Source organism: Cucumis melo, chromosome 9, assembly GCF_025177605.1.
Source record: "Cucumis melo cultivar AY chromosome 9, USDA_Cmelo_AY_1.0, whole genome shotgun sequence".
NCBI lineage: Eukaryota > Viridiplantae > Streptophyta > Magnoliopsida > Cucurbitales > Cucurbitaceae > Cucumis > Cucumis melo.
In genome coordinates this window covers 17930599-17991546 of record NC_066865.1, presented here as the reverse complement: position 1 = coordinate 17991546, position 60948 = coordinate 17930599, and the positions used below count along the sequence as shown (strand labels likewise).

At 33.4% G+C, this 60948-nt stretch overlaps 3 protein-coding genes and 1 long non-coding RNA gene across 7 annotated transcripts; 2 read left to right on the top strand and 2 right to left on the bottom strand.

The window, feature by feature from the left end:
* Nucleotides 1–3541: 3541 nt before the first annotated feature.
* Nucleotides 3542–28410, top strand: LOC103503449 (DNA-directed RNA polymerase V subunit 1). 2 transcript variants are annotated; one of them, XM_008467638.3, is made up of 20 exons: nt 3555–3701; nt 3796–3827; nt 4793–4877; nt 5067–5176; nt 6100–6226; nt 6429–6544; nt 8384–8437; nt 10192–10359; nt 10640–10798; nt 10928–12823; nt 13177–13352; nt 14327–14393; nt 14490–14608; nt 17550–17704; nt 21385–21659; nt 22219–22392; nt 22516–22656; nt 22752–24541; nt 24973–25087; nt 27631–28410. In XM_008467638.3, the coding sequence occupies exons 4-20, from the start codon at nt 5093–5095 to the stop codon at nt 27907–27909; spliced, it is 5895 nt and encodes a 1964-aa protein (XP_008465860.1). In that variant the 5' UTR covers nt 3555–3701; nt 3796–3827; nt 4793–4877; nt 5067–5092; the 3' UTR covers nt 27910–28410. The 2 variants fall into 2 exon arrangements, with proteins under 2 accessions (XP_050946281.1, XP_008465860.1); XM_051090324.1 differs by lacking the exon at nt 3796–3827 and having other exon boundaries at nt 3542–3701.
* Nucleotides 28411–46385: 17975 nt separating this feature from the next.
* On the top strand, nt 46386–51972 carry LOC103503468 (uncharacterized). 2 transcript variants are annotated; one of them, XM_008467665.3, is made up of 8 exons: nt 46386–46724; nt 47818–48114; nt 48243–48302; nt 48403–48612; nt 49911–50029; nt 50225–50322; nt 51302–51426; nt 51551–51972. In XM_008467665.3, the coding sequence occupies exons 1-8, from the start codon at nt 46485–46487 to the stop codon at nt 51701–51703; spliced, it is 1302 nt and encodes a 433-aa protein (XP_008465887.1). In that variant the 5' UTR covers nt 46386–46484; the 3' UTR covers nt 51704–51972. The 2 variants fall into 2 exon arrangements, with proteins under 2 accessions (XP_008465887.1, XP_008465893.1); XM_008467671.3 differs by having other exon boundaries at nt 46387–46724; nt 47830–48114.
* Nucleotides 47493–49343, bottom strand: LOC127151043 (uncharacterized). The gene is made up of 2 exons (XR_007823739.1): nt 49261–49343; nt 47493–49165 (listed from the first exon to the last, which is right to left on the bottom strand). It is a non-coding gene; the product is annotated as an uncharacterized LOC127151043 (long non-coding RNA).
* Nucleotides 51973–52334: 362 nt separating the features above from the next.
* Nucleotides 52335–57490, bottom strand: LOC103503435 (phosphatidylinositol 4-phosphate 5-kinase 6-like). Of its 2 annotated transcripts, none has more exons than XM_008467625.3 (9): nt 57337–57490; nt 55868–57008; nt 55183–55350; nt 54633–54798; nt 54221–54337; nt 53955–54148; nt 53429–53571; nt 53272–53329; nt 52335–52917 (listed from the first exon to the last, which is right to left on the bottom strand). In XM_008467625.3, the coding sequence occupies exons 2-9, from the start codon at nt 56962–56964 to the stop codon at nt 52629–52631; spliced, it is 2232 nt and encodes a 743-aa protein (XP_008465847.1). In that variant the 5' UTR covers nt 56965–57008; nt 57337–57490; the 3' UTR covers nt 52335–52628. The 2 variants fall into 2 exon arrangements, with proteins under 2 accessions (XP_008465847.1, XP_050946280.1); XM_051090323.1 differs by having other exon boundaries at nt 57157–57484.
* Nucleotides 57491–60948: the final 3458 nt, after the last annotated feature.

Sequence of the window (60948 nt, the reverse complement as noted above, 5' to 3'; positions counted from 1 at the left end):
AATTCGCTAGCATTATCAAGTCAAATGTTTTTTATTGTATAATCAGGAAACTGTGCTCTTAATTTGATTATTTGAGCAAGTAATCCTGCAAATGCAAGGTTTCAACTTGATAATAAACACATATGTGACCATCTACTTGATGCGTCAGTTAAAACCATGAAGTATCTAAATGGTCCACCTGGTATGGGTCCACATATGTCACCATGAATCCGTTCAAAAATGTAGGTGACTCAACTTCCACTTTGGCTGGTGATGGTCTAATAATTAATTTTTCTATAGAGCAAGCAATACATGATAATTTTTTGGATTAAAGAATCTTTTGATTCATTAGTGGATGTCTATGAGAACTTTCAATAATTATTCTTATCATTATTGACCCATGATGACCCAATCGATCATGCCAAACAATAAATATATTTAAATCCATGAACTTCATGTTCATGGTTACATATGTTTCAATTACTCGTATATGAGTATAATATAATCCAGAAGAAAAGGTAGGCAGTGTTTCCAATATAAGCTTTTCATGTGAAACAATAAATATAATATAAAGATATTCTATATTATTTTTATTGTTAGTTTCAACATGATAACCATTTTTATGTATATCTTTGAAACTCAAGAAGTTTCTTTTTGACTTACTAGAGAACAAAACATTACTAATTGTGAATTTTATTTCTCTAGGAAAAATAAGATTTGCTCTATTATAACCTTCAATCAAATTTGTAGAACCTGATATTCTATTGACATTTGCTTCAAGCATTGTCAATGTAGAAAAATATCTTTTACTTTTAAGTATTGTGTGCGTAGTTTCACTATCTGCCAAACATAAGTCTTCATTATTCATTATTCATCTTTGAGTCAGCCAAAATATAAGAAATGTCTATAATTCTTCCTTAAAAAAAAACTAACCTTGAAATGTAAATAATGTAAATAAACCGGTAGTTAAATAGATAAAACATAATACAAATATTAGTTTTAGACATTATCATAATTAAATGAAATATTCGCTACTCCTTCATTAACATTATTTTTCTTTTCAGGAGATTTAAAAAAGACTGCCATATCTAAATGAGTCACGTTGGAAGAGTCAAATACATCATCTTGATAGACAAAATTTACTTCTACATTCTTCCCTTTTTCCTTCAATGAGGCTTGATAGAGGTCGACTAAGTACTTGGATGTACATAAATACGAGTCTAATGACCATTCATACCACAACGGAAGCATTAATTTTCACCACTTTTAATTTTCTTATTTTGTGGAATCTTCCTTCTATGATCATAATTTATGGTTTTATTGAAATCTAAATAATTATTACCACGTAAAGTATAATTACTTCTTTCTCTACCACACTCATGAGGACACGACTACGACCACGATCTCGACCATTAATATTATTTAAAAATACAACATTCGCTTCAGGGAATGGTGTTGCTCCAGTTGGTCGAGATTCATGGTTTTTCATTAATAACTCATTATTTTGTTCAGCCACTAGAATACACGATATGAGTTCAGAATGCTTTATAAAACCCTTTTCTCGATATTGCTGCTGCAGGAGCATATTTGAGACATGAAATGTTGAAAATGTTTTCTCTAACATATTTTCATTAGTAACTTTTTCTCCATGTAACAATAATTTTAAACAAATTTTAAATAATACGGAATTATAATCAATTACTCATTTAAAATCTTACAACCTTAAGTGCATTCAATCATATCGAGCTTTAGGAAGAATCACATTTTTTTTATAATCATACACTTCTTTTAAACTTTGTCATAGTTCATAGGGATCTTTTATCGTAAGATATTCAATCTTTAGTCCCTTGTGAAGATGATGTCGAAGGAAAATCATGGCTTTCGCCTTGTCTTGACTTGAAGTCGTGTTTCCTTTTTTAATCGCTTCTCAAAGATTCATGACATCCAAATGAATTTCAACGTCAAGCACCCATAATAAATAATTATTACAATTGATATCAAAAGCTAGAAATTATAATTTGGTAAGACTTTACATGGTAAAATTATAACAAAGAAAAAAGAAACTAACTTATATTAAAAAATTAATAAACATGTCATACATGCATTATAAGACAACCTAGATAAATATCATAATATGCACATGATACAAAAATCAATGGAACCCATATATAATAATTCAAAACATGCATGTTAATGTATACTAATTAAAATTACAAATATATATTATGGAAAATTAACAACAATACACACAGAAAATGTTAATTTTACAACATACTTATACATAATATGTTAAAATAACATACTTAGGTAAATTGATCAAAGCATTTAGATCATAAAAAAAATTACAAAACTTATATTAATAGAAAGTAAACAACTAAATTATAAACTCAAATCATAAAGAACCCATAAACTATACATAGATCTTAAAATAATTGAAATAAGAACCAAACATAAACAATCACATAAATCATAAAGAAATAAGATGAACTAAACCATAATCTTATTATGAACTAAAAATATTTTTTAACAAACAATAACCATGTAAACATAATATGTAAAATTACAACATGCAATAGGTATAAAAATATTACATTCTTAAACATTTAAACTATGCATGATGTATACATGGATTGTTTCATACAATATTCACAACTACCAACAAAAAAAAAATTAATATTATAACCTACCTTTTGCAAATGATAAAATTGTAAAGTGTCGTACTGATAACGTGTTATAAAAAAAGAACAATGCAATAACACAAAAGAATAATAGAAAAGAGAGAGAGAAGAGAAGACAATTGAACTCAATTTACAAAGTCACCATACTCCTCTATTTATAGAACATATCATGATATATGTTACATTATGGAATTCAGTGAGATGAATGTTACAATATGAAACTAAATGAGAGTTATATGAAAATTGTAACCTACGTAGGTTATGGATATCTACATTTATAATATATCATTATATTTACAATAGATGTCAATTTTTTGTTAACAAAATTCAACATATGTTTTCTCTTCCAAAAACCTAATTTGAAATATTGAATACACTAGGGGTAAAATCGAGACACTTATGAACAAAATTGAGAATGACCTAAAAAGCTAAATGAGATTATCAAATATATTTATTCTCATTTACAATATCCATAAACTAAATGTAAAGCAGAGGAGTCACTGGGAATTGAGATGTTTTAAAATATTTCAAACTTCTTATTTATTTTAATAACCCATTAGTTTACGGGCATATATGTACTCACCTAATAAGTAGGCGACCAATATGAATTGCATCAAATTTATGTAGGTTCTTTTCATTGAGGGCACATATACTTTGATCGAATCTCTAATTTCAAATTCAATCGCATCAAATGAGTTATATTTATATTGACACGAAAAATTTCACATTTAACATTTATTACAGATGGAAAACACAAATATAGAAACTTACCTCAAAACAAAAAAGGGTAAATTTCAAAATGAAATGGGGCTAAAGTCTAAAACTAAAAGTGACAAAAAGTGAAAAAAAAAGAAAGTGTAATTAATTTGATAGTGGGGGCTATGGCGGAACGAATTCTTAAAAGTGAGTGCAAATAAGAAATGTAAGAAGAGTCCCCCATCACTGTGCTGGGGAGAGGAGAAGAGACTGTGAAAAAGAAAAAAGGAGCAGGCGAGCGAAGCTAGGTACTGGGCGTCCTCAAACGCCATTGTATTCTTCGTAAAGGTACACAACTCTCACTAAAAACCATTTCTTTCTGTACCTTTTTTCTGCTACTGCTACAAGGTTTTTCATTTCGCATTTGGGGGTTTACGTGTAGGGTTTTGAACTCCTTCGAGTTCTTCCATTCAGGTACATTTTCCCTTCTTTGTTTCTTTTTCGTTTCTGGGTGTTTGATTTTTGTGGGTGTGAGAGAATTTGGAGCGAAGGAGGGAGAAAAACATGGGGCGATTAAGTTTTCCATTGGAGCTGTCTTGGTTAACTGGACGAGTCAACTCATGTTGTCTGTGATTATTTGAATTGTTTGTCCCGAGGGATTTCAGGGTTCATAATGTTGGACTACTTTTTTGCTTTCTTCCCTTTTGTTTTTCTCATTTTTTTTGCTTGGAATTCGAGCTGGGGTTTTTCTTTTTTCCTATCAAAAAGTAGTCCAAAGAAACAATTCTCACATATTCGAGGGGTTTTGGGTTTATGATTGTTGCTCTTTGTATACTTTCCCTGCGCCTTTGCATGTTTATTTCGTTGGTACTTGGTTGTTGGGAAAGTAGAAGAACATGAATTGGACTATGGCCTTTGGCAAGAGGAAAAGAAAAGGGAGAGGAAGTGATTGAAGAAAGAAATAAAATGGACTTTATCCCTGTCTGCCTCATTCTCAGTTGACTTTGTTTGTCTTTTGTATGTAACAATTATAATGCTCAAAGTGTAAGGTTCTTATTCTGCTCATGATTGCTACATTCTTTCAAATGCATGCATGTGTGCAACCACCCTTGAAATGAGAGGCAAACTCTATCGTAGGTTTCTGCTACATTTACAGACAGTTTCATTTTATTTTTTTGAAATGTCTTCTATTATAAACTCAGCTATAAGCATCTTAAAACTTCTTTTATTGGGCTCTTGCTAGTCATTATGTTTCAATTCCTCCTGCACTTTCTACAGATGCTAAAAGTCATGTATCACGAAACTACCATGCACCGTGCTCATATAATTGACCTGAAAGCTCCGGGGCTAAACTTCTCACTGACACTGACCATTTTCACTTGTTTTAATAATTTCCATTTACATATGGCATTTTCTTTTTGACATGGTTTTTTTTCCAGAAAAAAAAAAGAAGAGAAGAAAAGGGAAAAAGAAGGAGGAGGAGGAGGAGACCATCTCAGCTTGTGGCTATACTGAAAACAATATGTAGTAACTTTCATTTCTTGTATTGAAAACTTACATTGCTTTTCCTTTAATCTGGCTGCCTTTTTCATTTCTCTTTAATACAAGTGAACGTTCTTGCAATTTTTATTCTTTTAATTTCCATTAGGCTGAAACCATTCAGATCTAACATTGTATTTCTTTTTCTTTTTTTTTGTTTGTTTTACTTTGCAGCATTATAAAAAAGTTACTGTTAAAGGATGGAGGAGGCACCCTCTTGCTCATCTATTTTAGATGCGGAAATAGTGGGAATAAGATTTTCATTGGCCAATGGCCAAGAAATTGTAAGTAGAAGCTGTTAAACTTCATTGACCTTCAAATTGATGCTTAGTATTAATAACATCACTGATATTATCTAATGTTATCTTCCCAATTATTTCCTTATAAAGAAAGGGAAGAACACTTTTTGTGCAAGCCTTCACTGCTTTTATTGCTATCAAGGGTGCATGGCCTTCCCAATCATAAGTTAAAAGAGATGATTTGCGTGTCTCTGTCACCAATATTAGTGTTTCACAGGAATTTTGGATATGATTAGTCATCATTTTAAGAAATCTTCTATTAGATGGAGTAATGGTCCATGAGAGCTTTCAACAGCTTCATTTGAGGACAATGACTTCCTAGTGAGAGGCATATGCGGTCAAGCCCTATAGGATGTGAACCTTGGTGATTTTGCTACGTTCTGACTGTCTGAATGGTGGATGAACTATTTTGGTGGCTGGAAGGCTGTGTCCTCCCCTTTCTTTGTAATATTTCACATATCAATGAAATATGTTTACTGTAAAGGAAAGGAGGTTTTTAAGAGATTAGGAGAGGTCATGGGGGAGATTTGGTCTATACCTATGCTCAATATCTCCCTCCTTTGTATTCTTTCATTTTTTCTCAATAAAAGTTGTTGATTTTATCAATAAAATACCTCCGCCTCCCTTTGGTATGCAGTTATTATAGTTCTTTATTCCTTATTCTTAATTGATGGAGTACTTTCTTATAGTTATTTTGTTTGCTTTGTTTGTTGTGGGCTGCTCTCTCTCTCTCGTCCCTTTTGAGTTAGTAGATGATTAATTTTTTTTCTGTATCTGGGTCACGTGTCATTGCATAGATATTTTAAGAATTCCTCAAAGAAAATTCCTTATGCAGTGGTTCCAACATCCCCCCCACCCCCCCATCAGTATCTGCTGTCCGTTTATTTATTTATTTTTATTTTTGGTAGTGTATTGCAGCTATCAGTGATTGCCCTATTACCCATGCGAGTCAGCTGTCAAATCCATTTCTTGGTCTTCCAATTGAATTTGGAAAATGTGAATCATGTGGTACTTCTGAACCTGGGAAGTGTGAAGGTATTGATTTTTTCTTAATTTTTAATATTTTACATAATGTTCATTATCACAAGGAGAATACAAAAGAGGAAGAACAGAAAAGGGGGAGATGAGATATCCCTACACACCGAGAAGTTACAAAAAAGAAACCCACGGGTGAAAATATGAGTTAGGCTATTCATGAAGACGACTTGACAGGTTGTCTTTATCTTCCACCTTTCAGGCCATTTTGGATATATTGAATTACCAATTCCCATTTATCATCCCAATCACATTACTGAATTGAGGAAGATGCTAAGCTTGCTGTGTTTGAAGTGCTTAAAAATGAAAAAAACCAAGGTATGTAAAACTTTCTTTTCATGGATTTGTACATCCGTTTTATTGAAGATATATGCCTGGATGTCCAAGTTTTGGCCAAAAGGTGAGCAGACCAGTTAATGTATCTATGTGGTGTGTGTATACAGTTTAGATCACAAATCCTATTTAATTGGCATGGTAAAAAACATAAGCAGTCTGAACCCTATATGCCTACAATAAAGAATAAAAGTCATTAAAAAAAACTGAACTTAAAAGCAACAAATATTCTAATCAGACTATCAGACCTCTTGGTATGTAGTTAAAGAGTATAACGTATGTTGTTCTGTGTAACTATTGTTGTTCTGTGTAACTATTGTTGTTCTATGTAACAATTGTTGTTCTATGTAACTATTGCTGTTCTATGTAACTATTGCTGTTCTATGTAACTATTGCTGTTCTATGTAACTATTGCTGTTCTATGTAACTATTGTTGTTCTTCCATGTAGAGATCCATTTATTATGCAGCTTAATAAGGGCAAACCACCTCCAAACCCATGGGATACCCTATTTAAATCCAAGGTTTTTCTTGAAATTACAAATATTTGGTAGGGCGCACCATTTCTTTCTCTATTTTTCTAAATTATGATGGGCCCCTTCTCTTCTCTCTCCATTTTGCTTAAGTGCATTGTTACATGTTAGCAACTACAAAGTTTGTGGTTCAAATGACTCAACCCCTATGATACTAAAAAAAGGCCCCATGAATTTTGTCTGACCTGAATTTGTGTGTTCTTTGCCATACTGTAGTGAATCCATTATGCACTTATTGGTCTATTGTGACTTCGGACAATCATTTTGGGAGAAATTTTTGTCTTGGTTCAACTATCAAGTGGTCTTCTCAAATGACCCCTTCATTCTATTGAATTTGCTTCTCATGGGCCATCCATTCAAGAATGAGAAAGCGATTTTGTGGACCTTCATCATCAAAGCCTTCTTTTGGCTCATAGGAATCATCGTATATTTGAAGATAGAAAGACAACATTCACTCAATTTTCTTATCACATGTTTTATACTTTGCTTTCTTGGTGTAAATTCACTCCCTTCTTTTGTGATTATGACTTTAAATCTCTTATGTCACAGTGGAATAGCGTTATGTAATCTCTCACGACATTTATTGCCCCTTGTTTATTTCATATTATCAATGAAATTATGATTGAATGTTTCTAAAAAAAAGGATGATGTAAAACAATCAACATAGACAAGCTTCTAATTCCAATTTGAATATGGTAGGGACAGTTGTTTCACACAGGATCAAACTAAATATGGATATGTAATTCAGAAATAAATTCAGATAAAAAATAGTGATTAAGAAAACATCATTAAAAAAAATCAGATGAACCAAACTCAGCCGAACTCATCCATGTACTTAACAAAGGCATTAGTAATTTAGCCAACCAAACCTTGCACTCCAAACACAGACAATAGCATTCGATTTTAGAAAAAAAACCCCATGGAATCAACTTTTTAGGTTTTTGATTTCGAATTAGTGCACCGAACAACCCTGTAGTGTTTGGAGGTTTTGTGATAACCTAAATTTTATCCTTGTTGCCTTATACCCTTCTGTTTGACTTCACTATACTTCATTAACTTTGTTCTTTTATTTTCTGTTCAACTATGTTGGTATGTTCAAGAGTGATCATATATTTTTACTGCCATTGAACCACTATTTGATGAGTTCTCTTCTTAGTTGTTTGTTCCTGAATAACTTTTGCAGTCTCTTTCCAGAAATAACAATTTTGTCATGCTATCGTTTTATTATTATTATTTTCATTGTTGACTTTTATGCCTGGATTTTTATTGGACGTTTGTTTTTTTCCCCTTCAGTTTCCTTCAAAGAATATTGGTTTTGCAGAAAGATTGTTGTCCTCATGTTGTGAGGTAATGCCCCATTCTCAATTTTATTTCTCTTCTTTTTCTGAACAAGATTCAAAACCATTCATTATTATAATGAAAAGAAACAGAAAATGCCATTCTCAGGGTATCTTTTGACGTCTTTGCTTGTTTTGGTTCTATTATATGTGTGTCACTCTATTATGGGTACTAGCAAGTTTGTTTCTTTGTACCACTGCCCCTTCCTTTTCTGGTTCTATTGTAATGACTAGTATTTTAGAGCGTGCATTTGTCCTGATATATTGTTGTGGTCTTAACCATGTCCTTGAGTTTTTGAAATTTCAAAGGAATATATATCAGTTCTTGAGGCATGGGAGGAAAGTTTGTTTGCAGCAAATGTTTTTAGTAAGAAACCAAACATTTATTTGAGAAAAACGAAGGAATGATCTCGAGCATTTAAAATACAAGTCTACAAAAAAGAGATGTCAATTCTCTTTGCTCCTTTTTGGAGGTTGTAGCTTTTGAGCATTAGTCTCTTTTCATTCGTTACATGGAGATCAATCAGTTTTTTTTTCCTCTTTAAAATTTGTCAAACAAAGAGGAGAATGACTATGTTGTGGGAAGTTAACCAAAAACTTGAATGATGACATTGATGAGAAGGATGGGAACTATTGTTATCTGGTAAAAGTATAGTAATTGAAGGCTTTCATTGAGTTGAAGAGAGGTAAACTGGATAAGGGTGTTTGAGTACTTAAGAGTGCCGATATGTGGAAAATATTTTGCAACTTGTTTATTTTGGAATTTCCTATGTAATATGTGCCCAGTGTTATGCACTCTGGATCAAGTTTTTGATCTTTACCTCTAGGTATTCGTAGATTATCTTCCTCTCATCTTCAATATATAGGATTCACTTTCGCAAATCCTTCCGGATGCTGAGACCAACCAAATCTGCTGTTTTATTTACAGGAGCTGTCACCGATAGTGAGATACATGACTAATAGATATATTCTTTGTGTTTGACCTCTGTGAACTGTTTTCGTGACTTCTGGATCAATATCTATGCCGTAGATTGCTTACTGTTTGTATCTCGATTGTGATTTATTCTAATTGTAGCCTTTTGCATCCTTGAGTTGTGGGGTTGTCATCTGGGACTTTTGTACCTTGCTTGTAACTTTTCACTTCATCAATGAAAGTGTTTTTTCTGGAAACATATTTTCTTTTCACTATTGTTGCTAATTGTGATTACAGTTCGATGGAAATTTATGTCAATCAGGAGTTCTCTGTTATTTATTTTATATATAATTCTCTTGGCTTGTTGGGGACACCTCATTTCTATTTTTGTACATCCGCTCTTTTTGTTTGTTGCATGATGTTCCTGTGCAAACTCATTATTTGAATCAAATGATTTGTTTTCCTCCCCTACCCACCCACCCCCGAAAAAAGTGTGGACGTTTACCACTAGGAATTTAATGAAATTTAATCATATCATTGTTATGGTTTGCAGAATCTTTATATCTCTCTCTCTCTCTTTTCTTTTAAATTTTTTATGGAGTTTGTATCCTTTGAACAAGTCTCTCTTTTCATCTTTTCAGTGAAAAGTTCTATCTCTCATTTAAGAAAAAGAAGAAAAAAGAAAAAGTGAAATGTCCTTTAGGTCTAGAATTGCTCAGACTTAACTATGTACTTTTCTAGCCTACGTTATAATTTGACATGTTTCTCATTTGATTTTAACTAGCTGTTTAAATTTTAGTTTGAGTTCTCTTCATTTCACCTACTGATCATTTTCATTTTCTTTTTGGAAGGATGCTTCACAAGTTACTATTCGAGAGGCAAAAAAAGCAGATGGTGCTAGTTACTTACAATTAAAAGTACCATCTAGGACTTCACTACAAGAAAGATTTTGGGATTTTTTAGAAAGATATGGTTTCCGTTATGGTGATAATTTCACTCGGACTCTGCTCCCTTGCGAGGTTCAATACTCACTGCCCTCCAATTCAGTTGTAGATGTTGATAACTGAGCTTGCCTTTCAATTATATATGGCTGTCGATAACTGGGCTCGGTCCTTTTTGTTCATTTTTTTAGATGTATTTCATTTCATTTCTTTGTACTTCGAGCTTTAGTCTTACTCATTATATCAATGAAGAGGCTTGTTTCCATTTCAAAAACAAAAAAAAAAAGATAAACTCTCCCCCCACCCTCTTGCTTGATGGATAAATAATTGTATTTGGTTCTTTGGGATAAATTATTAGGTGAAGGAAATGCTGAAAAAAATTCCCAATGAGACCAGAAAAAAGCTTGCTGGTAGAGGTTATTATCCCCAGGATGGATATATCTTGCAGTATTTACCAGTCCCTCCCAACTGTTTGTCTGTACCAGAAATTTCTGATGGTGTTACTGTCATGTCTTCGGTAAGAGCTCGGTCTGGGGGCAGAGGCCTCCAGCAGGATTTCCTTTTAATTATTCAACATACTATTATTGATAAATGATGGTTTTCTTACTAGATCTTACTAATAATTTACTTTTGTGTTGTTACCTAGGATCCAGCTGTCTCAATGCTGAAGAAAATTCTTAAGCAAGTGGAAATCATCAAAGGTTCTAGGTCTGGCGCTCCAAATTTTGAATCCCATGAAGTAGAAGCTAATGACTTGCAATTGGCCGTCGATCAATATCTCCAAGTTAGGGGAACTGTTAAGGCATCTCGTGGCATAGATGCACGATTTGGTGTTAATAAAGAGTTAAATGATCCTTCCACAAAAGCATGGCTTGAGAAAATGAGAACTTTGTTTATTCGAAAGGGCTCTGGTTTCTCTTCTCGCAGTGTGATTACTGGAGATGCTTACAAACTAGTTAATGAAATTGGCGTGCCTTTTGAAGTTGCACAAAGAATCACATTCGAGGAGAGAGTTAGTGTGCATAACATAAGATATTTACAGGAACTGGTGGATAAGAAGTTATGTTTGACCTATAGAGATGGCTCTTCTGCCTATTCACTTCGTGAAGGTTCAATGGGCCATACTTATCTGAAACCTGGTCAAATAGTTCACCGGCGGATCATGGATGGAGACATTGTTTTCATTAACCGGCCTCCAACTACTCATAAACATTCTTTGCAAGCTCTGAGGGTGTATCTGCACGATGATCACGTAGTCAAGATCAACCCTCTAATATGTGGATCCTTGAGTGCGGATTTTGATGGTGACTGTATTCATTTATTTTATCCTCAGTCCATTGCAGCAAAAGCTGAGGTGTTGGGACTTTTCTCTGTGGAAAAACAGCTGCTCAGCTCTCACAGTGGGAATTTGAATTTGCAGTTGGCTAATGATTCATTGTTGTCTCTCAAGATGATGTTCAGGAAATATTTCTTGGGCAAAGCTGCTGCACAGCAACTGGCCATGTTTGTTTCTTCATATCTGCCACCTCCTGCCTTATTGGGAGTTCGTTCTGGAAGTCTTCATTGGACTGCTTTGCAGATACTGCAAACTGTATTGCCTGCATGTTTTGACTGTCATGGGGATAGTTACTTGATAAAGAATAGCAATTTTCTTAAATTTGACTTTGACAAAGATGCTATGCCATCATTAATTAATGAAATTTTGACGTCAATTTTTTTTCAGAAGGGTCCTGAAGAGGTTCTGAAATTTTTTGATTCTTTACAGCCGTTATTGATGGAACATATATTTTCAGAAGGTTTCAGCGTCGGCTTGGATGATTATTCCATGCCCATGGCATTTTTACAAGCTCTTCAAAAAAACATTCAAGTTTTATCACCTTTGCTGTATCAGTTAAGGTCAACATTCAATGAGCTGGTGGAATTGCAGTTGGAGAATCACCTTCGATCGGTCAAAGTTCCATTTACAAACTTTATCTTAAAATTATCTTCATTAGGGAAGCTATTTGACTCCAAAAGTGAGTCAGCTATTAACAAGGTGGTTCAACAAATTGGGTTTCTTGGATTGCAGCTTTCTGACAAGGGAAGGTTTTATTCCAAGTCATTGATTGAGGATGTGGCCTCTTTGTTTCACAATAGATATTCTTCTGATAAAATTGACTATCCTTCTGCTGAATTCGGATTGGTCAAAGGCTGTTTTTTCCACGGGTTGGATCCGTATGAGGAAATGGTCCATTCAATTTCCACAAGAGAGGTAATGGTTCGTTCATCGAGAGGGCTTACTGAACCTGGAACTCTTTTCAAAAACTTAATGGCCATCCTTCGTGATGTTGTCATCTGTTATGATGGTACTGTGAGGAACGTTTGTAGCAATTCCATCATTCAACTTGAATATGGCATGAAGGCTGGAATGATGCAGCCTTATAGTTTATTTCCTCCTGGTGAACCGGTTGGTGTTCTAGCAGCTACTGCCATGTCGACTCCTGCTTATAAGGCAGTTCTTGATTCTACTCCTAGCAGCAATTCATCATGGGATATGATGAAGGTGATTGTCATTTTCTATACCATCGACCATTAGTTTTTTCTTTTTGGTCCATTTAAATGAAAAGTTTGTGTTATTTTTCTTAGTTTAGAAAAGGATCCAATAATGAGTAATAATTATACAAGAGAGAAAAACCAAGGAGACTGATCATAAAAGGAAAGGATAACAAAAATAATTAAGAGAAATTACTAATATTTTTAATTGAAATGCAAGTATCATATACTATAGTTTGTTATCTTCCACTGCCCCAAATTTTCATGCTATTTGTACGGTCTCATGATTCAAGTACTCACTGTAGCACTTTCGATCCATTTACATACTCTATGGTTGGTGAGTTTTACCATTTCTTGTGGCAGGAAATTCTTCTTTGCAAGGTCAGTTTTAAGAATGAGCCTATTGATCGTCGGGTGATATTATATCTGAATAATTGTGCTTGTGGTAGAAAATATTGCAATGAAAATGCAGCGTATGTGGTTAAGAGTCATCTCAAGAAAGTCACCCTTAAAGATGTGGCAGTGGATTTCATGATCGAGTATGTTCCTCTCTTACACCTTGTTATTGCCCGTTTTTCTTTTATCTATGATTGCATGGTTTATTTGTTATAGTCAGATAAATTGCGTTTTATTTCAACGTACTTGTTCAACATACCTCAAGGATTAAATTTATCCGTCAATATATTGACATCGAAAGCAAGACACCTTTTTTTTTTTTTTTTTTTTTTTTTATATTCGTTTTGGTAGTTTTGGTAATTTAGTTTGGTTTCATTGTACTTAGAGCATCAGTCTCTTTTCATTTTATAAATGTAAAGCTTCATTTCTTTTCTTCTTCTTCTTTTTGAAAAAAAACAATGCTATCTGTCATATTATATTTGATTTGGTTTGTGCTTTTTCCGCTTGTGCCTGTGGTGGTTCTATGTTTTTTAAGTTTCTAGGTGGAGGATAATATATCTTTTCTTAGAAAAAGGAAAGGCTCTTCATAAGGATAATATATATATATATATATTGACTTTTTTCCTGTACTTGACCACTTCAATAACGATCAAGGATTCCACATTGGAAGCCAAGGAACATCACACTCCTTATAAGTTGGATGAACTACTCTAGTCGTTGCCAATTGGTTTTGAGATGGAACCCTGTCTTATCTAATAATAAAATTGTCTTGTTCCGACAAAAAATGGTATTGGATGAATTTTGCTGGTACACTTATTATGTTCTTATCTAGTCATCACTTTGTCTCTTGCCCACAAATAAAAATTATGAGAGAGAAGGTAGATCAAGTTTATCATTATTCATTTGGATTGGAGCCTGAGCGCTTTATGTTACTCAGCGTGAGGGCTGCTTTGTTTTTGGGCCTATTTCTTTTTTCTCCATTGTATTCTTTGATCTTTCTCAAGAAAGCTTGGTTTCATATATATATATATATATGCATCTTTTTAAAGAAGATGACAGTTCAATAAGTTTTAATGCCTCATGTAAACATTTCTGCCTGCGTGCTCCTTTTTCACAGATATAACAGACAACCGACTCCTTCAGGGCTTGGTCCAGGGCTTGTTGGTCACGTGCATCTTAACAGGGTTCGGGTTTATATTTTCCTTACTATTGTTTTCTGATTATCGAGTTCTGTTTTTACTTTGTACATGTTGCTTGGTTAATAGAGCTTTCTTTAATAGATGCTCTTGAAAGAGTTGAATATAAACATGACTGAGGTTTTACGAAGATGCCAAGAAACTATGAGTTCTTTCAAGAAGAAGAAGAAGAAAGTTGCTCATGCTTTACGATTCGCTATCAGGTTTGGTTATGTACATATTTAATGTGTATGCCACGTATAAATTGAAAATTGATTTGATTCAACTTTGGATCCCATGACACAATTGAACTGAATCACAATTTTGTCAAACTAGGCTTTTAACTAAGAAGCACAGACACTTTAGTTTGGCTATTGTGTCCGTGTCCGATCGTGTCCAATACGTCTCGGACACTTCGACCCTTGGTGGACACCTATTGGACACTTGTTAGTGCAACAAATGCTTTAAACGTGCATAGAACGCTTGTTGAGTAGACTAAAAAGACACGCATATGACAATAATAATTACTTTTGAGTGTGAAATACAAATGCATCAATTCATTTACCATGAATTTTCTTTACTATAAAAATGATCTATATTTTTTAAAATTGAATATTTTAATAAACGTGTCCTTGTCATGTCGTGTCCTAGATTTTTAAAATATGACGTGTTGTTGTGTCCGTGTCGTGTCATATCTGCGTCTCATATCTGTGTCCACGTTTCATACGCTTTTAAGTGTGCTTAAACGAATTGCCCACGTTTGTTTAAATGATTTGTATTTTCTTTGATGGAGATAGCTTTGAAACTCTGTGTTTTTTGGTTTCTCAATTGGAAGACTCTTTTTGTATTAGTTCTTTGGGCTTGGCCTAGGAAGCATGGATACATTTGAGCACGCTCCTGTGTCCCTTTTTTCGAATAAGAATTTGACACACGATGGTCACACCTCAAACACACACAGATACATAAAAAAGCCCGAACTTTTCAAATCCACAATGATGTTGGAGAGTGGCAAACCATGATCAGAATGGTGACAGTGAAGGAAGGGAGAACAGCAGAATCATGGGGTGGGGGGAAGGAATGACAGTTTTTAGGGTTAGAGTTTTTTTTTTTTTCGATTTAAAATGGTCTGGTGGGCCTTTCTTTTAGTGGGCTGTGCTTTGTCTTTATTAGATTTTAGTGAACAATAACTTATTTGACCATTTAATTTTTAAACTGAATTTTCATTTAAATTTCGTTCCTTTTCTAGACAAGCATTAGTTTGTAAAGAAAACTAAATTATTATGGATTTGATATTTTTATATTATCTTTTTTTAAATAACTTGTCCCTGTTGTGTCATTGACCTACATTTTAAAAAATTGGTGTCATCGTATCTGTGTCCTTTTTTCTTTTTCTTTCTTTTTATAAAATCAACAACTTTCATTGAGGAAAAATGAAAGAATGAAAGGGCATAAAAAAAAGTCCAAGCACCTGTTAGAGCACCAATTGGTACTCCTTTACTATTTCGATTTCTTTTCCCAAAATATGGTAATGACAACTTACAGCCCGTGTTTTCTATCAATCCACGATCATTCAACGACAAAACCACACAACAAAATAAACAACAACTCACGCACAAGGACTCTCTATCAAAACATTCACAAAAGAAATTAACGCAAGAACAAAATATATAACCCAAAAGCCCAGGCGACGCAGCAATGGTAACCTGGAGTTTCTTCTGCCTTCCTATCCTCCCTTGGAGGAAGCAGCCCAACCTTTTCACGACCAAAAAGTACGTACCCCCTTCTGCTCCCTGCTCCTCCTTTTAATTCCCACTACTAACTAACCCGTGGTCCCCACTGAATGGTCCACAGTCCCCTTGCTTTCCTCCCCGCTTCCACGTGTATCCTTCCCCTTTTCCATATTATTATCCTTTTTCCTTCGGTTATAGGTAAATAGAATTGGAGGTCTAGCAGCACCCTCTCTAAAGAAAGGATTTCCAACTAAGCAAAATGTTACATAGGGAATAACTAAAAAAGAAATCTTGGAAACTGAAACTAGAGCGAATCATTAAACCTCACTAAGCACACCCTAGGGAAGCACAAAAAACGATCTTTTCTCATTGAAAGGCGAATGGAGGAGAAACTTCCCGATCGTCGCTGAACGGATATCTAGCCAACAATCTGGAACATGAACTTGTGCAGGAAGGAAATCCACACGGATCTCACAAACTGATAACCCCAAAAAAGGCGATCCAAGTTTTCCTCTACTTTCCGACAAAGAATACAGCAAAGAAAACCCACTAGTGAAGCCATCTTCCTAACAAGCCTATCTTTTACTTCTGGCTCTGCCTCTTGGCTTTATTCCTATACTTCATTCCCAGGGTTGTCTTGGACCAAATCTCTCCATAGGTTGGCTTCGGATTTTCTTCTAGACCAAAATTTTAGAACATCATGACTTCAAACTAGTTTTGCGATCCGTTGGATAGTTCACGTGCGAAAGAAGTAAAGGAAGATAAACAGTCTTTTCTGAATGGATCCTCCTTTATAACAAAATTTGCTTAGAAGATGGTAAGACGTTGGTGAGTGATAAATTGATAATTGTTTGCCTATACCATTATTCATTGAATGGGAGGATTTCATTAAGTTATTCTATGTCGAACCTTTAAGAGTTGTAGAAGATGGTAAGGAGTAAACCATTAGATTGGCCTAGTGGTAAAAAAGGAGACGTAGTTTCAACAACTTAGTCATAGGTTCAATCCATAATGGCCACCTGTCCGGGAATTAATTTTTTACGAATTTCCTTGACACCTAAATGTTGTAGTGTCAGGCAGGTTGTCCCGTGAGATTAGTCGAGGTGGGCGTAAGTTGGCCTGGACACTCATGGATATAAGAAGAAAAAAGGATGGCGGGGGTGTGCAAGAAATTGCAAAAACTGAGATGGGTCAAGCCAGTTTGGATTAGTCTTTAAATCCTTCAGCTTCTGCTTGTCTGTTTATTCATATAAAACAACTGATTTTTTCAGTTTGGTCCGGTTAAAATTATTTTTTGCATACTCTCTATTTACTTTCTAGTAAAGATCTTGGTAGACTATGTCTACGAGGTTTTAGTGTTACTTTTTTGGTGCTAATGTTTCATACATTTAATATGATGTTAAAAGTATATCGTATTTGTGATGCATTTTGGCAGTGAACACTGTGCTTTCCATCAATGGAATGGAGTAGAAAGCATTGATATGCCATGTTTAATATTCTGGCATGAGACAAGAGATGTTCATTTGGAGAGAACTGCACACATCCTTGCTGACATAGTCTTTCCCCTGCTTTCAGAAACAATCATCAAAGGTATATCATTTTCTTTATCCATTATATATTTGTCTATTTGACCGAGGTGCATGTAAATTTTTCAAACCTATATTACCTTTTTAAAATATGATAATTCTAATTGCACTAGTACATATGGTGTAGCCAAAGAGGAATAAAGGAGAATTTGTCCTAAAAATCAACCAAAATCAAATCTTTATTTTTCAGAAATAGAAACATTTCATTGATAGAATGAAATAAAGGGCAAAATAAAGGGCAGAGCCCAACACACCCAAAGGTGATTGATTACATGAAAGAACGCCAATAAGCGACAAGATAAGAAAGACTTAAAGCTTAAAAGGGTGCTTATATTTGCAACAGATCAAAGCAGTAGAAATAACCACATTCATGAAAAGCTCAAATTGGAGCAATCATCCCGAAAGAGGTGCTTATTGCATTCCCCCCAAAGAATCCAAGTAAAAGCCCGAGTGATGGCCAGCCATAAAGTTTTCTTATGTCTATGGAAAGGGTGACCAACCAACAGAGAAGACAGGTTGTCAAACATGTTATTAGAAAAAACTGTTGACCAGCCAAAAGCCTGAAGGATAAAGTGCCAAAAATGGGCAGCAAAATAGCAGAGTGGAGAAACAAATGGGCATCAGATTCCAATTGAGAATGACACATATGACACCAAGAGGGAGAGAGAGAATGACACATCCTCTAGCAAGAATGAAGGAAATAACTCAACTTAGTTAGTAGGGTCTTGAGTAGGATTATGAGTTATTCTTTCATTCTATGAATAACTACAATAGGAAAGAGAGTTGGGTTTGAAAGGGAATTAAATCTTGAACCTGGAAAAGAAATCTTTATTACGAATGAAAAGTTATGGATTTAAGGGAGAAATCCACAATTTATAGAGAATTAAGAATAAACCAAGTTACAAGTATTAAAAAGACTAAAAAGTACTTAAACAAAGGAAACTCAAAATATTATCAAATCTCCCTTCATCTGTTCTAACCATTCTAAGAAAATTTATCCTCCAGTTTATTAGAAAATGAAGGAAATAATGTCGCTTTTTTTGATGATTTGAAAAGATGCCCACGGAAAACCTTCCCTTCTTCATTGTACAAAATAACCCACAAATCCATCAAAACCTGTGGAGTTCCCAATTGCAAAACCTATGTTGCAAAAATGGGTTTGGCTGTGGGCAAAAGTGTTGTTCAAATGTACAATGTGAGAGCTGTATTATATGACTATCGCAAGTCCCATGATTCGAAACATGCACATGAATTGTGATTAACCAGAATCATCAATCTTCAAGCATGTATTGTAAGGAACGTAATGAAATAGAGAATCCCTTTTTTTTTTATTGAAAAGGAAACCAGCCTCTCATATTAAAGGTCAAAATAGAGAATCCATTTTGAAATTTTCTTAAACAAAATAAGATTCAGCCAAATATTTCACTCAGTTTTTATGGACACTCAAGTTTGAACAATGAGAAAAATAAGACGAGTAGGAAGGGAAGGGAGAACAAGGAAAAAAAAGAAAAAAAAAGAAAAGACGAGAAGAAGAGTTAGAAGGAAAGAGAAGAATAATAAAAGACAAAAATATAAGAAGGGAAATAAAAAGAAAAAAAGTCTTACATGTTCTAGTAGAGCATAGACTGAAAGAGTAATAGTTGGATGTAAGAGTTGGAAGAGCATAGACCGGAAGAGTAAGAGTTTGATGTAAAGAAGAATATATTGGGACGACCTTTGCTATTTTTAGAAGCATTAAATGATTGCATAAACTATTCCTCCTTCAATGTTATTGCTTAAGAATTATTTAATACTTTAATTAGGCTTTTAACATAGAGTTAGTTCAATGATGTTTAGTCCGTCGTTAGATTCTTTGTTTCTCAGTAGATGTGGCTGTAGGTCTTTTTGTAATAACTCCTAGGTCTCATTTTACATTTTTACTAGGAGGGAGCTCTTCTCAAAGTAAAACGTGAAAGAAACTTCTTTGTTCAATTTTATATTAGCCAAAACAGCTTGTGAATACACATATTTATAGGTTTGACAACAGCCTTTAAAAAGAAATAACCAGCCAGATGGTTGAATTCCAAGATCTTAACTTTAACTAAAACATTTGACCAAGTCTAAAATAAACAGCCAAGAAATAGATACAAATGTCCAAGAAACCTCACAAAACTTACAAAAAAGCTTCCAAAAACACTTAGAGGCTTGTTTTCGTTTACAAAAAAATCACCCTTGAGTTTATCAAGCACAAAAAAAAAAAAAAAAAAGGAAAAAGAAAAAGAAATCTTCCTCAAGAATCCGTTTCCAGGTATTATAGGTTGTCTTTTAACTTTCTTCAAAAACTTATTGTTCCAACGGCGGTTTGCTGGATGATCCAAAAAAAAAAAAAAAAAATCCACTGAACATGCCTTCTCAAGTTCATTAAAACACCAAGATATCCTTGACATAGTGATGTAGTAGGTACAGGATTAGGATAAATGAAGGTATCTTGGTCAAATCCTAGTTTGATTAGGATTAGGATTAAGATTAGGATTGGTTTTCTTGATAACTCCACTCCATGCCTAGATGCCCCCTAAAAAATTATGCCCATTAAGAAAAGGAGAAATGTCAATCGCTTCTAACAATTCTTTCTCAACTTTATCTTCCTCATCAAAATAATGTTCAAACTTTAAAAACACTTGTCTTTGTTATTGGAAAAGACTAGAATCTAACATCAAATCAGTGAAAATTTTCTCATCTTGGCTGGAACAATTGGAATCTAGACATACTCACATAATAACTTGCTCAAGAATAAAGCTCAGAGAAAATAAAGAGACTAAATGTAAGCAAACGAAACAAACCGAGCAAACAGAGGAAACTGCAAAAAGGAAACAAAACCCTTTTCAAAGTCATGGACACAAAATCTATAAAAATTCAATTAATGTATGAGAACAAGTAAAACAAAGAGGTTTCTTCTGTTGGTCTGATAAGATAAAAGCCTGCCAATTTAAGCACATTTGGATGAAACAATCTTTGAATTTCTTGCTCAAAGTGCACCAGATATCAGCATTTCAGCTTGCTGCTTCGAATATTCCCCTTTGACACTCATAGATTCCCCTTTTTGATTGAATTTTTTCTACAAGATGTTTACCTCATTTCAAGTGCCTTTATTTTCTGAATTGGAGTGCCTTTCTCTGTTTAATCATGTTTAATCCTTTGATATATTCTATAAAACATTTTTCCTGTATTTTTGTGCACTACTCATTATTATTTTGTTATTATTATTTATTTTGTGCATTAGACTCTTTTCATTGTATCAATGAAAGGTCTTGTTTTCTTCCAAGAAAAAAAAGTGTAAAAATATTGTTGAGTTCCACAAGACAGACATGTGACAACAACCAAACCACCCCATGATTCAATTTTGTAAGTAGGTTCATATCTTAACTTCTAGAATCTGTACTCCACGGACAAGCACCAACACTGCTTCCATGTGGAAACTCAGATTATTGAAAATGCTGGGCAACCCCCTTATTGAACTAATTTATAAACAAAAGAAGCTTAACCTCGACACACGAGTAGGAGTTAATGTTTGAAGAATTTAAAAGTTGAACAAAAAAGGAAAAAAATTTGCACCAAAATATAGAGAGAGTTCACTAAATAGTTTAAATGAATCAAATTTATTCATATCTCAATATTTGTAAATTTGCTTTTTCATTGATTCAATAGGTGACCCTCGGATCAAGTCTGCAAGTGTGATTTGGATTAGTCCAGATTCAACGAGCTGGCAAAAAAATCCTTCCAGGTGGCAGGATGGTGAACTAGCCTTGGATGTCTGTCTGGAAAAATCGGCATTGAAACAAAATGGTGATGCATGGAGAAATGTGCTGGACTGTTGCCTACCTGTTCTTCATTTGATTGATACCAGACGATCTGTTCCTTATGCGATTAAACAAGTTCAGGAACTGCTTGGCATTTCATGTGCTTTTGATCAAATGATCCAGGTATGATGAATACATGCTCCTGTTTGTCCCAATGAAGTACTTCAATTAAAACCTTTTTCTGTTGTGTAATTCTGGCTCAGCTCGATGAAGCTTTCTCCAAGGGGGAACACATTTCTTAGTTCTACTCTAGGACAATCAAGTTTACTTTCCTAGGACGTTTGTTTTATTGATAACAAATTTAAGAAGATAGATATCTCACATTTCACATGTTCATATATATATATATATATGAAAAGGAAACATGGCATTTCATCCTTTGATGAAATGAAAAGAGTTTGTATCTTAAAGTACAATGAAACAAAATTAGCAAATTAAAACAAATACAACCAAATATGACCTATGATTGGAGTAGTCCAGAAAAGGAAATCAAAGGCAAACCAAAAGGAACATCATCTTTCACTGGAAGTCAATTCTTTTTATCGTGTATAACTATGGTTATTGTTTCGTTCTAGCTAAAAATTCCAAAGAATGGTAAGTACCTGCAATGTAGGTGACTTAATAATGAGTAGGTAACTTACTAATGTCAAAGAAAATGATATATAAGCTGGTTTACATGCAGCGGCTTTCAAAGTCAGTGTCAATGGTTTCAAAAGGAGTACTTGGAGATCATCTCATTTTGCTGGCGAACAGTATGACATGCACAGGAAATATGATTGGCTTCAATTCAGGTGGATATAAAGCATTATCTCGGGCACTGAATATCCAAGTACCATTTACAGAAGCAACTTTGTTTGTAAGTCCCTCTCATTCTCTTTTTCTGTCTCTCAATATGAAATTTAACTTTATTTATTTATTTATTTTTTACTAATGGTTGATACACTGCCGGTCATATAATCTTTGATCCATGGATTTATAGACACCAAGAAAATGTTTTGAGAAAGCAGCTGAGAAATGTCATAAGGATTCTTTATCAAGCATAGTGGCTTCCTGTTCTTGGGGTAAACACGTTGCTGTTGGTACAGGATCGAGGTTTGACATCCTCTGGGACCAAAAAGAGGTACCGATCAATTATTATTATCATTATATTCATTGTTATTCCTTCAAAGATCTTTTTTCTGTACTCATTCACGCACCCTTTTTTCCCTTTTCCAGTTAGGATGCAAACAAGATGATGTTGTGGATGTTTATAACTTTTTACACATGGTGAGAAGTGGTAAATCAGAAGAGCCAACGTCTGCATGCCTAGGTGAAGAGGTTGAGGATATAATGGTAGAAGATGAATACGGTGAGTTGACTTTGTCCCCCGAGCCTTTCTCTACTTCTGAGAAGCCAGTTTTTGAAGACAGTGCTGAATTTGAACACTGTTTGGATAATGATCCTGGAGAATCAAAGTGGGAGAAGGCTCCATCACTTGGGGCAGTTTCCACTGGTGGTGGGCAGTGGGAAAGTAATGGAAATGGGAAAGCTACTAAGTCGTCTGATGACAATGACTGGTCTGGTTGGGGGAGAAAAGCTGAACCTGATGTGACCGTTACAAATGCCCAAGAGAATACTTCAAACTCTGCTTGGGATACTACGTCAAGTTGGGGAAATAAAGCTACTATTACTTCAAACGACAATGACTGGTCAAACTGTAGTACAAAAGAAGTTGAACGAGATTCCTTTACTTCCATGGAGAAAACTCCAAAATCTGGAGGTTGGGATACTGCATCTACGTGGGGGACAAAAACAAAAGATGATAGCTTTAATGGTGAAACAGCGCCTGAAAAATCAAATCAGTGGTCTAGTTTGCAGAAGGATAAAGCTGAAACACAAGATGCCTTCCATAAAAAGGCAGAGATGGCCTCTAAATCTAGTGGATGGGAAGATAAGGCTTGGTCAAGAGGAACTTCTAAAACGGAAGATAATTGGTCTGGTCAGGTGAAGGATAAAGCTGAATCATTCCAGGTTCCAGTGCAAAAAGTTTCTTCCAAAACCAATGGTTGGGGTTCTACAGGGGGTTGGACAAAGAATTCTGGAGGTGATCATCAAGCTGAAGCAGGCTGGAATGATGGCCAGGCATCAATGGACCGAGAGGAGGCATCTGATAGATGGGATAGGAAGGCCACCCAAAAGTTGGAGAGCCATCAGACATCTAGTTGGGGTTCTCCAACTGTTTGTGACTCTAAGGATAGCTTTCCATCCAAAGCCGTGGACCATGGTGATTCAGTTGTCAATCATTCTTGGGATCGACAGAAATCACCAGAGGCTTCCCAGGGATTTGGCAATGATGCCTGGCAGCAGCAGAAATCACAGGATGTTATAAAACCTTCACACGCTAACAACGAATCAAATCGAAGTGGCTGGGGCTCCCAAATTGAGTCAAATGAAGGATCAGATCATGGGTTTGATCAAGTTACCAGTGAGCAAAAATCTTCTGATACAAGAGGCTGGGACTCTCAGGAGAAGATGGATAAGCCATGGGACAAACAGAAATCTTTGGAGGCTTCACAAAGTTGGGGATCCCAGAATGACTCACTGGGTTCATGGGGGCAACCCCAGAGGGCATCTGAAGAATTTAGTCGGGGATCTCAGGATGATTCAAGTACACAGTTTAGTCAACTGAAACCTCCAGAAACTTCATTAGGTTGGGAACAGCAAAAATCACCAGAAGTTTCTCATGGTTGGGGTTCGCATAAAGAGTCAAGCGAACAGACGAGTTCACATGGATGGGATAAGAAGAATCAAGGGTCAAAAGGTTGGGGTGGAAATGCTGGGGAGTGGAAAAATAGGAAGAACCGTCCTCCGAAATCTCCTGGAATGTCGAGCGATGATGCTAATTTACGCGCATTATATACTGCATCTGGACAACGGTTGGATATGTTTACAACTGAAGAACAAGATATTCTTGCGGATATTGAACCCATTATGCAATCTATCAGAAAAGTTATGCATCAATCTGGGTACATATTCCCTCTTGATGCTTTCACTTAACATGGTGCTTTGTGTTTACCTCTTTGCTTCCAGGCACATTGGTTGCTTTTAGTAGTTTTATTTGATTATAAATAGTAGACCTAAAGAATGGATCTGCTTATAATGAAAACATTCTTAGATTGATTGCAGTGGCTAGAGAAAATGATAGGACCGAGGCAAGTCCTTAGTGTTATAATTGGAAATAAGATTAAGGGGATTTTCTGATGAACGGTTTTTGTTTGTATACTCACTCATAAAGTGCGCTAATGTATTTAGATTCATGTTCTCAATTTATTTATCTTGTGTGTAAAACTACTTTGGTGCTTCTTTCTTCGTCCATTTTTTCGTTAAAATTGCCACTGTTACTTGAACATTATTATTCTATTCAAATTTTCATCCAATTTTTTTTTTTTGTGCGAAGGTACAACGATGGGGATCCTCTATCTGCTGAAGATCAATCCTTTGTACTTCAAAGTGTATTCAACTTCCATCCTGACAAAGCTGCAAAAATGGGCGCTGGAATTGACCACTTCATGGTAAATTTCTCTTACTGTTATTACTTTCTTAAGTTTATTAGATTTTCTCCTTTTTTCTTTCTTTTTTGTCTTCATGTGAAAAAAAATCTGAGCTGTAAAACTAATGACAATTGGTACCTGAAAGCTTTTCCTTTGTTTATTTAATTTCTCTGCCATGTCTCTCTCTTTTGTCCAGTTTAAAGCTTTTTGAATGCAAGGTGAAAGGATATCCTTCGTAGTTAATATTTCTAAGAATCTTTAAGGCCAACTTCCTTTGGGCGGAGTTCCTGATTCAGATTTCGCCGTCGTAGTCCATAGTCGTCATAAAAGATAGTTCTATGTTTGGTTCTTTTGAAAAGGAAATTGGCCTCTTTATTGATAGTAATAAAGCTCAAAGTACAAAATGTTTATACAAAGAGCAAAACGAAAAGAGACTATAGGATCAGCAGGCGCACCTGGCCGTCTCAACTAGATTGACACTTGATACCCCCGCACAACAAGAAAAAGCAGTGCAAATGAGGCGTGAAAGGTCTGAAAAAGTAAAGACAAAACTTCTTCAGTGATGGCAGCAATCAATGTGAGTCATGAAGAAGGTGCCTACTAATGGTCTGGAAAAATGAGGGCCTGCCAGTGAAAGACTGATTTCTTGGATGGAGAATGCTTCAAATCTTTGTTTAAAGCACACCAAGCTGCAGTGTTTCTATTAGCTATCTCAAAGCAGTTTAACCAATGCATCTCCTTATCATGAAAGATTCTTTGGTTTTGTTCAAACCAAATTTCTGCCAACACATCCTTTGATAAGTTTTCCCAGATTAGTCTCGGTCTTTTCTTTAATGGGCCCCAACAAAACTTGTGTACATTTAGGCTAAAAGATTCTCCGAAGACCCAGACAACTTAAAAAATTGAGAAAAATTTTCACCAACAATTTGCAGAGTGGGAACAAGTAAAGAACAGATGCGGCAAATCTTCTCCTTGCTTCATTTTGAGGATGAAAGGCAACTGTTTGGTAACTTTCTTTGCATTACTGAAGAGCAGTTTAGGAGTCCAAAAATCATAACCCATATAAGGATGTTTACTCTCCTCACTCTCCTCGGGCATTTAGATTTCCACAAAGATTTGTAGAGGTCTCTATCCAATGGAGATGAAACTGAGAGGTGTCTGGTGAGAGATTTGACCGAGAAATTACCAGTAGCTTCAAAAGACCATAGTCTTCTAACAAGATTGTCCTGAGACACTTTTAATTGACAGTTGAGCCATCAAATTTTGAAAATCCAGAATCTTGTTATCTTTAAGAAGCCTTCTAAAAATTATATGGACCAAGAGGATATCGAGTTATCTCAATGTGCTGCAATGGATCCATTTGGTAGAAGTGCAATTCTGAATAATTGTGAGTGTGAAGGGGAAGATTATCAATCCACCCATTAGTCCAGAAAGCAATTCTAGAGCCACTACCAAGTTTGAAAGAGGCCAAAGACTCCACCTTCCTCCAAACTCTTGAAATACTAATCCAAGGGCTCTTTAGGCTATGACCAGAATTTCCAACTGTGTGCCCATTAGATGATTCTTTCCATGAATGCTTCGAATAATTTGCCTCCATAAAGAATCCTCTTGTTCATAAATTTCCAACCCCACTTGGCTAGGAGAGCCAAATTCTTATTTTGCAGGCCTCCCAAACCTAACCCTCCATCAAGTTGAGGCTGAATAATTTTAGCCCATTTAACTAAGTGGTTGATTTTGCTTCCTGAATGCCCTTCTCAGAAAAATTTCCTTATTAATCTCTCCAAGGAGGAGGCTATATTGTCCGGCAATGCAAACAAAGACATTTAGTATGTCGGAAGATTGGCCAAAATGGATTGACAAAGTTGCTCTTCCTCATATGGTATGTTTGGTTTTATTCCACCCACCTTCGCCTTTTTGGGATAATGGATGAACCTTTGAACCTTTTGGCAAACTCGTTTCTTTCTTATACTTTCAAGCATTTGGTTGGGAAGGATTTATAAAATTTAGAGGGACTGAGAGGTCTGGTAGTGGGGTGTTGGTGTAGGCTCTTACTAAAGTTCCCTTCTCTTTGGATGGCCATGTTAATTTTTTAAAATTATTCTCTTGGTCTTATATTTTTGGATCAGTGCTCTTTTTCATATTGTTAGCTCATTAGGTTTGGTTTTTGGCCCATTTTTTTATCCTTTCACTTCTTCAAATCGAAGTTTCTATGCAACAACAATAATAACAAGAATAATAGTAATAATAAGGGGAATTACATTAAATGACAAAATTGTTGAAAATATTTACATTATATCATATGGTTTATTTTGCTATATTTAAAAATGCTCATAATAATAATAACTTCTAGATGGTGCTAAATCATTTTCATCCTTGCTGAGTGATGAGTCAAGGTGTACTTCTATGCCCTAATCTTTAATTTGGCAATTGAATGCTGATGCCGGTGGATTTATTTGGAAGTGGATTGCACCTTAGTCTTGATTTGTTACAGACCTTCCTACCATTTTTTACGATGTGATGGGCATTTCAGGATATCTTACGTTGTTTGTGTTTGAACTTGGCAGGTTAGTCGGCACAGCAGTTTTCAAGAAAGCAGGTGTTTTTATGTTGTGACAACCGACGGCCATAAAGAGGACTTTTCATATCGTAAATGCCTTGATAATTTCATCAAAGGCAAGTATCCTGATATGGCTGAAATGTTTGTTGCCAAGTACTTCAGGAAACCTCGTCCAAATAGAAACCGAGACCGTAACCCCGCATCCGAGGAAAACGAGAATAAGAGCGTAGGTGGAGAGCTGACTCCAATTCCAGAAGAAGCTCAAAATGGCAGTCAACAAGAGTGATGGTGTCTTGGCTTTTGAATAGCTCAGGAACCAACTCCTCTTCTATAATACCAGAGGTAAAACAAATGATCACATTGTCTGCTATTTTGATTGTACATAGGAGGCAGATGGTTTTGTACGTGTGGTGTCCACAAGAGCAAGAAATTTCCAGCTTTTTAGCAAGCTTCAGCTCTTCTTTCCCCATATATATAAAAAGCAGTTCTGTTCATTGGTGTTTGACTTGTTCTGTTGCATTAGAAGTTGATTAGGCTGTCTTCATCTTATCATCTTGTTCTACAAAAAAAGGTCAGTTCATTACTAATTCTCTTAGGCTCTCCCAATCCCAATTTCTCCTAAAGCCTTAAGAATTTGACCTAGCAATTGAAAATGACACAACTATTGTACTTGCTATACTTGCTGGTTGTTGCAATCCTTGCCTCCTATGAAAAGGTTGTTTGTGTATGTTGAAGATTCAATGATTCTGACTCACAACAACAGTTGCCATCTGTATTGATAGTGGAAGCCCCCGCCCGCCCCCCCCCACCCCACCCCACCCCACCCCACCATGATTTGATATGTACATAGCCTCAAAACAAGATTTTTCTGTTCAATTTCAATAGTTAGACTGATTTTGAATTGGATGCGCTGATCAATATCTATACTATTTGGTTTTTTCCTCCGTTTTAATGATTGAATGTCAAAGCAAAGGTTAAACAACAAGTTAGTTAAACGTTCTCTGCTAGATGTAGAATAGTTTCCGTAGATGCGACAAGTTTTTGGATGTTAAGAAAAAATATTTTCAAGAAACTCATTTTGTTTAAACTCTTTTTTCAAAAAAAAAAAAAAAAAGAGGAAGAAAAAAAGAAGAAAACACTTAAAAATCTATTTTGAGTGGTTTTTACTTTAGTTTTAAATTAAACACTTGAACATGTAATTCAAACAAAATAATCTTTTTTTTTTTAAATTAAACACTTTGAAAATGTAATCCAAACTAAATAACTTATTTTTTAAATTAAATACTTGAAAATGAAATCTAAATACATAAAAATAAGTTTCAAGAGAGTAAAAATTCTAATGGGAGTGCATTGGATCTTAAAATTATTATTATTATTATTTTAAAAAATCATCTTGACCGGTAAAAGTTCTGTAAGTAGTGATTTTAGACATGTATAGATTAAATGTTGAATGTTGTTACAAAATATGGGATTAAATTTTAGTCTCATATAATACATGGATAACTGTAATAAATGCATTTAAAATATTTGTATGGTCTTTTGATTTAGTCTTTTTTCAGTACGAATGGGATGAATTTTTATGGAGAGTAAAAACCGAAACAATTTACAAAATACAGAAAAATTGAGTTAAATTTAATCATTATTTTAAGACTATTATTGTGGTATATCATTATCAAAGAGTGTTATTTTGTAATATTTTAATAGTTGATAAATTAGTTAATGAGTAATTTCTCTCTCCTCACCTGTTCATTTTTTAGAGTAAAATCACAGTAGTACTACACTACCGATACTTTCATCAATTCTTTTTGGTTTGGATAAAACTCTAAAGAAAAACACTACCTATTTCATGGGAATCCCAGAAATAGTTTTCTTAGGTTTTCAATATTTATGAAAAAAATAAATACATACCTGGAATAAATATACAAATCAAAATCAACGAAAATATTTGAAGAATTGAATGGACAAATTCTAATATTAAATGGGAAACTTACATAAATGTAACAAAACTGTAAACTATTTACGGCCCGCGTAACAAGTCCATTAAGGCAAATTATTTTTTCAGAATTCCTTATTCGCCCTTAATCTTTTATAACGATCTTTCAAATCTGATTTTCTTCTTCTTGCTGATTTTTTCACGATCGTTGTTTCCGAGTTATTCATCTCGTCTTTTATATATCTTTCATCTGGATAATTGTGTTATTCCGAGTTATTTTTTGTAATTTTCTACAACATTCGCTCTGATATCCATTATCTCGATAACATCGTTTCTCTTCTTGTCACCTTGGACAATCAAGATCGTATATACTAATCTGTTGATATCATCTCAGTTTTTCTGGTTTCGGTGAGTATTCTAAATATCGTTTTTCTTTGAACTATTTAGTTGATTATAAAATTTCAGCGTGAAGATAGAACGTTTAATATATGTTGGTATTACTGTAAGACATCCTATATTTGGTTATGAAGATCGTTGAAGGTTTTGATTACTATTTACGTTGCCTTAAGAATTTATATTTCAGTATGAATGTTTTTGAGTTTTTTGTTGTTTGTAAGAATTTAAGGTTTTTTTATTTCATTTTGAACTTTTAAGAATCACTGTGAGATGTGTAAATCATTATGAAGATCGATAGTTTGATGTTTTTCAGGATAATTTTCATTAAAATATTTGATCATTTACCTCTATCAACATGATCGTTTAACAATATACAGACGATCGTTTTGTTATATGAACACGAAAATTTTCAATATTTTGTATGATCCGCATCTTTAAACGATTTTGTATCAAATTGAATATGATTGTTTAAACGATGAGCGTCTAAAAACGATCGTGTATCAATTTCAATAAGATGGTTTAAACGAACAGTATCTTTAAATGATCGTGTATCAAATTGGATATGATGGTTTAAACATAAACGATCGTTTAATTTATTATATACAATCATGTATTTGTGTTAAATGATCGTTTAGTATTTATTAACTTATTTGCACGATGATTTAAATGATCAGCATCTTTAAACGATTGTGTGTTGGTGTTAAACGGTCGTTTAGTATTTATTAACTTCCTTGCACGATGGTTTAATGATCAGTGTCTTTAAACGATCGTTCAATTTATTGTATACGATCGTGTATTGGTGTTAAACAATTGTTTAGTATTTATTAACTTCTTTGTACGATCGTTTAATATTCTCTTAGTACATCTAAATACTTAAATATATTTTTTTTCCAGATTAGAATGTCTATTCCTATTGTTGTTTTTTATGGAGGTCAATGTAATGACTGCAATGTTTATGAGAATTACTCACTGTCTGGAATTTTGGTAGATATGAGAGTCAGCTTTAATTCTTTGGTTTATTTGATATGTGAACAACTTGAATTGGATGAATCAGTAGAATTATCTATTTTACTTAATTTTGGTAAAAGTAATGTTCAAACTGTGGTGCCGATAAAGAAGGACAATGATGTTGCTTGGTATTTAGTTTTTGTTAAAGATGCAACTAGTAGACATCCATTAGTTGCGCATGTAAGTGTTGATTGTTTGGGAACGTCTTCTTCATCTAGTAGTGTACAGAGGAATGTTGATATGTTACTGAATATAGGTTTTTCTTCTTCTGTTTCAAATGAGGAAGTTATAAGAGACATCTCTTATTATTCTGATTTGAAGAAAAAAAGTTTATTTGAAAGTAAAAAAGTGCTTTCAAAGTGTTTTTGCATAATAGCAGTGAAGAACAACTTTCAATTTAGGACTACAGTATCAAATTTGAGGTCTCTTGAATTTAAATGTCTGCAAGAAGGCTGCAAATGGTATGTAAGGGCATCTCGGTATAAGAAGAGTGATTTGTGGATGCTACGAAAATACACTTCTGAGCATGATTGTTCATTGAGTACTGCCCAAAGTTCTCACATGTAAGCTTCTTCAACAGTAATTGACAATTGTTTGATAGATGGTTTTAGATTCATGTCTACTAATCGTTCCATTCCTAAAGAGATTGTGCATAAGGCTCGTACAAAGCTTGGAGTTAAAATAAGTTACCAGAAATCTTGGAGGACAAAAGAACATATTGTAAAGATATTACATGGTGACACAGTTGAATCATATGCATTGATTCTAAGATTCTTTGATAAATTGGTTGAATCTAACCCAGGTATGATCGGTTTTATATATCAAATTTTTATTGATTTGCAGATAGATGTGGATAGACTAATATCATCGTCTATCTAGATAGATGTGGATATTCTTTTTGTTCTTTTTTGTTTGTGTTGATAGAAATGTGTTTTTAATTATTATAGGTACATGCACTGCTTTAGAAATGGATGATAGTGGTCATTTCAAGTTTTGTTTTATGGCTTTTGGTGCATCAGTTGAGGGGTGGAAGTATTGTAGACCTATTATTTCTATTGAAGGGATATTTTTGAAGTGTAAGTTTGGTGGCATCCTATTAACAGCTTCATCACAAGATGGTAACGATCAAATCTTCCCTCTTGCTTTTGCCATTGTAGATTCTGAAAAGGATGCATTATGGACATGGTTTTTTGAGAAGATATGAAGTAGTTTTTCAAGGCGAACTAATTTAGTCATTATTTCTGATAGGCATCTTAGCATCCCTAAATGAGTTTTTAAGAGTGTTTCCTGATGTTGAGTATTGTGCGTGCACAAAACAGTCATTGTTTCTGATAGGCATCTTAGCATCCCTAAATGAGTTTTTAAGAGTGTTTCCTGATGTTGAGTATTGTGTGTGCACAAAACATCTTTTAAGTAACTTGAAACTTCATTTTAAGGATCCACTACTTGATAAGTATTTCTTTAGCAGCTTATGCCTACACTGTTGAAGAATTTGAGTACCACATGAGATGCATGGAGTCTGTTTGTTCAAGTATTAGAGATTATCTTAGTAGTGTTGGTTTTGAGAAGTGGTTCGGACATATTCACATAGACGAAGGTATAGAATGATGACATCAAATTGTGCAGAAAGTGTAAATTCAGTGTTTAAAGATCTTAGAGAACTACCTGTGGCAACGATGCTTTGTTCAATTAGGGATGTATTGAAAAGTGGTTTTATGAACGAAGTAAAGCTGCTTCTACAATGAAGAGTCATTTGACTTCTTGGGCTGAGAACATTCTACGTTTAGAACATGAAAAGTCGAGAAGATTATTAGTAATTTTTTTATTTTTTATTTTTTATTTTTTTATCTAGAACAGTTAGGGATAAATTGCTATCTTTGTCTATCCCATATATAAAGATAACAATTTATCTATTCCTGTCTCAGATAGGAACTGATAGATTAATATATATATATATATATATATATATATATATATATATTGTATATATGATGTATACAAAGGTTGGAATATATTTCTTCTTATGTTATTAATTGTCTTTATTTGTGTTAGGTATTAGGTTGATCCAATAAGTACAACTGAATACCAAGTAACGGATGCAAATCAACAGTTTATTGTGAAGTTAAATGTGGGATGTTGTAGTTGCCGAGTATGAGATGTTGAAGAAATTCCTTGTGCACATGCTCTTGCTCTTCTACAAATGCTTAACTTAGATACCTATTCTTATGTATTTGAGTTTTATTATAGAGAAACACTATCAGCAACATACAATGGTTGTATTCAACTTGTTGGATCTGATTTTGATTGGAGAGTTGTAGATTCTGTCATGAAAATATTACCTCCAGTTTTTAAACGGCAGGCTAGAAGACCAAGAAAACAAAGAATTCCATATGTTAGGGAATTTAGTAGTTCAACCAGATGTTCCAATTGTAATCGTAAAGGACATAATAGTAAGACTTGTAAGCAAGGCAAGGTTTGAACAATTAATGAAAATGCGTACTATCTTTCTTTCATTATTATGTATACACGTTTGATATTAAATTTGATGGAGAGTTGTTATCATTTAGACATTAGATATATAAACGATCGCTTAATACTTTTTATGTTTATTAAGAAGATCGTTTAGACTTTACTAAACGATCGCTTAAAGATATATGCACGATCTTTTACATTAGTGTGATACATATAAATTACCGCTTAATATTCTTCACATGTACGTTAGGAAATCGCTTAATATTCTTTTAGATATTAATGTGGTTTATATAAACGATCGCTTAATATTTTTTATGTTTATTAAGAAGATCGTTTAGACTTTACTAAACGATCGCTTAATATTTTTTATGTTTATTAAGAAGATCATTTAGACTTTACTAAACGATCGCTTAAAGATATATGCACGATGAGTATTTCTGTACGTGAATGTTTTTATATTTTTATACAATTTTTTTGTGATATGTATCTAAACGAATACAAACATTAACTCAAAAGTATAAAAACGAAATATATATTTATTTACCAAAAGTATTTATTTGCCCAAAGTTCCAGTACATACTGTTGTCTAAACAGTTTCATATTTTTGACAGTTAGACAATCATGGTCAGCATTTGTTAGAAGGCATTCAATAAATTTAGAACATAAAATGCCACAATCCAATGAACGCCCTCTCTGTAATGTGGTAGTTGACCTGAGTACTGGCCAAGGGCCATATTTGAATCGTTTTGAATGGAGGTCCACTCCAATTGCAATTGCGAGTGAAGCGATGCATCGTGCATGCATTTCAAGAGCTTGATCAACAAGCTTTTTATCAACAAAATTTGGCATCGATTCGAACACATAGATCTTGCATTTCCTCATATCAGCTGCAATAGCCAACCGATGTTCTTTTATGTCAATGCAGCCAATCACGTAGTTGACATCTCCCCACCCTGGCTTTTCTTAGAAATCACCAACAGCTGGATTGAAATAGTATTCCAAATCTTCTTCTGTCCATAGATTTAAGTGTGCTGTTGTGTCTATCCATTAAGCTTTTTTATTGTCCGCTGTCAGCAGATGAGTATCAAAAAGACGTTGCCAAACTATGCAGTGTGGCTTATTGATTCCAGTCTTGAAGAACAAGTAAAAAAATTTAGCCAGAATATAATTATGCAGTATAACTTCTATAAAAAAAATTAAAGAATAACAACTTACTATAAACGTGGAATCTATTGCTCTAAAAGTATACTTGCAAAGTTTCTTGATATACAACATTTTTTTTTCTGGAAGTGGGATAATAGCAAATCCATGGTCTACAAAGAAAATTAAGCGATTTTTTAGTGAATGAAAGAAGAGTATAAGCGATCGTTTAGAAAATACAAGTGATTGTTTACTTACTAAGCGGTCGTTTAATATATATAAACAATCGTTTAGTGAATAGAAGCGATCGTTTAGAAAATACAACATTTTTTCCTTACTAAGCGATCGTGTAATATATATAAACGATCGTTTGGTTTAGATAAAATATGTTGTACTCGATCATGTATTTTTATATGTAAAATGAAATTTGAAAAGAGTACTTACATCTCTTAGTATCTATGTGTTTTCTTCAAGCTTTTTGAAGAAATTTTTCTTTCTGGTTGTGGAGACTACTTTTCTTTCTTCATGAGTTGTTTTTCTTGATCTTTTCCATGTTAAGTATTCGTTCAATAATTTTTCATCCACTTGCCACATGGGATTATATGTATCTACATCAATGATTTCGACATCTAGTACATGTATTGTTGGTTCTGATATGATCTCAGTAGATGTTGTGGGTGGATTAACTTGTTGATCTTGATCAGACACCTTTTTATTTGCTATTTTACATAGCTTTCTTCTCTTCATTGGTTGTTGTTGATCTTCATTTGTTTCCTATAATGCACAATGTTGTTAACTAAGGAAAAAATAAAAAACAATAATAATTGATGCAAAGTACTGGTTCTTTTATATACATACCGATATAGGTTCTAAATCAATTGTAGAACTTTCTTTCTGCGTTACTGGTTCATTTTCAACCAAAGTAATCGCTTCATTATTTTTTTGAATCTGAACCTGTTGTTTTGTTGTTTCCTGTAATGTATGATATTAGATAAGTAACAAATTATTAATTTAAAGGACTACACATTTTGTTGTGTATACATATCAATTGAGATTCTATTTTTTCAGTTGAGGTAGATTGTTGCACAGTTCCAATTGTTTGATTTTCAGTTACTTGTTCATTTTCTTTTTCTTTATCTATCTCAGCCAAAGTAACTGGTTGATCATTTTTTTGTATTTCATACAATGCATAATATTAGATAAGAAACAAGCTCTTAATTTAAAGGACTACATAGTTGTTGTGTATTCATACCAGTTGAGATTCTTCATTTACAATGGAAATTGATGGTGACACCTCATGAATTTGTACAGTTTGATCCAATGGAGCCATTGCAGGTTGGTTGAGAGTACTACTTGATGATGGTAGTATCTCACAAAGTGGAAGAGGTTGGCTCACAAGTGGAAGAGTAGTAATCAATTCTGGCAGATATTTTTCTTTCTGACTTTGAGCATTTAGATTTTCCGATATATCTCTTATAGTCAGTAGCAAGTCTGCATCCCTGTCGTCTATGCTTATATCACTATTAGAGTTTTCTTGATGTCCCCTAAACAAAATAAGAAAAAAAAATGAGAATAAGAAAAAATACAATTGTTACTTATTTAGAATGTAAGCAATTTTGAACATTATAAAGCAGTAAACAATGAATGAAATGTTAACCTTTGAGTTTCCACGTTATTATCTTGAGTGTGTTGTTCTTCAACATATGGCTGGTCATTGCTCATCTTCTCTATTCTGATGATCATCATTTTTGCCCATATTGTCTTGATTAGTTCCATCATGAAGATCATCTTGGAAGTGATGAGTATCATCATTGCCTTGATTTTGATTTTGGTTCTAATAAATAAATAAAAATAAAAATAAAATTAAAAACAACGATTGCTAAATGATCGTGTATAAAAAAGTAAATGATGATATATAATACCTAAACAATCGTGTAACCACTACTACAAAACTGGGTTTACTTGACGCTTTTAACTGTCAAGTATTGGTTTACTTCACGTTTCTCAATGTGTCAACTAATCCAGTGTCAAGAATAAAAGAGGTTTACTTGACAGTTTCTAAGTGTCAAGTATAATTATACTTGACATTGAAAAAACGTCAAATCTATAATTATACTTGACAGTTTTTATGCATCAACTAATCTAGTGTCAAGAATAAGAGGGTTTTATTTTTGACAGGTTTTACACGTCAAGTGAAATTATACTTGACAGTTTATAGGTATCAATTATATAAAGTTTGTTCAAATAAAAAATTATATATTTTAAAATATCCATATATTTTATCATTCACCTGTTTTGAAGTCCAACAATATTAAAATACACATCAATTGAAAAATTGAAATCAACTCAAACTTTCCGTCAAAGAAATTGCATATATATATATATATCAATGAACCATATATATAAGTTGGTCATTACATACTTAATTACAACATATATGTGTAGCCCAAACTTCTAACAATCCCAAATTTTTCATCTATGTTTAATTATATAAACAAAATATACATGTCTATGCTACAATATGAACCTTTCCATGTCCTCTTGAACTAAGATTTATATCATCAATAGAAATTCCTTTCCTAGAAGCATGTTTCACAAATTCATTGAGATTGTGCCTAAAATTTTAAAATTTCAAAAGAATAAGTTAGAGCTCAAAGGAAAAATGAAGATAACTTGTCCATTGATTCCCAACAATATAATATCAAAATCAGTCAAATATCATCAAACATATAATGCTTAAGGTCAACCTGCTGACCAACCCAAACAAAGAATGTTAATGACTTCTGTCATTGGATCATCTTGTCCAAAGTTGTAGATCCCAGCAACCTGCAATAACATAGAGTTTTGAAGAAGATTTAGGAAATAAATGAAATCATGCTGAAGCATAAGACCCTTGACCATATACTACTATAAGACATTTTTACAGCACATAGACCACAGAAACTTTGATGGATTACTTATTCTTTAAAACAGGAAATAAAAAAATCCTGCTTAAGTTTCAAGATAGAATTGATTGATGAGGTTCTTTTTTAGAATATTTCAAGAAATAAATAAGAGAATATCTTCAAATTTTCTGCATGATGCCATCATTTCCGCAGTGAAATAAATAAGGGATTGAACCTTTTTGCATAAGTGCAGTAAAACAAGAGGTCACTCATGAAGTCATTAGTGCTGCATATCAGCACTAATGACTTCACCCTATTTGAAATTGCTTCACCCTATTTGTGTTTCCTTCTTAGGTATCAAACAGACGAAGGTTTCGACCAACAAACTGTTCAGGATCCCTATTTCAAAGAATTCCTTAAAAAAACCTCTCCTAATAACTTGCCCCCTCCTAATCATCTTCAAATATTAATTAACAAAAACTAATAACATAAAAAAGCAAAAAAGGATTTAAATCAGGGGCGGGAGGATGAGAATACCATCATCTTCGTTATCATAATTGTCCATGTCGAGTTCCTTCAAACCTTCAGCAATGTCGTCATATTTGGTTTCTAGATTCGTGGTCTCAGAAGATTTTCCAAGTGCTTGTGCAACAGCTAGGGCATTGACAATCTCTTCATCACTGACGTCTTCAACATCCATATCTTCTTCATCTGCCTCATCATCACTATGTTTACTGCAAAAACTAAATCATAGTTTTCAAAATGCAAAGATATGGAATTAACATATCCAAATGAATAACATCAAAATCATGAGATAAATGCATAATCATTAGGCACTACAACATAACACATTCCCTGAAACAGAAAGCATACGCTTTCTTCATATATTATATTTGTATAATTATCAATAACACATTCGGATACAACTCAACCTAATCCAAAAAGCAGTAAAGAAACATAAAAACTTAATTAACCTTCTTTACGATAGTTTAAAGGTGAGTGGTCAGTGAAATGAATATAGCTAAAACAGAAGTAAAATGAATCAAAATTTTCCGTTACCTAGAATCCTTTACGACTTAGCTTCTCTTGAGGAGTTCATCAATAATCTCCTAGGAGGAAGGATCCACAAGGTCTGGAATAGGCTTACAAACCCCTTTAGGAACCCATGAAACAGAAGATATCATTTTCCCTTAAACGTCGGAGTTGGTTAGGGGAAGTAAACTGTAGAACAGAAACGGTAAAGTGTGATAATCTTTCACAGAGAGTGAAAGAGTTTTCTCACTGATGAAGGATGAACAGAGAAAACTTAACTAACGAAAGACTTAAAATAACCTAACAATATTGAAACAACTATTCTTTTAAAAAAGAAAAAAAAAACTAATCAGTTAACTGCAATTAACATAAAGGAGAAAGATTGGCGCTGCTCAATACTCTTTGCCAGAAAGAACGTTGCTTGTCCATGCCGCTGAAATCACCAAATGCCTGAGGTGAAGGAGGTTTCAGGTGGAGTTGTTAGAGGACGATGGTGAAGGAGGTTTCAGGTGGAGTTGTCAGCTAAGAAAAAGAAGAAGAAAGAAAAAATAAAGATAGCCGACGAACTGAAAAATGGGCAGAAACAGATTGAAAAAGGGCTTGAGCGGCGGCAGCTTGCGGTGAACGAACCTGTTGTAGCAGACGAACCTATTGTGGCGGCAGACGAACTGTTGCAGCGACAAATGAACTGTTACGGACGAACCTGTTCTGAATGATGACGCACGAACACACCAAATCTTTAGCGGCGGATGAACACGATGTCTTCAGCGGCAGCGACGGACAAACACGATTTCTTCAACGGCGGCAACGATGAACCTGTTGTGGTGGTTTGCGATCGAGCAGACGAAAGGAGACATGGGGGCTTGCGATCGAGTAGACGAAAAGGGGCGTGGGATTGCAATGTCGAAGAGAAATATGAGAGAGGGAAAAGTTAGGGTTTAATTGTTTTTTACAAAAATTTGGGGGAGAAGAGAGTAAATTTGGGAAAGTAAATTAAAAGAGGAAAAAATTTAATTGAAATATTGAAAATTATATATTACTTGACATTTTTTAAATGTCAAGTAATTAAAAATAATTTTGACACTTTTAACCTGTCAAGTATTTAAAACAAAAAAACAATAATTGTGGCTTTTTTTATTCTTTCTTATTTTTGACGCTTTTTTATGTTAAAACTGTCAAGTATATCAATTATAAAAGCGTCAAGTAAACCCAGTTTTGTAGTAGTGAACTATGATAAACGATCGTTGAAATTTGATAAGCGATCGAATATTTTAGTTACACGATCGTTTATTTAAACAACTGATAAACGAAATACTTTCTGAAAACGAAGTTTACCTGGAGCAATCTTTCCAGTATTTGCTTCATTTCAGACAGCTCCAATGATTGCTGTCTGATTGTGTCATCCATTCTACAGACTATAGAAGTTAATGTAGATACATCCTTATGAACTTCTTTGATGTTCTTTTTCTGTGTTTTGTAGGATTTTGTATGACTTTGTTGTTTTTTTCTTTGCATCTGCGACTTTTCTTCTTGGTCATTGGATGCATTTCGGACTCATCAGCCACTGTTTTCTTTTTTTCTTTCGTGGCGAAAATGGTGGAGATGAGGTTGACTGCAAGTTGTTGTTGTTCAATGATTGATTGTTTGTTGTATCGTCAAGAGTAGTGGTATCACTGTTGTAATATCTGGCATGGATTCATCATCCTTCATTTTCATGTTATCATCCTCTCGAATTCGACTTTCCATGAAAGCTTTCTCTTGGGTTGATAGCTTGAGTTTAGCTTGAGCAACAGTCTGCAATGTTACAATTAAAGAATTGTTAATACGTTGTATATCAAATAAGCTAGTAAAGGATCGTTTATAAAATAATATGATACTCGATATGATATTTGACATAAACGATATTGCATTAAGCTAAACGATCGTTTAACAAATGTAAACGATCATGTAATTTTTGTTAAACGATCGTGCAATTATTTTAAACGATCACTGAAAAGTTTTACTTACATTCTTATTGTCGAATATGTTCTTCTGCAACATTTTGTAAGATGGAGCTTGTGTGCACAATTCCATCTTAATATTCTAGGGATTGATTCCTTGCTGTTTTTTGTGGCTAGGTGCTCACTTGCAGTTGAGAGTATTTCATAAGTCCATACCTAAAATATTTAAACAAATATGTTAAACTTTGATGTTTAATTTGTATTTAATTAAAGTGTATTTGCAAATAAAAATTACCTGAAAAGCAAGTACGTAGCCTTTTATGTTGTAGTATGTCACAGCTTTGGAACTTTTTGCCCTCTTTAACTCGTATGCTTCTTTTTTCCGTTGTAGAATTGTCTTCAAACTGTTGAGCAAACGAGTGTAGAAGAAAGTTGACCAATCAAAGTTCTTGAAAACTTCTTCATCATCAACTTTTCCCAGAATATCCATATCAAATTATGTTTTTTTTTATCCTTCCCCGACCATCACAATTTCTATAAAAAGGGCCAGGGCAGCCTTCACAGCATCTTCATCATTTGTAAACTCAAAGTTTTTGAAAATTTCTTTAAGTTCCAAGCACGTTATTATTTTCTTAATCTCTAATCCAAATAGAAGGGTCTGTAGGCACTTATTATCACAGTCTTTCTCCAATGTTACTTTGGTTGGCCACAACCCGATTATGATGTTGAATTCATTTTGGGTGAAACAAACATTCTTCCCCAAAATAGAAAAACATATTCCATTTGCGTTGGCTTCTTCAGGTATCTGCCTCAGCAAGAAATGATGGATCAACTGGCCGTTGAAGACCATGTTGACATTCAACAATGGACCAAATATTGTTTTGTCGAACATCTGCAACTGTTCCTTGGTCAGTTTATCCTTAATAAGACTGCTAATCTTGTGCACTTGGCATGAGACAGTTGCAGGGAAATACTTGTCACTAGGTACAGCCATCCTAAAAATAATGATCATAATATACTTTCATTATGTACACGATTGTTTATAAAAAACTAAACCATAAGCCCTAAAATCAAACGATCGTTTACTTGATGTAACAAATCGTTCAATCCAAACAGAAAGTAATAATAAATTGAAACATTTATCAATCTGGAGAATAGATGTTTAAAAAAATCCGAAAACCTAAACGATTGAGAATAAGAATTTAAGAACAGAACAATAGTTTTTCAAGTCAGAAGTTAAAACGTTTGAAATATAAAGAAGAAAATGTGTAATAACGTGAAGAGAAAAGTTCTTGGAATTGAGAGAAATATTATAGTAGGAAAAGTGCAGCAAAATACTTTTTGACGTTAAAGAGAAAATGGACTAAGAGAAGAATGAAATTGAAAATCTTTGAGACGAAATGCTGAGTGATCAGTGCATTTGTGTATTGCAAAGTGACGGAAAACGAAGAAGGCGGAACATATATATTGGTTGTTTTTACCAAAGGGATAATGTTGTAAATTGTGTACTTTTTTTACAATGTTCAATCGCGTTCTTTAGTATTTAATATATATACATATATTTAAACGATCGTTTAGATAAGTCAAAAAGATCTTTTAAACAATGTAATTGATCGCGTTGTTAAACGATTGAAAAAACATATAATGTTAATCGATGATGTTGTACAACTTAACGATCGTGTAGGATATCATTTATAAGATGTAAGATTCACGCGATCGTGTAGTATATTATTTAAGCGAATATATATATATATATATATACAGTTAAACGATGGTATTGTTGAATATGAACGATCGTGGTAATAAATGTAATTGATCTCTTTGTATGTTTTATAAGATAGTGTAGGATATAAAGAGTGAAATGGATGGAGTGAAATGGATGGGGCAGTATCAATGTATATGCAACTTAAAAATTTAATTTTTGAAATTTTTGAAAGTTTAATTTAATGATTTGAAGCTTTACAAAGATTATAAATCATCTCTAAAATATTGAGAAATTTGTAGGTCGAAGGATGAGGCAGTATCTATGTATTCTTGAGTTGACATTCTTCTTTCATTTCTCTTGCTGCTTTCTCCTTGTGTTGAGACTTTTGTCTTTTTTTGTTGACTAACATTATTTTCTTTTTGCATTTCTTTAATTTCTCTCTTGTTTCCTTTTGTTTCAACTTGATCTTCTGGTTCTTCACTGCTATCAATGTCAATTTCTTCTTGTGGTTCTTGACTGCTATCAATGTTGATTTCTTCTTCAGTTTCAGTTTCGTTATTATCAAATTCATCTTCATCAATCAACTTTTGTTTTGCTTTTGTTGTATCTTTTGTATTTTCTTCCCTTTGTTTTTCTATATTTTTTCTTCAACGATTACAATATTTCCCAATTGATTCTAGCTTTGTTTTGTTTTGTCTTCCTGGCTCCTCCTATTTTCAACTTCTTCTTCTTTTTCTCCATCTTTGCATTCAATTATCTGAATGTAAAAAGAGAATGTGTTGTCAAAATGATTGTGCAACAAAATGTAGACAAGCATGCAATATAAAGATCATTTAGTTATATTAAACGATCGTTTAGTTATGTCAAACGATTGTCTAATTATGTCAAACCATCGTTTATTTATGTCTCGTTTAATTATGTCAAACGATCGTTTAGTTATGTTAAACGATCATTTAATTATATTTAAACGATCGTGAATCCAGTTCAATTGTATAGTAAACAAATTAAAACCTATGTCAATACGTGTGTTTTTGGTGTTCCTAAATGAATAAGCCAGTTGGTATTTTCGTCTTCTTCATCTATCGGCAAGCACATAAAGTAAGAATATTCAGATACATCAAGAAGAAAACACATCCAGACAGTTATCTGTCTGTACGAGTTATTTTTATTATTTGGAAAAGAGTTAAACCTTCGATAATATTTGTGTTTTAGGTGTTTCTAAATCTTTAGTTGCTATTGTTTCCAAGTTACTTTGTGTTTCCAAAACAACAGTTTCCTGTAAAGAAAAATAAACAACATAATAGTGTTTTATTTTATTTGGAAAGTGAGGAACATTAAACAAAACAAAGGAGTGGAAAATGAATAAGGCACTAACCGTAGGGCAATTTGTTGTTGCATACTTCACCATTGTATTAACTTGTTCATCATCATCAAGAAGATCATGGCTACAAGTAGGTGGTCTATTTTTCTCCACGACTTTTGTATATGCAACTCCTTTCTCATTCTGTTGTTGTTGAAGTTTGGCTGATGGTGGTGCTACATTCAAGCTTGTCATAACCATTGTCTAACATGCATTTTATTTTTTTTATTCCTTGTCTTAATAATATTTGTTATGTTTCTATTTTTTCTTGATTTTTTCTGATTTCACTTATTTCATTAAGATTTTATTTGTTTCATTGTTTTTTTTCCATTTCTTTCTCTTTTTTGCCGTTGCTCTGCTTTTTCTTTTCTTTCCTGCTTCTTAATATTTTTTAAATATCTCAAAATTGTTTGAGACTCTACTTCTGATGAGTCTAGAGGTTTCAGGGAGAACTACAAATAAAATGATATTACTTTATTAGTGAAAAAGTAGTAGCATTGATAAACAGTGATAGATTTTTATCATCATTTATTTAAGATAGAGGTGGATAGAAAATCTTTCATTGTCTATCTGGATAGACATATATATAAGCATGCTCTAAGTTTACTTACATTTTCATATTAAAAAATATCGATGTTTAGAGTCTTCCAGTCACTTGTTTCCAAACATTCCCATGTTACAATTGGTAGCCCTTCCTTTGCAAGCTTTCTTCCAAACCCGACATCTAAATTGGAAAGTCTTGGTATTTTCTCAAAAGCCCAATAGACTAAAGCTAGGGGAAATCCTTGAAGGTATACAACATCTTTGTCACTGTAGGATGCTCTTTTTCAAGAACTGATATGTTAGGATGTATGATAACCTCCCCCATGGATAGCCTTTGAAGATTTCTTCATTATCCAATATGTCTAGATGTAGGAGTTTTATGTGGTTGTGTTGCTGTTTGGGAATTAAAAATGCTTCTAAGATATAGAGGTTAACTAGTTTTTCTTTCAATGAGTCGTCCTCATTGCATAACACTTTGAAAGTTCTTTCTATATCTCTTCTTGTTATAAAGTCATTATGACGGAAAAGTGCATTCTTCGGACCATTTTCTTTTCTTTCTCATAGATTTAACTCAAGAAATTTGTGACCTTTTAGTCCAGTCACAAAACAAAAGTCTTTCAACCTAAATTCTGCTATATGTCCATTGAAGTTGAAATCAAGGACATTAGTTTTTTTTTTTGTATGGCATTGTTTTCTTAATAGAAAATTCAGGAATTGTGTTGGTATTTTGGCCATTTTAATGTTAAGGAACTGGTCAAAAGGGTTGTTTGTCAAAACTCGAGACAAAATTCTTTTGTCTATTTTTGACTTAATCTGATTCAATATTTCTAAGCTGTAGTATAAAGTAATTCCAAGGTTTTTTTTGTTCATCTTCCATAATAATGTCATTTGGATAGTGTTTCACCTGTTGAATGACATAATAAATAATATGTTTCAAACAAGGGCAAGTTTAAACAAATTTACAAATGCAGAGCGCTATAAAGAAAAAGATACAGAAATATACAACGCTATACATACAGATATTCACATTCAAGTTTGTTACCTTTTCTCCTTTTTCTTTCTTTACTTTACTTTCTTCTATCTTTGCTTTACACCTTATTGATTTGCTACATGATGCTTGTTGATTCTTGCTCACCATCTATTTGTAAAAAAGAAGACTAATATAAATTATACAAACAATATAGAAACAGACATGTTTGTATGTGGCATAGATCGCGATAGATATAGATTAAACGAAATGAATATAGATGAAGGCCTGTCTGTATGCGATATAAATCGTGGTACGTATATGTGGATGGTGGAGATAGATCGAGATGAATATAGATTCAATAGATCGAAATGAATATAGACTCAAACCTTTTTGTATGCGATATAGATGGTGCTAGATATATGTGGATGATATAAAGATAGATCGAAATGAATATAAATTCAAACCTTTTTGTATGCAAGACAGATCATCGATCGAGATAGTTCTGTTGAAGTAGTTACCAGGATGTAAAACGATTGTCGATGAAGACGATTAAAGAAAAAGTCTGAGCAAGTTTCTTCACCTTTTTATAGCCTCTTTATTTGGATGACATTTTTGTAATTACGGTTTATTGGAGTTTCTGTAAATTTTCGTTTATAAGCGATCGTCGAAATTTCTCTACACGATCGTGTATACTTAAACGTTTTCGTCATCTTTTACTGTTTATTACCTAATCGTTTATAAATATGATTATCGTTTATATAATGTACAGAATCGTGTATGCTTATCGTTTATATTTACAAACGTGATGGGATGTACAATTGTTAAAGTATATTGTTATTGTTATCATTTATTGTTGATCGTTTATGTATTTGGTAATGTACGAGATCGTATATCAATTGTTTATTATTCTACACGATGGCGTCTAATAATCGTTTATTAACATTAGTCTTCCACGCGCGGACAATTAATTGTGCGTTTGTTAGTGTATTTTTGATATTTTGCAAACTTTTTCCGGTTTTGAAATTGTTTTATAGAGGGTAAATAATTCACCGTTTTGTTATATTATTAAAAAAGACCTCCTATTAAATTGTAAGTTAGAGAGAATAAATTTACAATTTGATTACATCTTTTTGTAGTAGAATAAAAGATGAAATTGGAACCATAGATCTGAGTATAATACCTAACAAATCAAATCACTATCTCAATTCACGTAACATTCGATTTCATTAATTTCATCAACATTGACCTATTTACCTTACATTTATATATATTATATACTTAACTTTCATGTGTCAAATACAAATATTTATTTATTTTATTTAAATTTTGTTTTTTTGGGTACACTACAAAATGTTTGAATATATATCGGTTGTTCCATGTTGAATGTGCGTAAGATCTTTTATTCATCTCCATCATCTTCAACTCCCTTCCTCTCCTCCATTTCTTCATCCCTCTCTTTTTGGATTTCAAAGTGGCAATGTCTTCCCTCACTTCTGCTTCCGCTTCCGCTTCCTTATGCATTCCGAGGCCAACTTCTTCTTCTTCTTCTTCTTCTAAGTTCTTCAAATTCAATTCATTTTCGTCCCATTCCACTCCCCCGTGTTTTCGAGTGGTTTGTTCTGGTGGGTTTCCTCAACAGCCCAATTCTTCCAAGGATTTCAACTTTCTTCTCCACGATGCCATGGATTCTTCTGGAATTGACTCCACCTTTGCCAAGGTACTCCACTCTTTTCATTTATTACCACCACTGCTTTTGATCTACTTACATCCTTCTGCTAAGTTGCTTTTTGATTGGATCCACATCCCTTAATTGTTCCTTAAGTTTAAAAACTTCAACGTGTTCTACATTTGTTTGATAATATATTATTCAATTCACCTTCCCCATCAGCTTAAGCTTTTGATCAATTCGTGATTTAATAACATTCTTTCTGATCAAAACTCTTTCCTTTTTTTTTTTTTTTTTTTTTCCTCTCTCAAAAATGGGATGTGTATTTTAAGAGAAATTATGAGTGGGGTAATTGAAGATGCTAACTAAATTTACAAAGATAAGAACTACTTCAGGGACCAAATTTGAAGCATGAATTTAAAGGCCAAATTCCTTATTCTAACCTCTACTTTTGTTTATATATTTATTGATAGGGGTAGAGCTTGGTGATTTCTCTCCTTATGAAGCATTGTAGTATGTATGTCTTAGTAGAAGTGCAGCCCTTGAATGAAGAAAAATCTTAGTGATCCACAAATTTAACGTGAGTGCTCTGATTTTAAAAAAGAAAAAAATATAAACAAGCAACTATTTGATCTACTGAGCACATGTGATAAGACATTCTACAGTTTGGCTCTAATTAAGTAATATTTAGTTTCCTTTGCTCTTTAGGTTCTCATAGGGTACAATGTTGAGTCAAGCTAATGATCACTGATTAGCGTTAAGCATTTATATGTACTTAGTTATTCATGGACCAGAACACTTCATTTCTATTTTGTTAAATTTATTGACTTTACATTGAAAAATTCTTGAAGACTTGTGGATTTATTGTTGTATTTAATGTTAAACTTTGGTAGTTTGATATTTGTGCTCTTAGTTCATGCTTTGACAATGCCCTGGATATTATGGTTTTTAAAAATCAAAGAAAAGTTCTATTCCTTAAAAAAAAGATGTCATTTGTCAAATAAATCTCTCTTTTTGTTCCTTCTTTAAGATGAACAATATGTGGGGTGGAGATTCAAACGTCTAAACTTTTGTCTAAAGAAATATTATCTTAACCAGTTAAACTATGCTCAAATTAGCCAAATAAATCTTGTTTTGATACTAGAGGACTACGCAGGAGGCTAGGAAGGGTTTCTTGAGTCAGATTCACTATTTATCTAAGATAGAGAGGGATACAAGTATTAGCATTGATAGACGTGTTGATTTGGCGAAAGCTGCTCTTTATATTGCAGCAGAGGATGATTCCTTGGTATCTCATTCATCTGTTCCTCTTCCGGTTGATGCATTTATTCATAGACTAAGTGATCTTTCCATGGGCTATTGTACTCACTACAAATCTTCATTCAATTCATCCCCTGAAATATTTTTGGAAAGTATAGAGAGGTATATGTACGTCATGAAGGTAATATTTTTAAATTCGACCAAAAGTGTACATTTGCTTTATAATTTGAATAATTTGATTTACTGTTGAATCCAATATGGATCTCAATGCTTTTCCTATTTTTGCCCATGACACATTTCACATTTTAGGGTTTTAGAAGAACCGGTTCTAAAGCTCAATCAGAGCCACGAGCTCTATATCTTCACACGGTAGACGATTCTGCCCTCATATTTTGTATTTTGATTATTTTTTTCTTATTTTATTTTAATGGAGTTGAATTGTTAGCAATATTTTATTTCATGTTGACAGGTCTTGACCCATCGTACAGGCTCAGCTGCACTACTTTCACTCATATACTCAGAGATCCTGAAAATGCTTCGTTTATGGAGTCTTCTAGATTTTGATGTAGAAATATATCATCCTCATGATGATTATAGCCTTCCCATGGGCTATCATAAACTGAAAAGCAAAGAATCTGATCAAGCACACATAATGACAACTCAAACTCTCTTGGTGGAGGTAATTGCTACCGGTCCTATTAAAGATTGTTATTTAAAAAACGGTTAAGTTAATAGACCATTGAGACTATAATAAGAGACGGTGAGTAAAGCTTATACTAAGAGTGATTCTTTTTTATAAGGAAAGCCATGACTTATGAAAAGTGGAGTAGTGTTGAAGATGTCATTATTTCTTTTTGATCCAGTCGAACCAAAAAATAACTCTAACTATTTTAATTCGTGTTGAAAAGTTGGTTTTCTTTGTCTAAAAAATAAATAAATTAACATTTACTTTTATGCCTGTTGGAAGAGCTGAGGTTTAATGAATCACGGCTAATACTTATATCCGAACTCTTAGATTTGTTAATTACTAAATCATTAAACAAGAAATGATTTTGAAGATCAACGATAAATGGTTAACATCAGAAAAGGAACCTTCCCTGCCCTAATAGATAAAGATTGTATCATTAATAAATCGAAGCTTCCTACTCACCTGATTTGGCTGATGATGTTAGTTACAACTTATGTTTTTGGAGCTCCTAGGCTTTCTACGAAGATGGTACGATTAATGGATCCTGAGCATGAGATAGAAAAAAATTCTCGAATATCAGGGGCCAATATAATCAAAGCAACTTTTATAAACAAAGAAATCTGAGTTTTTAAAATAAACCACTAGTTTGGGAAGAAACTGCAGGGTTGATCAAATCACTAGAAAAGAATCTTTTTCAAACTTGTCAACAACTTCCACTCCAGCTACACAGTCAAAATTGCATAATAGTTAAGAAAGAGTGCACCAAGAAGAAGAGGCCCTCAAGTAGTATAGCTAAGAAAGAGTTTGGAAAGAGTACACCAAAAGGAAACCTTCAAATTAGCCGAATCGAATTGAAAGAAGACTCTCGTTAAAAATCCATTGATTTTTCTCAAACCAAATTTCATAGAGGAGAGCTTTAATGGCATTGGATTGAACCATAAGATCTCTGGAGAACAATTGTGGTCTTTTTGTAAGGTTAATGGTTCTCTTTGGATGTCTGTTACTTAGACTTTTGGCATTTATCTTTAGCCTTTATTCTTTTGGATTGAACTATGTTTTTGTATAACTAATTTAGAGTTTGGCATTCCTTTTTTTTCCTACCTTTCTTTATTCTTTCCTGAAAGCAAGTCTTTTTTTTTTTTCACTATTTTTTAATTAATTAATTTTAAAAAACAGGGGGGGGGGGGGGGGGGGGCAACCAAATAATAAACAAACAACGTAGTCCTAGTTATTTTCTTAATCTAGGATAAGCGCTGATTTATTCCTTTTGTGTGTGTACGTGAATGCAGATTCTAAGCAATTTAAAGGAATCTTTTTGGCCATTTCAACAAAATCAATCCAGAAGTTTGTTCTTAAGAGCAGCCGATGTTGCTAACTGTAGTGATAGTTCGGATGCATTTGAGGAAAGGTATTTCAACTATTTAAATCTGCAGCATAGCCTACTTTGAGAGAACTGAGAAGTAATTTATACTTAAATCAGATTGCCCTGTATTACCAAATTCACCATCTATTACTCTTTACTCCATCTCCCCCTCTTCCAGTTAGTGCTCGTAGATATGTGCACTAATATCTTTGTTTTTGTGCACTTTCGCCTTTTTTCCAGCGGCTTTCAGCTTGCATCTGCCAAGGCCGCTCAACACAGGCTAGAACGTGGAGTTTGGACCAGTGTGCGTTATGGAGATATGAGGCGTGCATTATCTGGTAATGTAAAGTTTTTTTTCTTCGAGTTTGTTAGACTACAGTCTACCTATTAATAAAACCTTGACCCAATGCTTTGGAATACTTGGAAACCCTTCACCACTACTTGGCTATCCAAAAGACCAGGATTTATATTGATTTTCATATACTTTGCAAACTGATGTGGTATTTAAGTTTTGCTGGGGTGAAACTGAGGAAACCCAGCCTACTTCCTAGTATTTAAAGCTTGCTAGGCTCTCATTTCATTTTCCTGGGATGCAAATAAGAGAAAAACAAGCAAATGGAGAAGAAGCTAGTTAGGCATATTAAATGGATGCCAGCTCTGTTTTCCTTTTCTAACTGGATTTTTCAAGGAATGGAACTACTGATTGGAGTCCCCAGTCAACCTTACCAAGATACACTTTCAGTCCGTTAGATCTCAGTTCAAGCCTCAATCTGAACCACAATTAGACCTCAAACTTTGCACATGGATTTTCTACAAGCTCAATAGGGCCCTGTTGACTAAGGTTTACACTCGGAGGAAGAAGAGAAAATGGCTACGGGAAAAAATGGGCAGAATGAGATGGAGAGAGAGTGAGCGTTGTATTTCTGTTACGTGAATGTAAGCTGTGTGAGGCGTGACACATTTTATGGGCCCATAGGAATTTCGTAAGTTGAGATTAACCTTTTAAGAGGCAGAGTATAGTAGATCGTTTTTTTTTTTTTTTTTTTTTTTGTCTTTTTGGGTAATGTTTCATTGTGTAGCTCCATGAGGATTGAGAAGAGGGAGGAGCTCTCGAAACTCCTTGGGAATTGCCAAATCAGTAAATTCCCAATTCGAGAACTATCATTCTACAAGCTCAAACAGTTCGTTTCTTTTTAATTTTCTCTAATTCACATTAATACCAAGTATTCCCTTTTTCTCCTTTAAGGAAAGAAGTTCATTACTTCGACGTTTACTCAATCCTAATCTTAATCCGTGAGCTTATTATTCTTCTTGCAGCATGCGAACGGCTTATCCTCCTTGATGTTGATTCGAAGGAATTGAGAGATTATAGCATCCTTCTCTACCATTGTGGCTTTTATGAGCAATCTCTTGAGTATTTGAAGTTGTATCAGGAAACAAAGGTACGTTCTATCTATAAAAGGAAAAGAAAAGAAAAGAAAAAGGGAAAAAGAGTACATTCTCCCTCTTTAAACTTAGAAATTGGTCAGCCTTCAGTGAATTGATCTCATTAGCCAACCACTGCAGGGTTCCTCAAGTCTAACCAGCAAGTTAAGTAGCCAGGAAGAAGAAGCTGTGGATAACTTGATGAAACGCCTTGCACTTATTATGATGGAAGATGGTTGGAGCAGACCCTCATTTTCTCGAAAGTTCATCGATAAGGACTCCGAACCTTGGTAATCAACACATCATGTACATTATGTTATGCCAGGCCAAGTAAACCTCGGTTTACGAGATGGGTGGTGCTAGCCAAATGTGATCCATCGTATGGAAAAGTTAACTGGATACAGCATGTATGGTTTATAACAAATAGGAATGGAGCCATAGGACCAGATGCTGTACTTTAATTTGGCATTTGAGGGAGTTTGGTCCTTACTACATTATTCCACTAAATATTCATGTAAAAATGTTTCTGTAGGCTGTAAATATATGTACTATTGCTTTAGCTAGTACTGTGTTTTTCCCATTATTTCTCTTTTGTATTATAAATAATGGGATTGAAGATCAAACCTCTAATCTTGATAGCGATAATAAATATCTAACGCTAGTTTGAGCTATATACTGATTTTGACAATCCCTCGGCTAAAGTTTGTTGAGCCAAAAAAAAAAAAAAAAAAAAGAAAGAAATGTAAATTGTGATTGTTTGGTGGCCTTTTATTTGACTGGAGCAACAAGATAAATGAAAACAAATTTATCTTATTCTCATTCTTTTAATTCGTTTAAAAGAAAATTGGTTTTAAAAGAATTGTTTTATTATTATTGTTTTTTAAAAGAAAATAAATATTTTCATTGAAAATAATGACGAGACTAATAAAGAATGGTTTCGATCATTATATATATATTGATCTCTATCCTTCGTATACAAATTTACAAATTGTATGCAGGAGTTTTCTGTCTGTAACTTTAATCTACAACTTAAACTAAAACAATTAATACTTATATACTATAATTTTTAAAAAAAGAATGTATCAAACTTGGTTTGAAAAATGTCTAATTAACAAGCATAAATCTGGCATTGTAGAGCCCCCACTCCTGCTGGAAATCCCATTGCCCTGACTGTCGTCTGCTTGAAGTTGAATATAGCCAAAATCGACATGCTTTGCTTTCAAGTGTCTTCTACGAAAACTTTGAAGACAAAATCACGAAACCGTTTCGAGTATTGCTTAGGATCAACGGCAGAGATCGAAGTTGGATCATATTGCATTGATTTGTATGCATGTTCAAGCTTCTTGCTAATGTCATAGTCTTGTAGTATGTCAATTATTCCAAAGAAAAGTACAACATCGTATCTCTCTCCCGTGGGTTCTCCAATCAGCTGACCTTCCCAATCACTTCTTCTCATAGTCTTTTCAGCTTTTGCTTCCATGTTAATGCCCAAACTTGTGGAAGCCCACCTGTTCAATAATCATATATTGAACAAATGAAACATCATGACAAACAACAATTACACTACTTTTTAGGAGTTTTTTTTATGTTCATAAGGTTGTTCTTCCACTCAAAATCACAAATATGTGAATACTGATTTCAATTGGTATAACAAAGTTTAAGATGCAAGTTAGTTGGGTCGTAGCTTTTGAAGACGATTTTGAACAAAAGTTTCTGATCACCTACTCTTGAAACTTCTATACAAGTTGAGATCCAGAGTTGAACATATTACCGCTGGGTTTTATGGAATGTTTTGTCAAGAATTAAGATCTATTTCTATAACTAATTTCCGGATACTTTACAATTTTGAAAGTCGTGCATACCTTGAAGAGTCCATTCTGGTTAAGCATGACTGTGCTTCACCGTAATGGTTACCATTTCCTGAGAAAATGAGTCCAAAAGAAAGATTGGTATAATCATTAGGTGATAAAGAATGGCTTGAGCTACGGAAAGACAAATAATTGTATGACAAAAACTAACCAATGGGAGTACAATTTCCAGAATGATGACCGTTGGGCATGCCTGATTCCCTTTGTGAAGTTTCTCGAAAATGAAGACCAACCAACATACTATAATCCATAATTCTCTCCTGTTCAAGAAAGTCACAATCCTTGTCGACCTGCCTGCATACATGGAAATTCCAAACTTATAATTCGGGGAGGAAAGAAGGAAAGTTTGTCATAGTTGTCTATTGGAAGCACCCTTAAGGTTACAGTTATAAATGAAACAAGAGCCCGTAGTAGTAAAAGAAAATGAAACATAAAACTGTTTTAACTCATTGTGACATGATATTATGATCTATAGCCAGAAATCACGGTCTATCTGTTAATTGTATGGTTATAATGGTTATAAACTAAATGACATCCCCAATTGTCAAAAGTCCTCAAAGTGGCTAGTAGGATTTCAAGCCAATTCAAGAACATGAGGTGGTTCGTTACTGATCAAGATGACTCCGAATGTTTGATGACAAGCATGCCAAGTGACGAGATAGTACCAAGGGATTTACCTGCAAAATTCGTCAAACCAAATGTTTTGCAACCGAAATATATAATTTAAATCGAGATCTTTAAGGGTTGTTGTTGCATCAATTTCTGACTCAGGCTTATCAGTTGTACGACCAAGGGAGGAACCTTTCAAGTCGAATCGTCTGTGAATTGCATGCTCCGAACAAAACAGATTCCCCATAATGACAAACCGCACCTGTATTTCCAGGACTGTCAATTGGAAGAAACTTAAGCTTCAAATTTGATCTTACAATATTTCCGTCATTACCTTTTTCTGGGTAGTGCCTGTTAACTTCACACAATGAAGACCATAGAATTTGGTAACCAGAGTGTTTTTGAAGCCTTGAACATGCTTATAGTAGGCTGGCAGCATCCGTATGAGAACCTGCAATTCGTTGCAAGTTGCATTGGTAAATTACGAAAGGGAAATTGTAGTATAGCTTTTGATTCAAGAGACAAGTAACATGTATAGGATAACATGTCTTTTACTTCACTGGAAGCAGAAAGATGAATCAAACAAAATTTGAAAAAGAAAATATGTCAAAGGAAAAATAATTCAGGGGAAACACTATGAGGAAGAGCACGGGAAAATATACTGTTTCTTCTTATAGGATTCAACTTTAAATTTGAGGTGCAGCAGAAGAAAGGAATTAGAAGCAACAAGGACTAGGAAAACTCACTTTTACTTCAGCCTTTCTCATGGTTTTTATCATGTAGCGATCATCATGCGTTAAGTAAAAGAAGCTTCCACTTTTTCCAGGTGAGGAAAGTTCCCGTAGGGCATCATTCCCACATATTGATATCATGTAATCCGCTGGATCCACGTTGAACAACTTCCTTAGAGTCCTAAATATGGATATAATGATCCGTGAGGCTCTGCACTATTTCATTCCATTTGTAATAGTGAAGTGGAACATGTATGTATGTTTGTTTTCTACAAAGAAAAGTTATTTGATCAATATGGGAGTTTTGAGCATTGTTCTTCAATTACGTTCGAATGATGGCAACCTCAGACAATCCTAGGATATCATAAAACTTTTTTGGCATATGGATATGGACTTGTAGTTGAATAAAAAGAAAACAACCATCTGTTTTGAAGAATAGAGCTATAGAAGTTACATAAAACCACTTCCTAGATAACTTACCCAGAATACAAATACAAATGGTCTTTGGACAGAAATATAACAGTGGTATTAGCAAGAAAATCCATGTTACGATTTAATGACTGACCTGAATACTACAGGACAGTAATCCTTCCATCTGAAGTCACAAGATTGGTGAGGTGGAGTGTACTTGGATCCTTCTGGTGGAAATTTTGTCCATATCTTTTCCTTTGGATCAAATGCTGAAGCTTTCAAGTCAAATGAAGAGGCAGGAGCTGGCCTTCCAACAGAATGTCTGTCCAGATGAATAAGAAAATGTGGGAATGGGACAAAAATAAAATCACATCACGTTGAAATCTTTACTGAGCTTTTCACCAAATATCGTCAACAGTTTCATTACTTAACTTTGGAGGAAAACAAAGAGTTTCAAAGTTGTTAATTTGGTAGTCGAAAGGTTTCCATTGAAGCTTGGTAAGAGTGGCAAAATTTATAATTTCTTCTTCAATTCTCAAGCATTTACATACTTCAAAACTTGCAAATCATTTGAATTGAGTTTACGTTTCCTGAAAAATCATATTTCAAACTAGTTGGTTGGAGAAAACCATAGAGCAGTTTTTCAAGTTGTCGGTGCGAAAGCTAAAGACTGATATGCATATTACATATAACAACAACACATATCACCATAAATGACCATTTTCAAAGCTACTCTTAGAAGCATAATCACAAAACTGAACCAAATCAGGAAAAAGACAGAAAGAAAGGAAAATGAAATGAAATGAAAGAACAAAAATGAAGTTGATTCTATTTGATACCTGATTCCCAACTGCAAATTTAGCATAAGATCATAGTTCTTATGGCCTTTAGATATTGTTACACCCTGTCCCTTCAATTGTACTCTCGTCTGCTGTTGTCCATTTCCTTTGGAATCTGACTCTTGAACATGAGCATCCATGGATCCTTCCAGTCCATTTCTTACACTCCCATCCTTAACTCCATCAACATAAGATTCTAAACTATGGCTATCAATTGAATCACTCTGCAAGCACTCCCCTTCAGATCCACCCTGGTTTACCACCTTATCGGAAGGATATATTGAAACCTTTTCACATGGATATATCATGCAATCATTCAAATCAACATCAAACACCTCCTGAGGATCCCAGTCCAAATTGTTATCCGTAGACCCAGATGGATAATATGTTCCAGAGTGTTCTTTAGGATTCTTACTCCAAATCCCAACATAAAAACTCCCATCAGACCATCTGAATGTCCCATTTCCTTTTGGAAACCCATCTTCCCAATACCCATCATACCTTTTCCCATTGCTCCAAATCATTGTCCCATTTCCATTGATCTTCCCATTTCTCCATTTCCCAATGTAATGGTTCCCATTCCGCCATTGATACCTGCCATGCCCATTCTGCAAACCACGTCGCCATTCACCATCATAGTAATCACCATTAGCAAAGCTTTTAATCCCTTGCCCATGTTTCAAATTCATAACCCAAATACCTCTATACGTATCCCCTGAAGAACCCGTGAACGTTCCTTTCCCGTCCATAAAACCCGACTTGAAATCGCCTTCATAGGTAGCACCGGACGGCCAGCTGAACTTTCCGGTACCCATCGGCTTCCCTTTACTCCATTCTCCGACGTACATACACCCATCTGTCCATAAATATTTTCCATGGCCATTAGGAAGATCCTTTAGCCACCGGCCGGCATAGAAATCACCATTGGAGAGGATCTTCTCGGCGTGATACGTTTGAGCGGTGGGGCCTGGTTCATCATCCGTTGGCGCCACAGACATTGTTGAGAATATGCTTTTGGTCTTCTTCTTTACAAGAGTTTGTGATTTTCGAAATGTAACTTCCCAGGCCCTCACAATGCAACCCAATTCTTTGCTCATTCTTCTCCTTCTTTCTCTATTTCATTCCCTCCTCCACATTCTTCCTGCATATTCATCCACAGATTTGATGTTAACAAAAAAAAAAAAACCCAATAATAAAAAACAATCTCAGAGCCCTCCCCTGTTTTCTTTTCTCTCTGTTACTTGTCTAATATCCCCAAATTCACAAAAATTCCTTCTTCTGAAACCGACCCAGATAGTGAAAAACATAAATAATCCAGAGAAGAAGGTTGAAGAAGGAGAACAATATGAATTTGTGTTCCCCTGTTTAGGATATTTCAGAATATGAAAATGAAGATGGAAATGAAAATGAGAGGAGATTTTGAATTGACATGGAAAAACAAAGTTGAAGTTGCTACAAATTTCCCTGACTTGTTTTGTTTGTCTATGTGTGTGTTGGTTGGGTTTGAACGTAGAGGTTCCACACTTTTTACTCTGATTCCGTACTTTGCTCCTAAAACTGCTAACAGACCAGACGATTATGGGGAAGAAAAGAAGAATGCTGATTATGCAATCCTTTGCCATTTTTAGTCCTTTTTCTCCCCTCTCATTTAAAATGATACTAAATTATAATCTTTTCTTTCTTTTTCCTTATTATTGCTAAAAACAAATTGCTTTACATTCTGCTTTCAACCCAAAACTTTGATCTTTCTTCGATTTTAATATTTCAATTTTAAATTCTTCTATTTGTCATTTAAATTTTTATAGTAAAGTTTAGTTTCTTGATGCTTACCTTTAACTTTTATGATTTTTTTTTTTTTAAGAAAACCTAACAAAGAAATCAGCCACAATCTGATTAAGTTAAAAATAGAGAAATATTGTGCTTACAATAATTTAAGAACCAATTAGAAGAAAGTGTTGACCAAAAATGTTGAATCCAGAGAAACCTCTGTGAGCCGGAGTGTGAGCTGCTGAGTTCTACACTCTATATGTGGACAAAGCAAAAGGCAACAACTTCAAAGAAATAAACTAATCATTGAATCTCTTCGATCATCGATCTGTTGTGAAGATGAGGATGGATCATGGGATTAAGAATTTTCACAAAGACCTCACAATCAGAAAGAATATTTAACTTCTTCCCCTTAAAACAAGAAGCAAGGTTTAACCTTTATGAGTTGAATACATGTGTATTAAGATGTCAATATTTATTCTTGAGTAATGTAACAAATTTGTTAAAATCAAAATAAAGTTAAAGAGCAGATTATCTTTTTTTTTTAAAAAAAAAAGAAAAAAGAAAATTAAGAATTAAGATAGACATCTTTATGAGTTTATTGGTCAAAATAAAATGAATATTTTAAGAAGTTTGAAATCAATGCATTGATAATAATCTCATAGGAAAAGAATTAAAATGAGTTTCTAATTTGAAACTGTCATTTGAAATATCATTTTAATGTATATTTTACATTAAGTTTAAAATACTTAATTTAATTACAATAAATTAAGATACAAATGGTCAGAATAAACTTTAACTTTAATGTCTTATAATTTCAAAAAACATGTTAAGTATAATTAAATGGGTTAGGACTATGCTCAAAATGTTTATATTTTTGAATTCCTCATATTGATGGTAAGTTTAAAATAAAAAAAGTTAAAATAAAAAAAAGTGCACTGGTTTGAATTATAAGTTTGGTTTTAACCCTTTTATTTGGCATTTTAATGAATGCATGCAAAATATAAGTGAAAATGTTAAACTTTTAAAATATTATTAAAAAAAGTAAAATATTAAAATATTTACCAAATATATATATATTGGTAAAAGATACGTGTTTGACACGTATAATGCATAACTTTAGATTATAGTAAATATTGCATATATATGTTTAAGTTGTGCTAAATTTGAAGGTACGAAATACAAAATGTAATAAAATTAGATGTACACGGGAAGAAGTTATAATAATTAGATTAAAATATAAGAGTTTAAATGTAAGACTCGAATATATCAAAAAATGATTTCTTTATAAACAATATTTTTTTTTGTACAATTTGAAGGTAAATTATTGTTACTTTTGAGTTTGATCCAAATTTTTGTTGTAAATTTCTCTGGATAGTGCAACACAGAGTTATCTATGAGAAAACACATTTTTCTGAAAGATATATTCCAACTTTAGGAGTTGTTTGTACTTATGCTTTGTTAATTTTCATTGCAAAACATAAATGAATAGGAAATTGTTTTCTCTTGAAATTGAATTGATATTCATTGTCATTTGGTAGGCTTAATGGTATTCGTGGAAGAAAAAACTTGTTTTTTTGCATGATTATCTATTGCTATTTCAGCATATATAATATTTTTGCTAAATGATCGACATACCAATCCTGTCATCCAAATTTCTCAATAACAAACATTGGTAGAAAAAAAAATCAAGAAAGCTTTTTTATATAGTAGAAAAAATATTACAAAAACTTCAACTTTAAGTCTTTAAATTTGTATTATTAATTAAAATTAATAAGATATTTAATTTGTAACTAAATTTCTAAAATACCATTTGAATTTTAACTCTTCACATCCTATACTTTAATTCCACCAAACTTTAGTATAATTAATTAAAAAAGTAGTGGGTAAATGAAAAACCATTTGCATTCAACTTTTCACATTGTGCATACTTTAATTTCACTAAACTTAAGTATAACTAATTCAAAAAGTAGTGGGTGAGTGTGTGCCTTTTATAATTATATATATTACAAAAGAAATTAAAAATGAATTTACTATAGAACCAAAGAGTAATTTAGATTATATAAATAAACTCAAGGATATAATTGAGAGAAAAAAGTTTCTCCACATTAAGACTTTTATATATCCTAGTAAACAACGCGTGCGATATACGTGAAAATCACACACGAAAAAGTTATAGTTTTAATTTAACTTTATAAAATTAGAAAATTCATTTCAATATTTTTATATTTATATCCTTTTTATATTCACATCCTAATGAGTGAAAAATGAATAATAAATTTAGAAATATCATAATATATTATCTCAAAATTTATAACAACTTTAACAAAAAAAAAATTAAATGAAGAAAAAACATGAACAAGATTCTCATGGTTACATTAAAAAAGATTCTCAATATTACATAATGTAAACATAAAGAACATAGACATATCTACATGTCAACCACGAAGTTGGTGGTTCAAGTTTCTCCGACTTCTATTGTGTATTAAAAAGAAACATATAAATGAAGGAATATACACAAGCATATTTCTATTTAACAAATAGACAAAATAAAAAAAAAAAGAATAAAAAACATAATTTGATTTGTTTTTCTTCTTGACCCCTAGCATTTTGTTGTGATTTGTAAACATGAGTGGAAATTAAAAAAAAAAAGAATGAGATATTTATACCGAAAATTTTGAAAAGAAAAAATTTGAAAAGTTGGAAGAGTGCACAAGAATTAATATGAGATAAGGGAATGTGAATAGTTAGAAGATAAAATATTAAAGGATAGAGAGGAATGCAAATGGATTTGAATAAATTTAAATGACATAATTAATTGGAGAGAAAATTTTAAAATTTTGAGAAAAATTATAATAAGGAAATGAAAAGTTAAGGAAATGTAACTTTTATCTCGTTGAATGTGAAAATGACCATAACTATTAAAACTATGTGATGACAAAATTGTCAATAAAATAAGATAAAAAAAAATTATAATGAAATGGTAAAATGAGGATACAAAATTTCTCCACTTCCATCATATATATATATATAGTATAGATTTTACTATAGAGATATAAACTATATTTTGCTATGCATAGCAATTTTCCTTATTTAATTGTGTAAATAAAAAGTTCAATACAAATGTATGGCATATCATATACAAATGCTTTAATTATATTTTTTTTTAAAAAAATTACAATGTAATAAATATAAAAAAAAATGAATAAATTAAAAATGAATAATTTATGTTATAATTAACTAGAAGTCTCCTAAATTGCCAGTTTACTCAGAACTTATAATGTGAAATATAAATAAGATTTGATGCCATAAGA

What these genes read in the sequence shown, in the direction of transcription:
- LOC103503449 (XM_051090324.1), top strand. Translation starts at nt 5,093, where the DNA reads ATGGAGGAGGCACCCTCTTGCTCATCTATTTTAGATGCGGAAATAGTG. An exon ending in GTGTTACTGTCATGTCTTCG is followed by an intron (nt 10,799 to 10,927) that starts GTAAGAGCTCGG and finishes GTTGTTACCTAG; the next exon opens with GATCCAGCTGTCTCAATGCT. An exon ending in TTCAGAAACAATCATCAAAG is followed by an intron (nt 17,705 to 21,384) that starts GTATATCATTTT and finishes TTGATTCAATAG; the next exon opens with GTGACCCTCGGATCAAGTCT.
- LOC103503468 (XM_008467665.3), top strand. Translation starts at nt 46,485, where the DNA reads ATGTCTTCCCTCACTTCTGCTTCCGCTTCCGCTTCCTTATGCATTCCG. An exon ending in TTGACTCCACCTTTGCCAAG is followed by an intron (nt 46,725 to 47,817) that starts GTACTCCACTCT and finishes TTTTGATACTAG; the next exon opens with AGGACTACGCAGGAGGCTAG. An exon ending in TCGGATGCATTTGAGGAAAG is followed by an intron (nt 50,030 to 50,224) that starts GTATTTCAACTA and finishes CCTTTTTTCCAG; the next exon opens with CGGCTTTCAGCTTGCATCTG.
- LOC103503435 (XM_008467625.3), bottom strand. Translation starts at nt 56,964, where the DNA reads ATGAGCAAAGAATTGGGTTGCATTGTGAGGGCCTGGGAAGTTACATTT. An exon ending in CAGGCACTACCCAGAAAAAG is followed by an intron (nt 54,149 to 54,220) that starts GTAATGACGGAA and finishes CTGGAAATACAG; the next exon opens with GTGCGGTTTGTCATTATGGG. An exon ending in TGGAAATTGTACTCCCATTG is followed by an intron (nt 53,330 to 53,428) that starts GTTAGTTTTTGT and finishes TCATTTTCTCAG; the next exon opens with GAAATGGTAACCATTACGGT.